At 41.3% G+C, this 72,089-nt stretch overlaps 3 protein-coding genes across 3 annotated transcripts; 2 read left to right on the top strand and 1 right to left on the bottom strand.

Moving 5' to 3' along the window:
- The first annotated feature begins 34,519 nt into the window (after window positions 1-34,519).
- On the top strand, window positions 34,520-41,788 carry rint1 (RAD50 interactor 1). The gene is made up of 13 exons (XM_080851173.1): window positions 34,520-34,750; window positions 34,943-35,184; window positions 35,279-35,452; window positions 35,548-35,688; window positions 36,091-36,244; window positions 36,376-36,486; window positions 36,772-36,997; window positions 37,105-37,242; window positions 37,852-38,051; window positions 38,164-38,381; window positions 38,620-38,800; window positions 40,890-41,008; window positions 41,192-41,788. The coding sequence occupies exons 1-13, from the start codon at window positions 34,529-34,531 to the stop codon at window positions 41,400-41,402; spliced, it is 2,337 nt and encodes a 778-aa protein (XP_080707299.1). The 5' UTR covers window positions 34,520-34,528; the 3' UTR covers window positions 41,403-41,788.
- Window positions 41,789-41,924: 136 nt separating this feature from the next.
- lamtor4 (late endosomal/lysosomal adaptor, MAPK and MTOR activator 4) lies at window positions 41,925-48,996 on the bottom strand. The gene is made up of 4 exons (XM_080851402.1): window positions 48,942-48,996; window positions 48,493-48,573; window positions 48,104-48,221; window positions 41,925-42,552 (listed from the first exon to the last, which is right to left on the bottom strand). The coding sequence occupies exons 1-4, from the start codon at window positions 48,942-48,944 to the stop codon at window positions 42,455-42,457; spliced, it is 300 nt and encodes a 99-aa protein (XP_080707528.1). The 5' UTR covers window positions 48,945-48,996; the 3' UTR covers window positions 41,925-42,454.
- A 298-nt stretch (window positions 48,997-49,294) lies between these two features.
- Window positions 49,295-50,720, top strand: atp6v1f (ATPase H+ transporting V1 subunit F). The gene is made up of 2 exons (XM_080851805.1): window positions 49,295-49,523; window positions 50,044-50,720. The coding sequence occupies exons 1-2, from the start codon at window positions 49,366-49,368 to the stop codon at window positions 50,243-50,245; spliced, it is 360 nt and encodes a 119-aa protein (XP_080707931.1). The 5' UTR covers window positions 49,295-49,365; the 3' UTR covers window positions 50,246-50,720.
- Window positions 50,721-72,089: the final 21,369 nt, after the last annotated feature.

The raw sequence follows: 72,089 nt of genomic DNA, 5'->3' as shown, positions 1-72,089 counted from the left end.
ACAGGTAGGGAGTGGGCTGTGAACACCCCGTGTACTATTATGGCTGAGGAGCAAACCGTGTTTCCTAGAGAAGTCAGACTTCGGAGATAGGTTTTAAAAAGTATTATTTTATTAAATAAGTTTAAAAAGAGTCTTTGGTGCCGGGTCACTTCGAGGGCTCCGGCAGAGGGAGGGAGGTCACTAGCTAGGGGCTGGTGGTGAGGGCAGAGTGTCTTTCAGCCGGTGAAGGGGGCAGTCAGCAGCCAGACGGAGGGGTGCAGCAGTAGCTCCTCGCCTCGGGATGGCGGATGGGGCAGTAGGCAGCCGGGCGGAGGGGTGCAGCAGTAGCTCCTCGCTTCGGGATGGCGGATGGGGCAGTGGGCAGCCGGGCGGAGGGGTGCAGCGGTAGCTCGTCACCTCTGGATGGGGGTTGGGGCAGTAGGCAGCCGGGCGGGGGTATACAGCAGTAGCTCGTCACCTCTGACAGGGGCTGGACAGCGGCAGCTGCGTAAAGGTTTGGGGCTAGAAGAGTTCAAATGTAGCCTACCCAGGCTAGTACGGTCAATTACCCAACACTGTAGGTTAGGAGCCAACACAGAACAGTGTAGGCACTTGGTGTAGCACTTCAAACAGAACAAGGCACTCTTAAGATAGACACTGCAAAAAGTAACACTGCAACCAAAGTCACTATAACTGGATATACAGCAGACCAATGACACTCCAAACAATAATCACAACAAACCACTGCCATCAGCAGTGAACTCACGTGGCTTATGTAACAGTCTGGGCAATGTTCTCTGAGGGTAGACTGGGTAGGCAACAATACACGAGGAGAGAGAGAGAGGGGGGGGAGTGGCCGGTGGTCCAGGCAACAGGGGCAGCGTCAGAGCAGCTCTGCGTAGCCGTTAGCAGACGGCTAGTTCAAATCTTCAAATCTCTGTTCAAAACCAGACAGGGAGGGAGGCTACTTATCTCCACGATGACCGGGATGTCTCCTCTTACTCCGGTTAGCGGGACTTCCACAAGTAATGCAGCTAGAACGTTCGTGAAGTCCGTATTCCAATTCTGATACGTCGAGAGCTCCAAAAGACAATATGCCTGGCTTGTCGGGTTCCTCTTCCCGTCTTCGCTTCTCTCTTCCCGTCCTCGCTTCTTTCCTGTATTGGTGATCACCTGAATATAAAAGCACTCCACACACAGTCAACCAATCGCCAGCTTAATCCAGTCATGAACACCTGTAGCTAGTCTGCCAGGTGTAGCTCGTGAATTAATCTTGTTTGTTTACACCAGTGTCGCGTTTAAACCATTCCCCATGGAAACGTATTCCCGACGGCTGTGCCTCCCCCACTGCATTTAGTCACTCTGTGACATGCATGTAGCTCACTTTCATGAGGACCCAGAAAGAGACAGAGGGCCGGAAACAGACAGCACTGTTAAAAATATTTATAGATTTTTTTATGGTGGCCTGGCCCACCGATGCGGCAGCCCACCGGTATTTGTCCGATGGTCAGTACACCATTTCAGATTCCTGCCTCCAAGTGTCTACTATAAGGTCAAAAGTACCTATACACTCTTAATGTATAAGTGATGAGTGTGACCCGATATTTTTTTGAGGGTTGTATCACTGAACATCTAATCTTCATCAACATCCTTATCTTATCATCAACACCTCAACCTATTTGATGAAAGTAAGGTATTTCTATCATTTTGAAGAAATAATCTTCCCATTGGTTCGCCACAAGGTCTTCTACCGTAGAGGTGAGTCCTTGTGAATTCTTTAATTTAGCATTTCAGGTAATGTCATTTTTTTTTTTGCCCCCACACCTTCCATGTGCCCTGCAAACACAAGTATTGTTTTTCATGATCAAATCTGAGTCTTTCAATCATAGCCACTGTAATGGTTATGAGAAAAAATTATATAGTCATTTTTGCATTCACGCTCAGGAAATCTGAGGAGAAGGTCAAGTAACAGCTGCTAGAGAACAACTAGCTACAGAAGATTCATGCTAGGTGACTCTCAGCTAATCTCAGCCCTTCTCTCCTTCCCCTCCCTCTATAAATACCATCTCATTGCTAAAGGCACACTTCTTCATCCCCTCTCCAAAAAGACCAGACAGGTGACCATGAGTAAGTCGGGCACTCTCTACCACAGGAATAGTGTAATCATGGATCATGCTGTCATGATGAAGCATTGAACGAACAGATTCCTATAAATCTTATGCTTCCTGAGGTGCCTGCAAGGCATTTTCTGTCCTGCTCCATACCGTATGCCAGTGGAGCATTTGTAAAATTCTGTGCTTGAAGGAACATAATTAGCCTTGTATGGTTTCTCAGCTCATGGATAGCAGGGACTGGTGGTGCAGCATGCCATAGTGAAACAAATGCGTGACCACTGAGCAAGAGGTGGAAGTGGAGACGCAGTAATCACATGCAGTCAATCACTGGCAGCACATCAAAGAGACCCTGATAACATAACCTAAAAGCTAGAATTTCAAGTTTTTGCTTATACTGTATCCATTGTTCAATATGTTGAGGTGATGAACCTTATTCCAATATTGTATTGAAGTGACAGCACCAATGTCTGCAACTCAAGGACAGTGGAGAGGTGGAGTAATGCATTTTCTGAAGAACATATAGGCATATTTTTGACTGCAGGGTTTTCATGACCAAATAATGTTTTTCTCTTGAAGTCATGACAAAAGTGCAAGGTAGCATCACTGAATTCTTAAGTGTTCAATTTAACATTCCGTTGCACATTCCTGGTGACTCCTTGAAGGCTTCAGAGCAAGCCAAGCATTGCCAAAATACCACAGCGATTTCAGACATGATGTCAGGGGAAAGATCAAAGACAGCTAAATATAAAACTTACTCACACAACCCTGAACGAAAATGTGGGCAGAAGAGCATGACAGACAAAACAAAGGAGTGTGAAATGGATATCTTTGAGTCTGCTTTGAGACCTGACATGTAAACACACAATCATTTGTTTGAGGATTAAATGGATCAAAAAGGCCTTGGGCTGGCTGAGTGATTGCAAATAGATCAGAAACAAATTAGAGTCAGCCAAAGAGGTACGTACTCGTCAGGTGAGTGAGTCACAGTGTTTCTGTCAGTCACAAAAGATAAACGATGTTCTGGCTGGAAGACCCTCCATCATGTAAAATATTTGTTATCTTCTTGGAAAATTATCGTTTCCTTTGTAGTGAAGGTACCGTTGTGAAGGTAGAAGGTTGATAGAGTATCTTACAGAATCAGGGAGTTATCTACAAAGTTTGGGATTTAAACAGAAATGTGCAAAAACATTTAGCAGATTTCATAAAATTGCCTTAGGCCCACCTCTTGATAAAACAACAAGATGTGGACAATACATGAGGTCCACAAAACTAGGTTATGATTTTTAAGCAAAGCCTACATTCCACAGTCCAGATGAAGTGACTGTGAGCCCGGTGTAACTGCATTAAAACAAACAGAGCATACAAACGGAGGATCACAGTTGGTGATGTACATTCTGAGCACATTTGGCAAACAGGGCCCAGCAGACTCAAGATGGTGTCCTTGGTGACCTGCTGCACATCCTGTTTTTCTTTTCTTCGACCCCTTGCTCTATTTTAGTCTTCCCTGGCACATAGGCAGCCTAACAACCAATGGTTGATGGTTCATCCTTTCAAGCCAGAGGAACCTTTCATCCCACATTCCCCTCATTCTGCAGCTCCCAGGCGGGCAGGAATGACGTCAGACTGAGTTACTGTTACTAGTCAGTATCGTGATGATGCCTCAAGCACCCCGTTCCCTGAGGTATTTCAGGCCCTGAAGGTTCAGTATCATAATGCCTCAAGCACCCCATTCCCTGAGGTATTTCAGGCCCTGAAGGTTCAGTATCATGATAACAATACCCCTACTTATTCACCCCATTCCCTGAGGTATTTCAGGCCCAGAAGGTTCAGTATCATGATAACAATACCCCTACTTATTCACCCCATTCCCTGAGGTATTTCAGGCCCAGAAGGTTCAGTATCATGATAACAATACCCCTACTTATTCACCCCATTCCCTGAGGTATTTCAGGCCCTGAAGGTTCAGTATCATGATAACAATACCCCTACTTATTCACCCCATTCCCTGAGGTATTTCAGGCCCTGAAGGTTCAGTATCATAATGCCTCAAGCACCCCATTCCCTGAGGTATTTCAGGCCCTGAAGGTTCAGTATCGTGATAACAAAAGCTAATCATCAAGCTGCTGCTGTGCTTTAGAACTCACTTCATCTGTAAGCTTGTGAGCTTGCAAATTATTTGACAAAAATGCCTCTTGATTGAGATAATGCCACTTGTAAATGAGATACATATCAACAGCATGAATTTAATAATCTTGTAATCTATTTTACTGGAAAAGTAAGGTTTACATTTGAGAGTTCCCATTTGGTATTTATTCCTGTCTAAGTGTACAGGCCATGCCAGCTCAATCTCAATGGGAAGTATACCTCTCAACAAGTTATCATATGGCCAAAGCAATCGAAGAACTTGAACACATTAAGTAAGTTGTTGAAGTTTGACCATTGCCTTCCAGATAATTCCAACATTAGGATCATGTGACAGAAAAGCACCTCATCAGGTAGCTGATGCTTGAATGGATTTGGCAAGAGTCTGTCCCAGAAAGATTAGCACATCAGAGAGTTACAGTAATGGCTAACAGAGACAGGAAGTATGTAAGAATGTCCTTTTTCATGAATGTTGATCTCAGAGCGAGGAAAGGCTAGTAGAGAGACTGAGAACATCTGCAACACATTTACATCTCTCATGTCACAACAAAGAACATAAAGACTAATCAAACATACACACACACACACACACACACACACACACACACACACACACACACACACAGCAAATGCATATGCATGCAAGGTTGTTGGATATAAAAGTATATACACACACACACATCTTAACCCTACATACACATAGCCTACACACACACTTCAGATCAGTCCCTGTGTCCTCCATGAAAGAGGGCAAGGGAGTCAAATAGTCTACTGGACTGTGTGTGTGTGTGTGTGTGCATGTGGTGATGGGAGTCAAATAGTCTACTGGACTGTGTGTGCATGTGGGTGATGGGATTCAAATAGTTTACTGGACTGTGTGTGCATTGGGGTGATGAGGGCAGTGTGGGATATTGAGTTTCCCCAGCGCTGCAGCTGAACTAGAGGAAAGATGAGGTCTTTTAACTCATGGCCTAATGGGATTTAGCCATGTTGAGGAAGATAAGGTGCTGAGTCAGCTCTTTTAACTCATGGCCTAATGGGATTTAGCCATGTTGAGGAAGATAAGGTGCTGAGTCAGCTCTTATAACTCATGGCCTAATGGGATTTAGCCATGTTGAGGAAGATAAGGTGCTGAGTAAGCTCTTATAACTCATGGCCTGATGGGATTTAGCCATGTTGAGGAAGATAAGGTGCTGAGTCAGCTCTTATAACTCATGGCCTGATGGGATTTAGACATGTTGAGGAAGATAAGGTGCTGAGTCAGCTCTTATAACTCATGGCCTGATGGGATTTAGACATGTTGAGGAAGATTTAGCTGACACATCTCTGATTTACAATATGTGGTTGCAGACAGAAAACTGTCCCTTAAACACCTATTCTCTGTTTCAGGCAGATGGTTGCGGCTGCTCATAGTAAATGTGCACCTCTGCTGGGAGGAAGGGAGATAATATGTGCTCTATGCAACATGGAGATCAGCAGACATTGCACAAATGTCAAAAGATTGGTTTGACTATCATGGCTCTCACCCTCCTTGCTAACCTACATGATTCTAGTCCCCAAGGTTTCAGATCTGAGCAGTTAGGGACATTATGCAACAAAGGTATACATAACTTAAGTTCTTATGTCAACCTAATTTCTAATTTATCAAAGTTTGACTTAAAAGTTGTACTAACATGCACTTGTCAGAATCAATAATGGTGCTTCAGTTGTGACCTGTACATCAAACAGATACAGGATATATGCATCCAATCAAGTCACAACATTGATTATTACACTGACAGTGATTTTTAAAGTACCTGCTACACCACACTCAAAAAGCTTTTTTCAACAACATCCTTGGAGACTACCAAAACTTGCCGTTGCCAACTGTATTTCAAGTCGTCTTGGGCGGGGTATTGGGTAAAGTTTTCAACTAGCAATGATCGCGCCTCGGCTAAATCTCATAGGCAAAGCTGACTAGAGAGGTGACTGTTGGCCACACCCAGTCACAAAACACAGTCATCGCAAAGATGGTGAGCTCAACTGTTAAAAGAATATCATCCAATCTTATGCTAAATAATATACTGTCACAGCCTAAGTGCTGTTGTACAGCAATGGACACCTCAAAAGTACTTCAAAATACTCCAGAAATTGGTAGAGACTAACCAATATTTCCACCTGAATATTGCATTCTGGGATGTTAAAACGCAATCGCACAAGTAGGTGGAGTATGTTTAGTGGAGTAGGTGTCAAAGTGTTTATACTCAAAAAGTGTTTTGTAAATCACTGGTTGGGTGTCAGCAACGCCTGTTAGAGCCTACCTGACACACACGCTCAATATTTGTCTAGAAAGAGACAAACAGACTAAATACGAGAGAAGAACAGAGATAGAGAGAGATAGAAGCGTGCATGAGAGAGAGAGAGGTGAGTTTGTGTGTGTATGTGTGTGAAAGAGGGAGGTGAGTTTGTGTGTGTATGCTTGAAATAGGAGACATTTCCTAGTCAGTCTCAGGGTTTATCTAAGGAAAGGGGGGTGGACTGAGGGTGTGTGAGTGGGAAAGGGAGAAAAATAATGTGGGGATTGATTACATCACTTGAGTAAGCCTTGGCAGACAGCGTCCCATTAGAGCTCACCTCTCAGACACGCAGTCAGGGAGAGAGGAGAAGAGGAAAAGAGGAGAAGAGGGGGAGGGAAGGGGAGACATAGACTGAGAAGGTAGGGGAGAGGAAGGACAATAGTGGAATAAAGGGAAATGTCCTGTGCATGACTAGTTGCTCACATGTGATGTTGCAAGCATCGTAACGCCTGGGACCAGCCCTGGGTGTTTTAATGTGGACAGTTCTATGCTCTCTTACCTGGCTACCATGTCAGAAGGTTTTGAATTTATTGATTCTAATTCACAGTGATCATAGGGATCTTCAGGGACATGTTGATGTCACTTCTTAATGGGATGTTCAGACATCAAAATACATTGCAGCACACTGATTAGATTTGCGTTGAATTCATTGAAATAGTCATTAGCTAACTCAGCAACATACAGGATTGTTTCACTTGTTGCTGTTTGTAAACGTGTAAAGGGCATTCTTGTTCCAAGTAAAAGCACTCTGAAGGTGTGGGTTGTATAAACAGCACCCCACTTCTCTGCTACACACAGCATAGGATCTGGCTAACCTTAGAGTGCACCACAGTATCAAGGACAGGGAGGAGATGGATGACTGTTTGAAACTCAAACAATACATAGATGATCATGGGAAGCAGAGCCAAAAATGTTGATCTATGGTCCACTTAAACACCATACATCAGGTTAAGTACAACTCTCAGTCCCATGGCTCTGAGGATTGGAGGTAGTTCAACAAGAAGAGGAAGACAAACCAGAAACCCAGATGGTGTGATGATGATGCCACTCAAAGATCCCCTTTTGAATTTATGTGATGTTTTATAGTGGACTTCATCATATATGTAGTTCATGATCATTCCTACGCTATTGTGTGCTGTGGTTTGTCTTTCAAATGAGAACCAGAAAAGAATGTGTCCTGAACAAAATGTGCTTTAGAAAGCGGTGTGAGGATTACACCCGAGTTAATTGAAAACATGAAAATCCTCCACAGTTTCACACATAAAATAAACTCACAGTACAATTAGGACCAATTGTTTAGTTTCTCCTTCAGTGAAATAAACCAGTGCGACAGATGTAAAACTCAATTTGATCTCTTCCAAGTTCACATTAGAACTCTTTCCACACTGTTTGCCTTCTTTTCCCTGCAAAGAGACATTTTTAAATGATCTTCTCTTTGGCTTTAATGGCTCTGCTGCTTGACATGTTGTTCATTTTTCTTGAATGATTGTGACCCAAACATTGGGAGGGAAAAAGTCAATGCTCAACAGGAGAGCCTTGACAAATGTCCTCTCGCTGTCTTCACATGAACACTTTGGGGACCAGTGAGTTTACAAACCCGCGAAACTGAAGATGACATTCATGCAGTGACTCACGCAGAGCGCCCTGCGAGATGACAACTATGTAGAGAATGACGACAGCAGTCTGACAACAACACACAGGGATGTAGGGCTCTGTTGAATGGGATTCTTTCTCCTGGCTAGTGTTGGTAAATATGGGTGTAGAGCCGGGGCGGCTGGACTTCCTTGCCCTGACAGGTTTATAGAGGGAGGAGATTGGTGCTAACCAGCCCAGCTTTGCTAATGCAGTCATCTTGTGCCCAGACTTCAAGGCAGTGAGGAAATGAAAGAGTAGGATTTCTGTCGGCTCTTTTCTTCTCAAGAGCGAGCCAGCCCTAATGGAACTCATGGAAGACATGGCTCTTCATCGAAGTGATCCAGGGCGGTTTCATAAAGAGTCATTTTAAAGACAATTCTGTACTGACTAAATGAGGACACAAATAGGACACATTCTGATAACTCTGACATAATACATAGAAAGACAAAAAGAGTAATATTCAAATGTGAAGAGTTGACCTTTGGTTTAAGCAGGTGATGATTTTTACAAGATTGTAAAAGGGGCCCAGTCAAGCGAGCTTCCTCACATCGGTCAGGCTGAGCCCAGAAATAGAGCTCCTTTCTCTCCAACACTGCCACCTTCTGATTGGTCTTATAGTGTCAGCTGTAGTAGGGCTCCCTTTCAGATGTTATTGCATTTCAAGGAGAAAAAAACCCAGTTAAGCATGGCACGCACCCACACAGACATGGTCACACATTCTGCAGGCACACACATGCAATCACAAACACAGAGGGAGATGAAGAGAGTCTACATTTCAATTGAAGGCCGAGGGTCTCTGAGGTCCTGTTATGTTGACAGGCAGATATTCAAGTCTTCTCTCCAAGAGGCAACAATGCCAAGACTGTGACATGTGTTTGATTTGTGGAAAAATATGAGAAAAATTGTTGTAAACATGCCAGATTTAGGGATCCGTTTTTTGGTCAGTGAATAAACACATATTCTTTTCTGCACAATCATCTGTTTTGTCGATTTGTTTCAATGTTTGTTTGAACGTTATTTATGAATGTGGAACACTGAAAATAACCTGGGAAGAAAATGTGCTGTATTTTGATGTTTTATTTTTGTATGTTTATTTTTTATTACAAAGTGTTCAGTTGCAGCAAGACGCCTATGTTTGGAGACTGTCTCTGTTATTCGTACTTTGATTGGCTGAATTAAAGAATGGCTACTGTCTGCAAAAAAAACAGACACAAAACATTACATGTTCAAGAATAAATATCAAATCTCATGTATTGATAGAAGCCATACTGTATGTGCCACATGAAGCCATAGCCCTCCATTACCCATTACCTCATTACAATGAGTCACCTTTGCCATTATGCTGTTGAGAGCTGACAGTGCATTTCAGTTGTAGGATTTTTGTACTCTGTGTGAGAAATCATGCCAAGTCTCTTACGAAAGGAAGAGCCTCTCTCTGGTCCAGTGTCAGACCTGTCCTGAGCTGCCCAGAGCAGCCGCTGTCCTGTGTAAGCTGCACCTCTCTGTTTTGTTTATCTTTACAGCTGAGTGGACTCAAAGCTGCCCTAGCAGACACAGGAAGACCTTTTGGGTCTGGGTTTGAACTGGAGAGAGATGAAGGGCAGACACCCAAATGCTTTTTAATGAGGAGGTAAGGAGCTACCTCAATGCTGACCCTTGTTTCTCCAGGAGCGGATGATAGGTTTGTTGTTAGGTTGTCTGGGAGGAAGTCACGTATCAAAGGATCACCCTCACTGGGCTAATTAGATGAATTGATGGTCAAGCCCTGTAATTGTAATAATCTGATGGCTTAATTAGATACATGAGTTCTGAAATGGAAAAGGCTGCAACCAGCAACCTTGAAATTGTGTATACGTTAGCAAAACAGCTCTGTCGTAACGTGGACTGATTCTGTAAAAACCACAAAAGTCTCTCGCTTCAGTAAATTGTAAATAGGGGCCAGAGGGAGATGGCCCTTCCATAGAAGACAGCCTGCACATCACAGGCCTTTAGACAGCCTCTGCACAACCATAAACCACTGTATGTGGGTGAGAGCAGTACTGGCACAACCATCAACCACTGTATGTGGGTGAAAGCAGTACTGGCACAACCATAAACCACTGTACGCGGGTGAGAGCAGTACTGGCACAACCATAAACCACTGTATGTGGGTGAGAGCAGTACTGGCACAACCATCAACCACTGTATGTGGGTGAAAGCAGTACTGGCACAACCATAAACCACTGTACGCGGGTGAGAGCAGTACTGGCAGTTGGGTATGATTTGTAGCTGTAGATAGAATCACCTGACAAAGGTTAATATGGACTGTAGATATTGATACTCCTGTGCAACTTCCTGTTGCAACTATATGCAAAAACAAGCAAATCATTTAAACACCAATTGTAAACAATGAATCACTATTTTTTACATAAACAAATGTAATCATACAGGCATAATGTCTCTGTTAGCGTTAGGATTCCTTTGTGCCAGTTCTCCAGATGTGAGAGGCTGAGAGAAGTCCTGGTCTGGTCTGACGACTGTTGAGTGGGTTCATATGATCCAACCCGTGTTAATCAACCAGAGAAAAAGATCCAGGGGCTGTTCATATGTTCAAAACACATGCTGAGCATGACTAATGGCCTGAGCTAAATGAAGGTTGAAGGAGACTCTGGCATCCAGTGGTCCTCCGCTGGCTAGGAACACACACAGACAGTGAAGCGTCATCAGTCAGCCTCTCTGTGGCTCCTGCTCCAAACAGTTGACCTCTTGACCCACATTTGAACCTTAGCCTGCTCATGCAGTGAGAGAGAGCACGGCTACCAGATGGCATAAGGACACAGACCATCGCCTTTAACAGCTGAGTAAGCAGACTATGCCCAAGTGGAAGCTACAGGACGCCATCAGTCTGTGTAAGGTTCTCTGTAGTGATGAACTTGACAGAAAACATAATATCATGATAAAAACACTGAACATCATGCTATGATTGAGAGCATGGGAATATGACAGCCCTCTGAGGCTTTACTAAAGAGTTACTCACTCTGAGGCCATACTAGAGTTATTCACTCTGAGTCCATACTAGAGAGTTATTCAGAACTACCACAGAGCAGGCCCTGTGTATCCAACCAGGACAGAGAAAGCACACACACATTGTAAAACACACACACATTGTAACACACACACACACATTGTAACAGTGTTGTGCACGTTCAAACCTCTCATGAACTAGTTCAAAGTTCAGTTCATACAAGTAAATATGAATCGTTCACGTTCAAAGTTCACCATTTCAATTCTGAACTTGTTCATAGTTCAGTTCATTTTCATTTTTTTTAATAATTGCTAATTTTCCAGGACATAGTTTGCACAGAAAGGTACGAGTTTTACTGTTGGAAACTTTATCAGATACACAGCCCTGTTGTACCATTTAAATAATGAATTATACAGGGAACTAACGGTAAGAATGCAACCTCTTAAGCTATGATATGCGACTGGCTTAATCTAAGATATACAAGAGCATGTTCTTTTGAACGCGTTCATGCACAACACTGCATTGTAACACCCTCCCCCCAGGACCTGAGGGTGACGCTGCAGCCCTGCGCCCCCCTGGCATAAAGCACCGGATGAGTCAGGCTGACCCAGAGGAGAGCCACCCAGTCCACAGAGGGGCTACTTCTGGGCACTGACCAAGTCTCTGGAGTGCTAAAGGAAAGACAACGCTGTTGCCAAATCTGCTCAAAGTCAGGCCGAAGTTGGACCGCTGGGGCAGCAGGTCTTGGGCTCAGGGATCTGAGGTCCGAGAGGCGATGCAGAGCAACATGGTAGTGGTGACGTGGAGGATCCTTTAGTTGGCTGTTGACCAGGACTGCCAATCTAGTCTAGGCCTCTGCATCGCTGCTACTGCAGGCCAACCCAGCAGCCTCTCCACATGGCTGCTGCCAACTAAAGGATCCTCCATGTCACCACTACCATGTTGCTCTGCATCGCCTGCTGCCCCAGCGGTCCAACTTCGGCCTGACTTTGAGCAGATTTGGCAACAGCGTTGTCTTTCCTTTAGCACTCCAGAGACTTGGGTTCGAGGGATGGGTTGCTGGCAACAGTCAATTTCTGTGTGGCGTGCTTGGGGTTCCTAGCATGCTTTGGGTGAGAGGCTGGGTTTAGTCCTTGTGTTCTGTCCTAGTAACGGGATCATGTGCCTGGTGTGTGTGACTGTTATAATTTTGGCCGTCTTTTATTCTGTTTGATGTCTGTGTTTAAGCCCCTGTGTTAGTTAGCATATCTGTCAGCATTAGCGTCTTTGTTATGTCAAAGTAGACCTGCCCTATGGGTCTTCCAGTGTGGAATCTATGTTTCCTTCCTGTCTGCGCATCACAGAAAAAGGAATACATGCACTGTTGTCTTCTTTGAAGAACCCACTGATATTTACAATACATTCTCACCCACAGCTCAGAGTTTGTCTTTGTCAAAAAAAAATATTGAAAAAAGACAATAGACAATATCAGATATTAACTACTTACTGGCCGAGAGTGAGGTCATGCAGGTAAATATCAGACAGAGGCCGTAACGTATCGACCGAGCGATAGCGAGGTTGATGCGGCGGGGGCGAAGTCTGATATACCTGCATGACCGAACGGTCGAGGTTAGTAAGTTGTTTATTATATGGCATTTAAGTTCTTTTCATTTTGAAAATAAATGGTATTGTAAATAGAAAACATGTCGTTTTGTTCAGCTCTCAAGTCTTCTCACGACACAGTGTTTCAGGAGTTGCCTAGCAAACAATGACTTGCTAACTTCAAGTTACAATGATCAATAGAAAACGGACAACAGGGCTCAGCTTAAATGGCTTTAATTTACAGTTAAACACAAGGTTTTCAAACTATAGTAGTCAAGTCTTCATCATCACTTTCAATAACACATTTTCGCTGCTTCTGAAGTCCTATAAAGTATTACCCGATATCAAAATGTTCGCGAATTCTTGAGTCTTTATTCTTCAACTGTCATCAACTGTCATGTTACCACGACATTCAACTGGTTTCCTGTTCTCAGATAATTTCATAATAGGAGTCCTGATTCTATCAATACATGCTCATGGCTGTTGATATATCGCAAATTTTTAAGGATGTAATGTTTAGTAGGCTACTTGGTACATGATGGGGTGTGCAATAAGAATACTTATCAGACCGCAGACCGGTTAGAACGTCAATACGCGGCTGGCATGACTACCCATTAGCCAATCAGAATGCTCGTACTGTCGTTGCCATATAATAAATAGCTTTTACTGTATAGAATAAATATGTTTAGGGTAGTGTAGGATACTTCACTCTACTCTGCAGGAGTGTGATCTATCTCCAGTGAGTACAATTATTAAAACACTCCATTATGAAAACACTCTTTCTCTAATTTTAAGGCTGGAATGTACTAAAAGAAATGACAATAGCCACCTTGGCAGGATCTCATCATGGTATTCTCTTCTGCACCACTCTCCAAAACAACACAGAGGCCACTGGAGATTACTCAAGGCCAGGAAGAGCTTTCATTTAGCATGGATACATGAGCCAAGAAAAGAAAAAAGATTCAGGCAACCATCCAAAGACAATATTTGTCAGAGAAGCCTCAATTCAAACAGTAACTTTATTAAATTCAGCCCTGCTTTAACACTTTTTTCTCAGGACTGTATTTTTCTTTAAAAAGGTTTCTAATTCTCAACCTCAAAAGTCTGCATTTCAGCTGCACATGATCAGTCCTTTACGGCAGAAAAGTGCCCTTTTTAGTGCCACAGTGATAGAGCGGGGAAAGTTAAAAGACACACACACATACGGCATGTGAGAAACATAGAGAGAGGAAAAGAGAGAGAGAGAGAGAGAGAGAGAGAGAGAGAGAGAGGAAGAGAGAGAGAGAGAGAGAGAGAGAACACTCAAAGACAAAAAGCACTCTTGCATGGCAACACCAAAACACCTTAATCAGAAGGCAGATTTAACCACCCCACCACACACAGACACACACACACACACACACACTCTCACACACACACGCACAAACACACACACACACACACACGCACACACACACACACACACACAGAGCATGTGTGTTCAGGTCTGAGAGTAGGCGTGGAGCAGGCCCATTGGAGCCCCCTGACTTCCTGCACCTGCACACTCAGCTGCAACGCTGCAGACTCAGGCTCTCAGGCTGGTGGCTATGTAGGTCACAGCACTGCAGCGACCGCACTTCCCCAAACAAACACACGCAGGAACCTGTGTGTCTGTGTGTCTGTGTGTCTGTGTGTCTGTGTGTGTCTGTTTGCATATATGCATGCATTTTTTTATGGATTCATGTGAATGTTAGTGACTGAAGTTTAAAGTTGGCACTTAAAAGTAATGTTTATTTTTATTATAATTATTCTATGTCTATGTTTATTTTATGCATGACGGATGTTGTTAAAGCAAGTGTGCATTTACACGTATGGACATGCATGCAATTTTGGACATTCAACATTCAGATTCAGGGGTGGCTTGTACAAGCATTTACTTGAGTTCATTCACAAATTCCTCTGAAAAAGTGGACTGAATTTGGAGTGTCACTCATGTGACAGGCTCAAGTGGAACCAGGTTTCTAAAGAGAAACATGCAAGTCCAGTGGATTAAGCAGTAAAGCTGTAAACTCAAGAGTGGTGCTGTCCCACACTTTGTAAAGAGGTGCACAAAGAGGAAAGACAGACAAACACTCACACTCATGTGCACACCATTTAAAAGCATGCAAATCTGACCACTAAACACTTGTAATAGAGCAATGCCTGTTTGCACAGAATAGAAACACGTCACTTGTCAATATGGTGAATGGCAAATGGTCAATATAGTGAATACATCTAGGTCAATAAATGCTTATTACCAGGAAAATACATCCTACTCAGGAGTAACTGATTAACCCTTCAGCATATGAGCTGGCCAAGGCTAGAGGAATTCATCTCTTTCTATTGACATTGCACTTTAGAAAAATGTGTCTGAGCCTGCTCCAGTGTCTGAGTAGTGTTTGATTAAGCAGAACTCACAAACGACCCATTTCACAGGCCTCACTTCATGTACTGCCTTCCTGAGACACATGAACAGATCATGTGTTTCATAGTGACATTTCATCCCTAACAGCACCTCGACTGACTCAGTTGTGTCTCATTCCTAACAGCACCTCGACTGACTCAGTTGTGTCTCATTCCTAACAGCACCTCGACTGACTCAGTTGTGTCTCATTCCTAACAGCACCTCGACTGACTCAGGTGTGTCTCATTCCTAACAGCACCTCGACTGACTCAGTTGTGTCTTGTTTCATTCCTAACAGCACCTCGACTGACTCAGTTGTGTCTCATTCCTAACAGCACCTCGACTGACTCAGTTGTGTCTTGTTTCATTCCTAACATCACCTCGACTGACTCAGTTGGGTCTCATTTCATTCCTAACATCACCTCGGCTGACTCAGATGTGTCTCATGAAATAATACTGCATGCGCTCAGGATTTTGCAGGATTCATGCAGAAGCTTGAAATGTATTTTTACAATTGGACATAGTATCTTGTTTACAGTATATCTTGCATCAATCACATGCAGCATGTGGTTAGGTTTATAAAGGGCACTTCAGTCAGCTATTGAGAAACATTCCTGGTGATATATCGCTGGTGACGTGTGCCTCCTGTGATCCTGCATCAAACAAGTGCAATGGTCTATGTAACGTTAATAGGAAATGAATACCAAGACGTTTAGATTTGCTTCCAGCACATTAACTCCAGGAAGTAGTTTATTTTATTTTAAGTCAAGAATATAAGACCAACTTTGATTAGAACTATTTCAGCTGTTGTTCTTACTATATGCAGCACTTTCATCCCCTTAAAAGAGTAACTTAACGCATAGTTAAGAAATTACTGCAAAATGTATAAACACTTCCTTTGTTAGACTTCTATTTAGACTACTGGTTGCTCGACTGCCTATAGAATTTTACACTTCCACACGTGTGGAACATGCTGACTACAGAGTGCTGTCTCCGCGGGGGCTTTAATATCAGCACCTCTCTTAATTAATTTCATGCTTGTTTTGGCACGTCTTTAAAGTTTTTCTTGTTCCTTTAAGCGAACTTTAAGGGGCTGGCGAAGGGGGGAGGGCATGGTTACTCATTGCATTATCTTCACTCATTAGTGGAAATGTCAAAACACCAGAGGGATGTTTTATGCACTCTTTCAGAAATGTCTCTGAGCACAAAGTGTCTCAGTGTTGTAGGAAATATGAGGGCTTTATGCTCCTAGTCCCTGGCCTCCAAAGGGATTCAGTCCAGCGTGGAGAATTCAATTGAAAATCCAGACAGAATTAGTTCCAAGCAGACTGAGAAGCATTCTATGAAACACTCAACAATTAGGGGGATTAAAAGCCATGATTTGGTGCAGACACAGGAGCGGTCAGCCTGTGTCTGAAGGGAAGGAAGGGAGATGCTTCAGAAAAACATTACACAATGACTTGATGCATTTGCCATGAAATTATACAAGGATATGTTTCAGTCATAGAATACAAACTTAATTCCAAACAAGTTTAACCAATCTTTAACAATGTTTCAACAGGCTGAATTAATTATGTCTATTATATACTACTACTTCTAATATTAACTTTATTTGTATAGCACCTTTCATATAAAACAATGCAGCTCAAAATGCTTAACAGCAAAACTGTGTATATAATGTAAATAACTGTGTTATAATGACATTCAATACATACACCTTACATGGGTCCGAGTCCCTCTCATACACAGATTGAGTGACAGACAGTTAAATCCATTCAAAGATGACAATCTTTCAACAGACTGGAATATGTATGTGTCAGCCTATTAGGACAGTGTAGTTGTAGTAGTTTGTAAAGATTGTGTGCTGTGACTGTTTGATTGCTGTGCTCAGAAAATGTATTGATCTGCTGTGCTCAGAAAATGTATTGATCTGCTGTGATCTCATATTCACTGTTCACTGTTGTTATGCTGTGATCTTCAATTCGTGCACTGAGTGACTACTTTACCAACACAGACTTCCTTGACGGCTATTTAATTACTCAATCACTTCCACCTGGACTATTTACCTGAACAATTACTAACCCACCTATGAACGTGATCGAGGGGCGGAGAGGTTGACTATAAGAAGGGGGCGATGCCTTCAGACTGGGTGCCCGGCTGGGACCCGCGATACCCTGGCGGACAACGGACGAGAGGAAAGGAAAGGAAAGGAAAGGAAACGAACCGAACCGAACACGAAACACGAAACAAACCGAACCGAACCGAACCGAACCGAACCGAACCGGGCTGTAGGAGGAAGCAGGCCAGAACACGCCAGCGGCAAGGAGGGCTGTATTGGAATGATCAATGCTCTACGTTTGCTGAACAAAGGAACGTAAGCCTTTCTTCCTGTGTGTAAACTGTATCGTTACTCTGTGTACGTGGCTAAGCGGAGTGCTGATCCCTTGCCCTGGTTTTCCGAGGTCTGCTGTTGCCGTTACCGGAACCGAATTACGACACTGACGAGGAATCAGACACCACGAGAAAGCAACGGGCGAATGTTCCAACGCTCACAATACTCGGCGTAAAGGGAAGTACTTGTTTCATCCGAATCCCATTTCATTGTTTTATTGTACCAGCCGAACCTTGATTATCGCCTTTTTATTGTTGTTCATGTGACTGCCTGCTCCGAGAGGCCGTGACTGACGTCATTGGGAGTCCCCGGGGGATCCCTTCTTCTTGAGGGGGGGGGGCCGCCCACGACGTCAAGCCATCCACACTGGACGGATCTCGGCTGGAGTGAACCCAGCTGTGACCGCTCGAGACTGGATTTTCATTGTGGACATCATATTTATTGAAAGACTGCTTTTAAAGATATAGATTATCTTCAACCTTTTAAACACAAAATAAAGTATTTATATTTATCTATCTATGTTGTGGTACTTCTATGTCCTGGGCATTCCTAAATTTAAGGAGGGGGTCATATGGCTGACATATGTCTATAACAATTAAACATGATTCAATTTTGTGCACTTTTAAGGTGGACATAATGTGAAGACACCCTTAAATCTGATAAACCAAATCCTTTTATGGCATGGTTGTGTGCTGGAATGTTATTGTCAAAAACCTGCGTGTTCAGAACTATGTCTATCAGGTTAGCCTAATGGGCTGGGACACTTTCTCTGTACTTGTGGCTAGCTGGGCAGGCTAAAGGGGGGTTGGCAGTGGCCAGATCACTGTGAAGACAGAGCCCATCACTGAGAAGGCTGCCTTTGAGAAGGTGAATTCTCCCCCTCCTCACTGTGGCAAACAGGGATGGTGCCTCTTAAGACTCTTGGACTCCTCCCCAATAATGGTTGGCTCCTGGCTCACCTGATTCAAATGTTGGATCTAATTAAGCCCAAGTGGCTGTGCCCTATTTAAAGGGTGCCTCATGTTCATGAGGACAGACTTTTCTTACCACTTGAGATGGCCATGGGAGAACTTAACAAACTGGCATGAGAGCCTGTGAAAGGCGTTTACTTTGAAAACACTTACCTGCTGTGTAAGTGTAATGGTATCTAGCTGGTTGGATACTAAGCTGTGCTTTGTCAATGTGTTCCTTCTGAACCTGAGCTTTGTAAATGTCATCCTTCTGAACCTGTGCTACTTCAATGTGTTCCTTCTGAACCTGAACTTTGTAAATGTGTTCCTTCTGAACCTGTGCTTCGTCAATGTGTTCCTTCTGAACCTGAGCTTTGTAAATGTCATCCTTCTGAACCTGTGCTTCGTCAATGTGTTCCTTCTGAACCTGAGCTTTGTAAATGTGTTCCTTCTGAACCACTGCTTTGTTTAAATATGTTCCTTCTGAACCAGTGCTTTGAATATCGTCCATGTGACCTGTGAAATAGTTGATATGTGCCTAGCCTGCTCCATGATCTGCCTAGTTCTCCCCTATTATCGGTAGCATGTTGTGCGGCCATCTTAGTGTTTTTTAATATACGTTTGTTTATTGTTACATGTTGCAGGGTGAACACCAACGAATCCCCCATGTAAGAAAATAAAGAAATATATTTTTGTATGAAAGCCACCATCTCCTGTACCCTTCTTCCCAACTACACCACCCAGTCCAGTCGTAACCTCCCAAAACAACGTGGGGTGACCGCCCGGTCCCTCACACTGCCTGTAGTACCGAGAACACAAAACGTAACCCAAGCACAGAAAACAGGAATGCTTTCCTTAACAATTTAAAAAAAAAAAAATTGTAAAAAAAAAAACGTTTTCTCCAGAAATAATAAGCAAAAATAGAACAAACAAAAAAGAACCAAAAAATAAAGGCACGTTTTAAAGGATCAGCCGTTTGACAGCAGTCTTCAAGGTCACAAGGCCTTGCTTTTGGCAGGCAATCTGGACAACTAGATTGGCTGCTACTCACACATCTTAGACAAACTCCCCCCCGCTGTCTCTCTCACTTACTCACTTACACAAACACCCTCACTGTCCCTCTTTCTCACTCATTCACACAGACAACTCCACTCCACTACACACATAACACACACACACACACACACACACACACACACACACACACACACACAAACCACTCTCACAAACCCGCCTGAATCCCAAACTCACCGCAGCTTCCTGTAAGGAGTGTGAAAAACACTCCTAAACCCCAGAGGACACCTCCCTTCCCACCAGCAGGAAAGAGTTTCCTGACACTGACGACTGCAGGAGTCTGGTGCTTGCTCTCAGTTGACACAGTCTCTCTAAAACACTCAACGCTGACCCAGGATTAGAGCATGCACCTACATTAGTTAGCCCATTAGTAATCTCAAAGAGTGTTCTTCAGGATAATGACAAGCTCTGTATGGTAGTTTACATTATCTCATAGCATGTTTGGTTGACATGTAACTCAATAGTTTGTGGCCCCTTGCCCTACCAGTATGTGAGCAGAGAGGTTGCAGGGAGTTGCAATATCCAATTGTATCCTCTATAACTGCATGTGTGAATTCTCCTTTAAAAACTGTAAAAATCAGAACACAAAGCTTAATGGCAAGGAAAGGCACAACTGCACAGCACAGTGCAAACAGCCCATTCAACTGACTTGCATGTGCAGCAATAGCGCACCCTGGGGGCTAACTTGAACCTAAAGCTTGTTTGTAAGCTGAATGTGGGAAGAGTAATTGACGCTTTATTGTAAGTAGTCTCCTGTACACACACACACCACACACACACACACACACACAGTTTTTATTATTCCCAGTTACTACTCTCAGAGGAAATGAGTCATTATGAAGACACCCCTTTTTGAGGTTAGCCTGTTATTTTGATGAACAGCTTTGTAACTCTAAATTGCAATATCAGCAGACATCCATAAAATGACATACTGATGGGATGACATCTTGAACAAATAGATACAGAAGTCAATCTAAAATAAGTAAGAGAGGTAAGAATAAGGACCTAGGCTAGATACATAGCCGAAATACATACTTCGAAATCGGGGACACAGATGCTCTTGTTGTGGGGAACAGAGTGGAAATGATTACATCACAAAGACATAAAAGTCCTTTTGGACAAATATTTTAAGCTGGCGCAACCAGACACGCGTCTGAGTTGAATAAGTGACTTTGTGTCAGTTACTGTGGAAGCAAAGAGAGACACATAGCAATAACTGCCTGATTTTAAGATGTTGTTACTGACATTCAAGTCAAATTAATTTCCTTTATTTATATAGTGCCAATTACACTTGAAATTGTCTCAAGCCACTTTACAGTGCCCAGAGCCGGAACACTCTACAGCAAGCACCAAGGCAATGGTAGCAAGGATGAACTTTTAACAGGGAGAAACCTTGAGCAGAACCCAGCTCATAAGGGGGAACCATCTGCTTGGGTGTGGCTGGGGAAAGAGGTAAAAAGGGGTGGGGTCAGAAAGGAAGGAAAGAGAGAAAATCAGAGGCAAGCAGATCAATTCATACATGCATCAAGATAAAACATATTAACATACTGTACATGTGGCATATTTACACTCAAGAAAACATCCAAGATTTGAAGTGAGCATGCACTGTGCCCTTCAGGTTACTAGTATAAGGCGAAGCAGAACCATGAATTAGAACACAATGTCAAAGATGGTATTCATTTCTACTACAGGTAAATACACTGGCACACAATCTGAATGCTATATTAGATGCATCAGAAGCAGAGGAGAGATTGTGCAAAGCAGTTCTTTTGGATCTTCAACAGATCTCTGGAGCTGTGTGAAGTCCCCTCCTGCTTCAATCGCTCCACCATCATCCCAGTCCCGAAGAAACACCGCATCACTGGTCTGAATGACTACAGACCCGACGCCCTGACGTCTGTGGTCATGAAATCCTTTGAAAGACTGGTGTTGACCCATCTGAAGGCCATCACAGGCCCCCTGCTGGACCCTCTGCAGTTTGCCTACCGGGCAAACAGATCAGTGGATGATGCAGTCAACATGGGGCTGCATTACATCCTACAACACCTCAACTCCCCAGGGACCTACAGTGGGGAAAATAAGTATTTGAACCCCTACCGATTTCGCAAGTTTGGCCACTTGCAAAGAAATTAGTGATCTAAAATTGTATTGGTAGGTGTATTTGAACAGTGAGAAACAGAATATCAACAAAAAAATTCAGAAAACTGCATTTTATAACATTTATGACTTTATTTGCATTTGATGCAAAAAACAAGTATTTGAACCCCCAAGCAAACAGCAAGAATGCTGGCTCACAATGACCAGTTATGTGCCTAAGAAGAACACAGATTAGTCCTTATTAGGTCTAACAAGGTACACCTGATCTCAACTGGTGACGTTTATAAAAGAAACCTGTCCGAAGAATCATACTTCACACCTTCAACCTCACCACCATGGGCAAGACCAAAGAGTTGTCCAAGGACGTCAGAGATAAGATTGTAGACCTGCACAAGGCTGGAATGGGCTACAAAACCATTGGCAAGCAGCTTGGTGAGAAGCAGACAACTATTGGTGCGATTATTCGTAAATGGAAGCAACACCAAACAAATGTTAATCGCTCTAGGTCTGGGGCTCCATGTAAGATATCCCCTCGTGCGGTATCAGTGATCATTCGAAAGGTGCAGAATAACCCCAGAACTACACAGGGGGAGCTTGTGAATGATCTCAAGGCATCTGGGACCACAGTCACCAAGAAAACCATTGGCAACATACCACGCCGTAATTTGTTGAATACTGCAGCATTCGCAAGGTCCCCCTGCTCAAGGAAGCGCATGCACAGGGCCATCTGAAGTTTGCCATTGCACACTTGAGGATTGGGAGACAGAATGTGGTCAGATGATACCAAAATCAAGCTCTTTGGCATCAACTCCACTTGCCGTGTTTGACAGGGGGGGGGGGAGGCTGAATATGACCCCAAGAGAACATCATACCCACCATCAAGCATGGAGGTCGAAACATTATGCTTTGGGGCTGTTTCTCTGCCAAGGGTACAGGACGACTCCACCGCATCAAGGGGACTATGGATGGGCCAATGTTACGTGGAATATTGGGCTTGAACCTCATTCCCTTATCCCCTCCCATTGAAAACGCAACCTTAAAGATTTGGAGAGGATCTGCAAAGAGGATTGGAGACAAAATCCCTCCTGAGATGTGTGTAAACCTGGCGACCAACTACAAGAAACGTCTGATGTCTGTGCTTGTCAACAAGGGTTATTCTACCAAGTACTAAGTCATTTTTGTCAGTCAGTTTTGCTAGGGGTTCAAATACGTATTTTTTGCATCAAATGCAGATAAAGTCATAAATGTTATAAAATGCATTTTTTGTGGATTTTTTTGTTGATATTCTGTTTCTCACTGTTAATATACATCTACCATTACAATTATAGATCACACATTTCTTTGCAAGTGGCCAAACTTGTGAAATCGCCAGGGGTTCAAATACTTATTTTCCCCACTGTATGCAAGGATGCTGTTTGTCGACTTCAGTTCGGCGTTCAACACCATCATCCCAGAAGTCCTCCTCACCAAACTCACCCAGCTCACTGTGCCCGCCTCCACCTGTCAGTGGATCACAAACTTCCTGATGGACAGGAAGCAGCAGGTGAGTGAAACAACATCCAGCACCCGGTGCACCTCAGGGATGCGTGCTCTCCCCACTGCTCTTCTCACTCTACACTAACGACTGCACCTCAGGAGACCCATCTGTTAAACTCCTTAAATTTGCAGACAACACATCAGTCATCGGCCTCATCCGTGATGATGATGATGAGTCTGCATAAAGGCGGGAGGTTGAACAGCTGGCCCTGTGGTGCGGTCGCAACAACCTAGAGCTGAACACGCTTAAAATCGTGGAGATGACAGTGGACTTCAGGAGGAGCCCCACAGCACTGCCATACTCACCATACTCAACAGTACTGTGTTGGCTGTAGAATCCTTCAAGTTTCTGGGATCCACTATCTCCAGGAACCTGAAGTGGGAACCCAACATCAACACCATCATCAAGAAGGCCCAGCAGAGGATGTACTTCCTGCGCCCGCTTAGGTTATAGAGTTATAGAGTCATAGATTATAGAGTCTGTATAGTTATAGAGTCTGTTCTGTGCACTTCAGTAACTGTCTGGTTTGGATCAGCCACCAAACTGGACAAGAACAGAATCCAACGGACAGTCAGGTCTGCTGAAAAGATCATCGGTGCCAACCTGCCCACCATCCAAGACCTGTACACCGCCAGAGTCAGGGAACGGGCAGGAAAAATCACAGCAGACCCTGAGACTCCCCGGAAACACATTTTTCAAACGCCTCCCCTCTGGTAGGCGCTACAGATCTCTGTTCCCAAAAACCTCCAGACACAAAAACAGTTCCTTCCCCCTCGCCGTCTCAATATTGAACAACTCATAGTAACATATATATTTATCCATGTAGCATATACAGCCGCGGAAAAAATTAAGAGACCACTTCAAAATTATCAGTTTCTCTGGTTTTACTATGTATTGGTATGTGTTAAAGTAAAATGTACATTTTAGTTTTATTCTATAACCTACTGGCAACATTCCTACCAAATTTCAAATAAAAATATTGTCATTTAGATCATTTATTTGCAGAAAAATGACAATTGGTCAAAATAGCAAAAAAGATGCAGTGTCTTCAGATCTCGAATAATGCAAAGAAAACAAGCTCATATTCATTTTTAAACTACACAATACTAATGCTTTAACTTAGGAAGAGTTCAGAAATCAATATTTGGTGAAATAACCTTGATTTAAAATCACAACTTTCATGTGTCTTGGCATGCTCTCCACCAGTCTTTCACATTGCCGTTGGGTGACTTTATGCTACTCCTGGCGCAAGAATTCAAGCAGCTCGGCTTCTTTTCATGGCTTGTGACCATCCATCTTCCTCTTGATCACATTTAGGAGTTTTTTTTATGGGATTCAGGTCTCGAAATTGGGCTGGCCATGACAGGGTCCTGATCTGGTGATACTCCATCCACACCTTTACTGGCCTGGCTGTGTGGCATGGAGCATTGCCCTGCTGGAAAAAACACTTCTCAGAGTTGGGGAACATTGTCAGAGCAAAAGGAAGCAAGTTTTTCTTCCGGGACAACGTTGTACTTTGCCTGGCTGAGGTTTGTAAAAGACCATAAGGATTGAACCAAAGCGGACTGGAGGGTCTCCTAGTTCGTCTTCTCTGATGAGTCCAATTTTCAGCTTTGCCCAACACATGGTCGTCTGATGGTTAGACGGAGACCTGGAGAGGCCTACAAGCCACAGAGTCTTGCACCTACTGTGAAATTGGACTCATCAGAGAAGACGAACTAGGAGACCCTCCAGTCGGCTTTGGTTCAATCCTTATGGTCTTTTACAAACCTCAGCCAGGCAAAGTACAACGTTGTCCTGGAAGAAAAACTTGCTTCCTTTTGCTCTGACAATGTTCCCCAACTCTGAGAAGTGTTTTTTCCAGCAGGGCAATGCTCCATGCCACACAGCCAGGCCAGTAAAGGTGTGGATGGAGTATCACCAGATCAGGACCCTGTCATGGCCAGCCCAATTTCGAGACCTGAATCCCATAAAAAAAACTCTGAAATGTGATCAAGAGGAAGATGGATGGTCACAAGCCATGAAAAGAAGCCGAGCTGCTTGAATTCTTGCGCCAGGAGTAGCATAAAGTCACCCAACGGCAATGTGAAAGACTGGTGGAGAGCATGCCAAGACACATGAAAGTTGTGATTTTAAATCAAGGTTATTCCACCAAATATTGATTTCTGAACACTTCCTAAGTTAAAGCATTAGTATTGTGTAGTTTAAAAATGAATATGAGCTTGTTTTCTTTGCATTATTCTAGATCTGAAGACACTGCATATTTTTTGCTATTTTGACCAATTGTCATTTTTCTGCAAATAAATGATCTAAATGACAATATTTTTATTTGAAATTTGGTAGGAATGTTGCCAGTAGGTTATAGAATAAAACAAAAATGTACATTTTACTTTAACACATACCAATAAATAGTAAAACCAGAGAAACTGATAATTTTGAAGTGGTCTCTTAATTTTTTCCGCGGCTGTATATTTTATCCCTGCACTTCTTGCACTCTCCACGTCTTCTTTGCACTATTGTAACAATTCACAGCTCCTGTATATACTTTCTCAAACTTTCATAGACCATTGCACTGTTTGTTTTTGTATTGTGTTTGTCTTGTACTGTGTTGTAATGTATATAATGTGTAAGCACATTGAGAGTCAGTTCACCAGGTCAAATTTCTTGTTTGTTCAAACTTACTTGGCCAATAAAATCTGATTCTAATTCTGATTCTGAGCAGTTTGGTGGAGAAACTGCGGAAGCATCCCTCGGTCAAGAGTAGGAGGGTATAAAGCAGCACAGTGAGTGGACAGATTGAGGTGTCTTTAGAAGCATATGCCATTATAGGTTAGTAAACAGAGTACACAAGAAAATATTCCATATCTCGGTGTCCAAACGATGCCCTGATTCATTATCTATACACTTCTCATTATATTATGGCAAGGACATCAAGAGAGAAGTATAAGGATATTCTGCAAAACATGCACCTTCATTATGAGCTAAATTCCAAGACAAAAACATGGAAACATTTATAGAGGTTTGACCTTTAATTTCATTGCATAGGGCCTAAAGGTACTAATACATTTGCTGAAATTGTTGAAACAATCCACAATTCTGGAAATCACTTTCTCCATTTGAGATTTGTCACAGGTTATAGATTTTCCACAAATAAGGTCAAAATGATATCTGATGTTACAGTTAAATAGAGCTTAACACCCTGATGTGACCAGGTCCTTTCTTTATGGCACAAGTTTGCAATATTTAAATGGAAAACCAGATACTTTACGAGAGAAATATCATACTTGTAGAGAATAAGTTTCCTTCAGATCGCCAAAATCCTCGCAAGCACTATGCCAGAACACAATCACATCAAAAGTTGAAACACAGTGGAATAAAGGCACAGCCCTCTTGGACAGTATTTGAAGAACTTTGGTTAAAAGGCTTAAGCCTATTTTAAAGCAGTACAGAAGCCCTTTGAACTTCTAGAAGCTATTGTCCTGTGCTTCCTTCATTAGCTTCAAGAGGCACCTAAGCCTTTCCAGATTGAAAGAAAACCAAGTGTGTTCCTGCTTTTATAACTTTCATACATTTGAGGAATGGGATTTGTGTTGCCAGACAGGGCCATATTGCATATTGCAGTGAGAGGGGGATGTTTAATCACATTTGAACAGAGTTAGCTCTGTTAGTGGTATAAAATAACTAGCATTAGGTCCAATGTTTAATACTTGCTTTAAACATTCATTTAATTTCACCCACATCAACAATAAAGCCTGGAAAGGGTTACTTAAAACGATGAATGGCTTCTCTCCAAAACCAATCCCCTGCTTTCCTACTCTTGAATCTTTCTGCCACGCGCTCAGTCTCCCTAACTGCCAAGTTTTCAGTCCTCTCCTCGTTCTCTTATTCTCCGCTCCGCTAAACCGTCAAGCCTCATGAGTGAAAACATATTGCATACAGTTTCTTTTTCATAGAGGCAGATGGATTCTCAATACATAACGCATTTGTCTGCATGACATCACTCCTGAGTTTTTGAGATGTATTATTTAATCAGATCTAGTATGGAGCAAGGAACCGTTTCATTACGTTCATAATTCACTTTGGAAAATGTTCATCATATGTCATGTATTCCTGAGTAGAACTACCTTACATTTATTGTGATTTGAGATGGAAAGGGAGTCACTGAAGTCTTTTTGTCTACAAAAGCATACACTTCAAGATGCTCAAGCCCCTCTCACAGCCCTGGAAGAGCAACTGGTTTCCAGTTAATCAAATCTAGAGCCACCACTTCTGTGCATTAAACACAAACAAGAGTTCCAGTGAAGTATGATTTTAATATTCATAGTGTATATGTGTAAAGGAGCTGACATATATGAGATAGGGGTTTAGTTCCAGTAAAGTATGATGGTGATATTCATAGTGTATGTGTGTGTGGAGGAGCTGACATATATGAGATAGGGGTAGAAGAGAGAAATACAAACTGATGAAAGTTTTTCAGGATTTTGATTTTTGATCTACAATAATAAACACTAGCACTAAGATGAATAGTTAATCTGCGTAATGAAAATATGTGAATGCATAATAAAAGATGTGCATGCAAACCAGCATGAAGGTTGTTTATTTTTGCTTTACTGTACTCACAGCAACTATACAAATAGAAATAGAACTAAATTAATAGTAAGTCCTCAGCAACAAATGTAGAACAATCCCATGCAAATGAAAGGGAATTGCAGGTTTAATTATTTGGAAATGATTTTGGAACATGAAGTAATGTCTATTTACCCACCTATGAAAGCAGATATGCCTGAGCTGAAGTGGAGAAAGCTCAGCTGGCTAAAGCATAGTTATAGTGATGTGAAAAACACACGTCTATTGTAAGTCTGATTTTATGGATGGTCATAATTATGCCAGTCAAACAGCTCTCCATCACACTGTCCTCATAAAAGGCAACTCAGGGAGTGAGTACTTCCCCAGGTTTAGCTTCAGAATAGATTTAAATAGATTTCTGTTCATCTGATGCAGAACTATTTTCATAGATTTAAAGTCCTGTGTATGCATTGAGGTAAACAGACACACACACTCATCGAGAGAGCGCAAAAGAGAGAGAAAGAGAGAGAGAAAGAGAGAGAGAGAGAGAGAGAGAGAGAGAGAGAGAGAGAGAGAGAGAAAGTGACAATAGCGCACAGGATAGAGAACTTAACCTCCATTAGCAAAAGTCTCTGTCACATGACCACTCTGTCAACGCTTGCCTAAGGCTTCTCTCATTCTGTCTCCCTGTCTTCCCCACGCTCTCATTGTTTAGCTTTGCAGAGTAAATACAAGTTTTGTAGAGGGACAATGAGCGAGGGCAAATATGGACACTAAAAGGAAAAAGACATTAAATGCTCATATGCATTATTGTGCTATTTTTATAGTGTCACTTAATTCCTTCTCTCTCCTTCTCTCCAGGGCTTTCTTTCTCCCTTTTTTCCAAGTCCCTGTCAATGCACTTTAGCAGAGCAGCGGTGAGGATCCAGAGAAAACATCCCCCCCCTCTCTTTTATGTCCTCCATATGCTTGGATTGCGCAGCTCTGAAAGAGCAAAATGATCCATGCTGTTGGCACGCATGCATGGCAGCACGCAGCTGTGAGCTGCACCTGCAGCTCCCAAAATCTAGGAAAAAAGCTGCTTAGCGCATGCGAGAAAGACATTCCAGCCTTATCGAACGTTTAGAAACAAACATCCTCTTTCACGATACTTTGTGTAGGACTTTGGGAGTCAAGCCAGCAGAAAGGTATTTGTCTCACAGTATAAAATTTGATTAAAGGAAAAATCCCTTTAGTACCACGCAAGGGTTTCACTGGTGGGTGCCGAAGTATTAGCTATCCTAAGGACATATTAAGGCCATATAACGGCACGCACCTGGTCTCCATAGCTGGGACTGGGCTAGTTTGAGCTGTTGAATTAACACAACTGGAAACTAAAACCCTTTGGAGATCAACTTGGCCTCAGACCTGAGCAAGACAAATGTTGGGCCTGATTTGCATGCATATATATGCACACATACATTTCCATTATGAATAGTGCTGAACTTACTTTATGCTCTTTTTACTGGGATGTAATCTTAAAGAAACTCAAACCAAGGTAAACATGAGGAGTATTGGGAGGACGGTGGCTTTCATGATGCCCCATCTAAATTCAAATGACTATTTCAGACATAATGTCACATTAAAGTTCATATCATCTGTGATACTTAATTCAACTTTAAGATAGGACAGCGTTCCGTACATTATCAAGGCTGGGATGCGGCATGGATATTGGCGGAACAAGTTTTTTATATAATATAATATAATTTTAAATGACATTTTTTGCTACTACAGGTCTGTTTATTTATTATAATTTGTTGTTGATCAGCTGTTTTCCTCGCAGTTAATGCGTGATTCATTGTTCATTGTTTTGTGTGATTGGGGAATGTGTGGTAGGCTATAGTCTTTTGGCTCTATTTCAGTAGCTAGCGTTAGCATATCCATCACTGGCCACCATAATATTTCACAACATAACAGTGTGACAGGATGACCTGGGAGGTCTTGACATATAGTCAGTGTCAGTGTAACTTAGCAGTGGTTTCTCATACACTGTTATATATTTACAATATCTTTGTACTGTAAATACATACTTACATCGCAGTAATGATAACATTGACGTACTCATAACAGGTGTTTTAGTTTAGCAGTACAATGCAGAATGTATGAAAATACATGCACAATACTGTATCTTTAATCTTTAAATTATCTTTAAGCATAACTGCTGCACACAGAGGTAAGTGATGAACATGTCAAAGTCGTGATACAGTAAAACTGCAATACATAGCATAACTGTAAGTGTGACAAAGTTAAGAAAAGGATAATGTTTGCAAAGTGGAATACATTTAACACAATTAAAGCTGTACTTTATACCATCCCTTCAATTGAAATGCACTTCCTTAAAAAGTAGTTGTTCTGATTTAAGCTATTTAAACCTATGCTGACATATATACAAACATTTAATTGGTTTGCATGTTTCAAAACGTCCTTCAATGTATTGAAGCATATAACTAGTGTACCTCTAAATACTTTTTCAACAAGGTACCCTTAGAAAATGCTTGACTGCAAGAATTATTTTGTTGTCATGTAATGGCCCACTGGCTTTAAGAGGGTAAGCGTTATCAATTAAAGTAGGGGTTTTCAACCGGTGGTCCGCGGCCCCCTGGTGGTCCGCGGCGGTATTGCAGGGGGTCCGCGATTTAAAAAAAAGTTTTACTCTTGAATTACTCTTGAAAATGTCTGAAATAAGAAAAATATGTCTAAAATAATATAAAGGTGATTCACGCTGACAGAATGTAGCCTTGCACCTATCCAGTCTATGGTAGCCTGTGCTAAGTTCTGGATAAGTTGCCAGACCAAATTTCCAGAGCTTGCTGCAAAAGCAATGAGGTGTATTTTGCAAACTTTCAAACTACCTGTGTGAGAGCATTTTTTTTTTGAAGAATAAGTACAGGGCAAGATAATGATATGAGACTGTCGCTGTCTACCATTTCGCCACGAATAGACAGGCTGTGTGGACTTCACCATGCCCAGATATTACACTGACACGTCTCCCCTCTCCCCACACATGCACGAACAAACGCACACACGCACGCGTGCAGGCACATCAGTGGGCCGTGGATTACTTTCTAGTCAGAATGGTGGTCCCTGGGACAAAACCAGTTGAAAACCCCTGAATTAAAGAGATCTTTTGTGATCCAAGAATAATCTACATTCATGAGCTGACATGCTGACTGAGAAGGGAGTAAGTCTGCCTAGGTAAGACATCATGGCTGTTTAGGCCCCCCACACACTGCACGAAAACCCTCTGATAACATCTGTGATTATGACATGCTTTTAAATAGTACATTTGGTGTGTTTCTTAAGGACATAGCTCCACTTAAGAGGCCATTGTGGTACCACACAAACACACACACGCACGCACGCACGCACACACACACACACACACACACACACACACGCACGCACGCACGCACACACACACACACACACACACACACACACACACACACACACACACACACACACACACACACACACACACACACACACACACTTATTCACTGTTTCACTGTGTGATCTTCTTTATTTACGTGCACCGTGTGAATAGTACACCATCGTATAGAACACTATTCGCCACAGACTTCCCATTAGGGCTCACAGACTACTCCATTGCTTGCACCTGGACTATTTACCTGGACAATTACAGACAATTACTACCAACCTATCAATGGGAGCAAGGGACAGAGAGGAGGCGCATGAAAAGGGAAAGCAACTGACTTACGACAGACACGGCAGGGACGACGACATGGGCAGACGAACTGACTGGCTGCAACGGACGGGAGCAGGCCATCGTCACGGAGAGCTGCGCTTGCTGGATGATCCGTGCTCCAATTTCCTGCGTTAAGGGATGTATGTTTTCCTTCGTATCTACGTGTTAAATTTCTGTTGTACACAGGGCCTGCAGAGTTTGATCCCGTGCCTGCCTTATCCGAGGTTCTGCTGATTCCCATTTCCGGGTTGTGACAGAAGAACTACCATTACCTCCATCGACACCACGAGAGGCCGACGTGGATTAAAAGCAAACCAACGCTCACAATATACAGCATAAAGGGAAGTAATCTTGCCATCCTGATTTTTACATGCTGTATATTGAACCAACTGTGTTTTAATTATTTCTTTTGCTCTGGCGGTGGTGAGTGACTGTTCCGGGAGGGCGTGACTGACGTCACTGGGGGATTCCGGGGAAGCCTTCGACAGAGGGGGTGTGGCCACCACGTCACTCCCAGCACCCTACAGTCTGCACTGACCAGATCACGGTTGGATTACTGTTGATGGACCCCAGCTCTCCGACAGCTTGCGATTGGACTTCCCTCTTGGATGATTGACTATTTATAAGACTGATTTTAAATCACAACTGAACTGCAACGTTTTTATAAATAATAAAAGTATTTTTATATTGATATTCTTATTGCGTGGTATCTTCTTTGTCCTGGGCATTCCTTAATTTAAGGAGGGAGTCATACGGCTGACACACACACACACACACACACACACACACGGTGGTTTTAGCATATATATATATATATATATGTGTGTGTGTGTGTGTGTGTGTGTGTGTGTGTGTGTCTGTGTGTGTGTGTGTGTGGTCTCAGCAAATATGGGCAAAGACCTCTGCAGTCAACACAAACATTTCATGAAGTGGTTAACTTTCCCCCACATTTTTGACAGCTCTCACAGCCCTTACTCATACACCCTGCGCAGATGAGACACACGCTGTCACTCCTCTGTGCTTGGAGCACACAATGCTGATTTATCTTTATAGTGTTGGAAAGCATTCATTGTCATACAGACAAAACCTGCTGTGTTTAATATTGTTAAGACTGTTCAGAAAATATCCAGCAGACACTGATGGGTAATGGGTATCATTTTCCAGGCCTGGCGTGTTTATTCTATAACAGATCAATTGGTCCTTGTCCAAAAATAGCTCTTTTTAAAGTCAAGACATGAGCAGGGTCCTTTTCTGGTGTAATGTGTGATGTGACAGAAGAGATTGAAGAGGGGTGCAGAGGTCCTTTGCTGACAGACACTAGTTCTGAATATGGCCACAGGGACCCAACCATGTGAAGACTGCTGGCAGACACTAGTTCTGAATATGGCCACAGGGACCCCAGCTGGGTGAAGACTGCTGCCAGAGACTGGTTCTGAATATGGCCACAGTGACCCCAGCTGGGTGAAGACTGGTGGCTGTCCACACAGCTGCTTCTTGAAGACCAGTATGAAAGCCAAACATCCTCCATGACCCGTGCTCTCTTTGCAATCCAAAACAAACTAAGTTTCCCTATAAATGTCCCCTACCCCTCAGTCTTCTATGTATAGTCTATCTAAACAAGAAGTCAAAACATCACACACACACACACACACACGCACGCACGCACAAGCAAAAAGCATACATAAACGATAGAACACTGTCAGTTCTGTAGTAATGCATGGAAGAAAAGGAATAAAACATGATATAATCCAGCATTCGGAGGACAAATAATGGAACAGTCTTCGGAGTGTGCAAGTATGAGTCATGGAAAAGGTCCCGCTTTCAACTTATATGCTGCTTTAAAGAAAAAAAAGGCTCTGATACCTGCGTTTAGGATTGCGGATGCTTTAAGAACACTGAGGATACTCCAACGACATCCTTGAAAATTCTCTGAACAAAGGACTTTGTCCTTGGTATAATTTGAAGAATCCTAGACATCAAAACAGTCCTTTTGCAGGTTTCAAGGACGTAGCATTCTTGAAACGCAGTCATTAAAGGCACCCAGTGCAACTTTATGTAAACGTGCAATGAAAAATAAACATTCAATTTCTAGTCTTTTTTACACGTAGTAAGTTTCAAGAACTCCATACCATTACATATCGACATTCAAGGAGCAAAGATGAGACGTCGTTGTGTGGTGAGAACTGATAGAAAATCGTAAACAACAACAATCGCCGGTGGGGAGAAGCCATTTTTCCATTGACTGGAAGCCTGCTTTATTTATTGTAGGTTACAAAAAATTAAGAAAATGGCGGCGATTGTTGTTGTTATCGATTTTCTATCAGTTCTCACCACACAACGACGTCTCATCTTTGCTGCTTGAATGTCGGTATGTAATGGTATGGAGTTATTGAAACTTACTACACATAAAAAAGACTAGAAATTGAATGTTTATTTTTAAGCCTCGAAAGTTGCACTGGGTGCCTTTAAGGATCCTTCCTTGACTTTGAGAAGCAGCTTACGTCAGCAGGGGCCTTCCCAGGTTCAGGATGCTTTACAGTTGATGGCGTTGTTGAGCCATTTTAATTTTTTCATTTCCAATTTTCTTAATATTGGCACCAGCATTGATGTGTTTCACAGTTCATTCATGTCATTTTTTTGTACAGCATTTTAAGGTGCAAATACACTTTTGATGATTTTAATAGCCTAGGTATGGACATATTACACAGCAGGCTATGTTCATGTATTTTATGTCATGTTCTTTTGCCTGCCATTAAAAGATCTTTGTTAATAATGGATAATGTGAATTTACTGTGCTGTAATTAAACTGCTGGACATTTAATTTGAAAGCTCACAGCAACTAATCAAGCTAGGCCTCCTCACGAGGCTGAGTCTATTCTTTGCTGTAATTGCACTAGTAGCCACAAGGGGTCGAGGTGTTCTGTTGACGTGGAATAGGAAGCACTGCAAACATGGCTGCGCCCATGGCGGAGCGAGACAATTACTTAGAGACAGAAATAAACAGTCTGACAATGGCTGAAAACAACTCTGAGTCCGGCTCCAAAGATGGAGAAGGTACAGACTTCATATTGCAGTTCGTAGAAAAAGAAATCGGTTGCGATCTGAAGGCATTAGGCAAAGTTAGTGGTATGCTTGAGAAACTAAAGGCTGAAAACAAGGCTCTGGAAGAACAGGTAACGTTGATGTTATTCAAATTGGCACGCTACAGCAATTTTGGCAAATAAGGTTGTGTTTAATGAGAGCCGTATGCTTACTATGACATAACAACTGATTTCAAGGCATATACGAGGCATTAATGGTTATCTCATGGCGTACACATATACTGAAACATAATTGCACGAGTGTGTTTGTGCTCAACATGACAGGTAATGACGGCGTCGAGTTCGGTGCCGTTGCGTGTGTCAGCTGCCCTCGAAACTGCAGAGAAATCTCGGTCGGACTTGGAAAGTTTACTTCACAGAGAGAGGGTACTCTCAAACACATTGCAACAACATCTTCAGGGTGCACAGACTTGGGCAGACAGCCTTGGACAAACACTTGGCCAGTTGGACATCATAGAAAAGCACCAGAAGTATTTGCAGTGTTTAGCCCGCATTGAAGAGCTCAGGTCAGTCAAAGACATGCAGAAGTTATATGGCACTATAAGAGAAAGCTGCTGACACTGACACTGACCCTGACTGTTTTTGTCCATTTTTCCACAGTGACAGTATTCAGCAATGTTTAATGACCAGTAGCACGTGGGAAGCTGTTGGGGCCATCGGCACTATGGCCAACCTTGACCTGAGCCTGCAGGAGTCTGGCTGCAACCATCTGCAGGCTTTCCTCAGAGAAACACTACATTTTTGGCACAAGATCCTAAAAGACAGACTAGCAGGGTATTTACACCTAAACTGTTAAATGGACTAGAAGCATAAATACTGTGGCCATTTCTTTTTTCAACCATTCCTTTCCTCCCTTTCTTTATCTTTAGAGACTTTGAAGAGGTTCTCACTCAGCTGCACTGGCCTTTCATCTCCCCTCCGACTCAATCTCTCTCCCCACCTGCTAACGCCCAGGAGCTGAACAGTCAGCTAGAGCTCCTGGTCTCTCAGCTCCTGGCCCTGCAGACCTCGTATCCTTTAAACATTCTCACTCTTACCATATGTGTACTCTCCCAGGACAGACTGGCTAAATCTAAAGCCACTTTTACATCAGCACCTGAAATTGCATTGAACACTTGTTATTAAAGTAGGATTTATTGGCTTAGTTGTTTTTCCCCTCTAAATTGTTCAAGAAGGTTATATACAACAGTCCCTATAGGGACAAAATATATGTGATGTGTAAAACAACAATGACTGTAATCTCTGACCATTAAATCCAGGTCATTTTAAAAATGCAGAGAGAACATACAAACATATTATTGAATATTAAACTAAATATTACAAAGAACTTAACCTCAGGTAGCCAGCTCTTTCACCCATATATATGGTCATAGACCCTTGCATCTGGTTCTTCTCCATGACACTTTTCCCAGTGATGACCTCATATCAGAGAAGGAGTCCTCCTCTCGTTTGGGCCTTCCCCAGCCTTCACCTCTGTCTCTGCCCATCAAGATCATGATGGTTCCTCTCAGCAAAAGGTTCAGGTACCACTTCACTGGGAACCGGCAAACCAACTCCCTAAACAAGGTCAGCACACCATTTACATTAAATATCAGATGTAATGTTTAATGTAATGTTGAAATGCACATTTAAGATAAGACACTCATATTTCTTTCTAAAATGTCCATCTCTGTCTGTTTTTTTATTTCTGTTTCCAGCCAGAGTGGTATTTAACCCAGGCTCTCATGTGGATGGGGAACAACTCTAACTTTATGGAAGAGAAGATCCAGCCTATTCTGGATCACTCTGGAGCCAACGTCAATGCTAAGGTCAGATGCTGGTCAGATAACGATATGGTTGTAGGCTTGATATAGCTCAAAGCTATGTCAATTTGAATATCTTCTAGTAGTACAGTGGCATGCTACAGGTTGTACCTGTTATCAAGGCAGGTTTAGACATTATTACTTGTTGTTATTATTATATGATGAGTAAAAGAACGGAATTGTTTTATATTAAGTCTTTTTTTCTAGTTTATTTTAAATGCTCCTGCTGGCTAAATAATACTTGTTGTCAAGTACAAGCTTGATAACTATGGAAACTCCTGTCTGGTTTAGGTGGAGTTGTGTCGGGGCCTCCTCTTTCTTGCTCAGGAGAAGCTGGCCTTGGATGCTTCTCGGCTTCTGTATGATGATGCTCTCTTCTGCCACCTGGTGGATGAGGTGCTTCAGTTTGAAAAGGAGCTGCGCACCACACATGCCTACCCAAGCACCTTGCCTGGTGCCCTGCACATCCTGCTGGAGGAAGCCATCTTTCAAAAGTGGCTCAGTGTCGAGAGAAAAAGTGAGCTCAGTCAGGGGCAGCGTTACAACAGCGTCCTGTCTTTCTTGTTGTTGTGTTATTGTTAGCTGGTTACTGATCTCATCGTTGTGCTCATGCCTTCATTGTAGTGGCGCTGGAGAAGGTGGATGCCATGCTGTCAGCAGAGGGAGCGTGGAGCTCCCAGTACAGAGACATCACAGACATGGACGAGCTGAAAGCCCCAGACTGCGCAGAGACCTTTATGACTCTCCTGTTAGTCATCACAGGTAACGCGCGCCTCATCACAAACACAACACATGGTGTCAGACACCTCGGAAATAGTTGAAGTTTATCCTGTATAACACATGGTGTCAGACACCTCGGAAATAGTTGTACATTATCCTGTTTAATACCAAAACATGTGAGTTAGTGTGCAGATGATCCAAAATCCAGTGGCATGCCTTTCCTTCAGTCAGTATAAATAAATGTACACGTTATGACATTCTTCTTGCTGCATTGACTCTTCTATGCTACCATGTGTCCAGGACAGACAGTGATATTGTATCAACCTAATATTTTATCATTTTTCAGTCCACTATGGTCTTTAAGTGTAAGGTGTCTACTGATAACACTACTTTGAAGTTAGCATGGTTCCTTACTGTAAATTGTTGAGCTTTTCTGTCTGATCTGCACAGTCCCTCACAGTCTTCAAAGACCCCATCCACTATCATCAACCCGTTGTTAAATTCATTCATACATGTGTATCTGTCAATCAAATTCTACAGTAGCAGTAAAGACGGTGCTCCAGATTTTCAAGAAAGAATTACCCTTTTGCTGTCAGTATTGATGAAAAGAAGGAAACAGCATCCATCATGGTGGTTCTTCTCTCCTCTCAGACCGCTATCGCTCCCTCCCCTCCCCACGGTCGCAGCTTAGCTTCCTGGCACTGCAAAGGGAGCTGGTGGATGACTTCCGTATCCGACTCACGCAAGTGATGAAAGAAGAGTCTCGAAATCCCCTGGGAATACGCTACTGTGCCATCCTCAATGCTTCCAACTACATCTCTGCAGTTCTGACTGACTGGGGTGACAATGTGGTGAGTTATCCTGGGTGACTGGGGTGACAATGTGGTGAGTTATCCTGGGTGATGTTCCGTAAAGTATATGTGTTGTGGTCCAGATTAGTTATCTGCCCTCTCTCTCTCTCAGTTCTTCCTTCAGCTGCAGCAGGCTGCAGTGGCCCTTGGTGATGAGGTGCTGGGGCCTCTGGGGGCCACAGAGACTGGCCGTCTGGCCTCTCTTGAGGGCTCTCTGTTTGAAGAGCTGCTGGGATTGTTGGAGCGTCTCCGTGGGGATATGATGGGGCGGCTGCTGGATGCGGTCATGAGAGATGTCCGGGAGAAAACCCAGACCTACATCCGAGACAGGTCAGCTGGAAGTTATTATTCTTCGTCTGCTATTTTGCAGATCTACGTAAACATTAGAAAGTGATGAGTGCAACTGATATTCAGGGGAACTTGCAAAGGAATGAATCCACCGGTCTGAGCATCTGAAGTTGAAATGTCCATTGATCTGAAGTTGATTTGTCCGTAGATCTACAGTTGATTTGTCCATTGATCCAAATTTGATTTGTCAATTGATCTAAAGTTGATTTGTCCATTGCAGATGGCTTTCGTTGCCCTCCCAGCACGACCAGGCAACCATGTCTTTGTCCAGTTCTGCGTGTCCTATGATGCTTTGCTTGCGGGACCATCTGCTCCAGCTACAGCAGCTGCTTTGTCTTCCTCTGTTCCAGATGTTCTGGCAAGGTTTGGCTGAGAGGCTGGATCTCTTTCTGTACCAAGATGTGAGTACTGTTCTGAAAAGGGTTCATTAAGATGGAAGGTCTGTGGAATAAGTCTACAGAACTGGAACTAAAGTCATTGCACCATTGCTACGGAACTAGATTCTGTACCAATAGTTCCACTAATGTCAGTCCAAAATCAGTCAGTGTCAGTCGTAAGTGTCAATGTCAGTTTCCGTGTGTATCTACTCTGGCCACAGACAAGATCCGTAGATCTGTATGGTTTATTCCCATTCCGTGGCGTTAGGGAACATGGTGTTTGTCAGTGGAGGGTCAAAAGAATGGTTGCCTCACTTGGTGTGGTGAACCCTAGTGCAGTGTTGAGTTGAGGCAGGGTGGGGCGCTGCTCAGCATGGGCTCTTCTGCACACTACTGCTTCCTACGGGGCACAGGGAAGTGGTATGCATTGACTGGGAATTGGAACAAGTAAAAAAAGTAAATAGGATCATTGTAATGGAATTACACTGATCAAAAAAATTAAAGGAACACTTTGAAAACACATCAGATCTCATTGTGAAAAAAACTTTTGTTGGATATCTTTACTGATATGGACAGTTTAATGTCTTAGGAACAAAAGCATGCCACATCTTTGATGAAAATAAAAGTTTTCAGCCTACAGAGGGCTCAATTTAATAGACACCCCGAAAATCATAGTGAAAAAGTGATGTGGCCGGCTAGTCCATTTTGCCAAAATTAAATTTCTGCAACTCAAAATGCTTCTCAATATCTTGTGTGGCCCCCACGTGCTTGTATTCATGCTTGACAACGTTGCGGCATGCTTCTAATGAGACAACGGATGGTGTCTTGTGGGATGTCCTCCCAGATCTGTCTAAGGGCATCAGTGAGCTCCTGTAAAGTCTGAGGAGTAACCTGGCGGCTTCTGATGAACCGAAACATAATGTCCCAGGGGTATTCTATCGGGTTTAGGTCAGGTGATTATGAGGGCCATTCAATTGTATCAATTCCTTTACCCTCCAGGTACTGCCTTCATACTCTTGCCACATAAGGCCGGGCATTGACGTGCATCAGGAGGAACCCAGGACCTACTGCACCAGCGTAGGGTCTGTCCATGGGTTTGAGGATTTGATCCTGATACCTAATGGCAGTAAGACTGCCGCTCTCTAGCCTGTAGAGGTCTGTGCGTCCCTCCATGGATATGCCTCCCCATACCATCAGTGACCCACAACCAATCCAGTCATGCTGAATGATGTTGCAGGCAGCATAGCATTCTCCTTGGCTTCTTCAGACCCTTTCACGTCTAACACAGGTGCTTAGGGTGAACCTGCTCTCATCTGTGAATAGCACAGGGCGCCAGTGGCGGACATGCCAATTCTGGTGTTCTATAGCAAATGCCAATCGAGCTCCACGGTGCTGGGCAGCGAGCACAGGGCACACTACAAGACGTCGCGCCCTGAGGCCACCCTCATGAAGTCTGTTTCTGACTGTTTGGGCAGAGACATTCACACCAGTGGCCTGCTGGAGGTCAATCTGTAGGGCTCGGGCAGTGCTCAACCTGTTCCTCCTTGCACAAAGCAGCAGATGTCGGTCCGGCTGATGGGTTGAGGACCTTCTATGGCCCTGTCCAGCTCTCCTAGAGTAACTGCCTGCCTCCTGGAATTTCCTCCATGTTCTGGAGATTGTGCTGGGAGACACATCAAAACTCCTTGCAACGGCACACGTGGATGTGCCATCCTGGAAGGGTTGGACAATATGTGCAACTTCTGTAGGGTTAAGAAGTCGCCTCATGCTCCCAGTAGTGATAATGACTTTAGCTAAAGCCAACACTAATGGAAAACCAGTCGAGGTAATCAAGAGGGAGAAACTTGAAATAGGGTCCACATGCAAAACCAGTCCTGTTTTGGGGGTTGTCTCATTGTTGCCCCTCTAGTGCACCTGTTGTTAAGTCCATCAACACCAATACAGCTGAAACTGATAAACAACCCCCTCTGCTACTTAACTGACCAGATAATTATCAAAAAAGTGCAATGGAATTTATGCCCTACCCTGATAAAAAGAGTGTTCCTTTAATTTTTTTGAGCAGTGTACTATATGCTTATTAAAAGAAGGTTGTTTCTAAATTTACTTACCACAGCTTATCTTGTACAACCATTTCAATGAGGGTGGCGCTGCTCAGCTACAATTTGACATGACGAGGAACCTCTTCCCTCTGTTTGGACACTATTGCAAGAGACCAGAAAACTTCTTCAAGCAGTGAGTATGGTAGTAGCGCCATGTTGTAAAACTCTCTCTGAACTAGTTAAATGAGACTAAGCAACCCAAGGTCTGGAGGCATTCCAGGCATTTGGCAGGTGGGATTCTGCAACCACCTCTGCAAGTAGAGCAGTTGGCCTAGACATTTACAGTATGTTTACAATGTCTCTCTCTTTGTGTTAGTGTGAAGGAGGCTTGCATTCTCCTGACACTTAATGTAGGCCCTGCTCTGCTGCTGCGGGACCTCTTGAGACAGGCGGAAGAGGAAACGTCAGTCCTGGAGGGTCAGCAGCCCAGCCCAGAGGCTGCCCTCAACGAGCTGGGAGTGTTTCGGCTCACCCCCTATGATGTCTCCATCCTGCTGGGGCTCAGAGCGTCATGGCCTGAACAGTGAACAGTCCATCCAGAATACTTAAAATAGCTTTAATTAACTACCGCTGAAATACATTTAGCATCCATAATGGGGTTGGTATACAGGTGACATGATGACTCACTCACGTTTGAACACTGTGATGATTTTTATATAATTTTGGAATTATATTATAATTATTATTTGGAAGTATTTATGGCCTAAAATTCAGTGACTCCAGCCATCATGACAAAATAATTGCAGCTTTACAATGTTAATTTGGTCAGCCATAAACAATCTCTGTAAAAACACACACACATTTCTCTAGTTCATACGTGGAACTTGTACGTGTAAATGTTCATAAATCCTGTCAATAACCTGTGAATGTGCTTGACTAAGATTTGCATTAAAGGTTCATAATAAACTGAAAATGTTTCATGGAGTTAGCTGGAAAAGCATTACGAAGTATCAAATCTTTCAAAAAGAGTCTCAGTTATTTGTTTACTGTATGAAAAAATTTCACCAACACCCCCTTCCAAAGAACGACTCAAGAATTGATGCTTCACACAGGTTTAAAATACTTTATTTATTTGTATATTTATTCGCTAGTCATATTTCATGGAGGTTTCAATGGGATGGTTTCACTTTCCTCTACATTATTTATACATGAATATATTCTACAACTGTCAAATATAGTATATGTATAACATACATGTATTAATCACTTGTACAATTCAGGTTAGTGCTATGGCCCTGTGAATGATTTAAATAAATACTTGTAGTTGCATGTATAAATAAGCATACTCCAAAACACTCTAAAATGTGTCCATTTGACTTGACCAGAACCAATCATTTAAGAAAATCTTTGAGTGCTACCTGACATTCTAATTTAAATCCAAAAACATGTTTCACATATGATGACACCCAATTTGTGAATACAGAAATTAATGAGAATGCCTTACAAGTGAAGAGGGCAGATCTCCCCCATCAGGACCAACAGTATTTCACAGCAATCGAAAAAAAAAAAAACACTAAAGTAACATTCCTCTACAACGGCCCATAGGTGACCGGAATGCCACAGTCCACATGGAATCTGTCTACACCACCACAGGTTCTCTTTGGATGTTCTGTCTTTTCACCACGAACACTTTCTGTCCAGAGACGGTAACTGCATACACGCAGTCCTCAAACATCACTGTGGAAGAAGACAACTGGTATTAATGTAGCACAATCATATTCATAGAGACGGGATAATAACTACTGATGTGCTGCTCTGAGCAGGAGCCATCAATCATTTATTTTATGAAATATATTATAATGAAACCAATCCAACTTTAACATCTCCAATGAATTAGCCTGTTGATTCTTGTAATTTGAATAGTTCTTGAAAATGCCAAGTCATCAAGAGTGCCCTTCTCATTCCAATAACATACACTACTTTGTTGTTAACATTTCAAAACAACATGCATATTAGAACATTTTCAGAGAGTTTGCCGGAAAAAAAAAAATCCAAACTGGATTTAGTAATAGAATTGGATGAAATATGAAAATCATGTTCAAATTCCTTTAACATCTGTAATCATGGTAAATTGTTGTTTTTAGGTTCTTCAACAACAAAAATTAAGATCAGGATTGTTTTGTAATTGAGTATCAGGATATCCCACCACCCCAATGAGAGGGACTGACAACAGTGACATGCTCCATCAAGTTCTGATTTTAAATTGCGATGCATTCAGAAAAAAAGGCTAGGAATGCAGGTCAGTATTCTATATTATATATTATATGGCAACGACAGTACGAGCATTCTGATTGGCTAATGGGTAGTCATGCCAGCCGCGCATTGACGTTCTAGCCGGTCTGCGGTCTGATTCTGAAGTATTCTTATTGCACACTAGCCTGGCCATTACCAGCCTGTGACTCCATTTCATTCCGTCTTTCAGTCTGGGCCAACCCAATGCATTTTGGTTTCCGAGATCGGCGGGTGCTTATCTTGAGGTTTAAAATCATTGGAGTTCCCTTAACCAATCAGCAACGTTTAGTAAGCATTCGGTAGATTAAACTCTTCCCAAAGCCAGTTGGGAGAAGAGCTACGACGTCCTTTCCAATCATAAAACTTACAAGAAAATACTCTTGTTCTCCTTTTAATTTTCTGATGTTCTCGAGAGTTGAGACAACTTTTCCGATAGCTTTTCGTGTCTTTTCCTCCAAGGCGAGTTTTGCGTCACAGCTCTGAACTGTTCGCTGATTGGTCCTGCAAAATTTTGAGTTCTGGAGACGATTGTCAATGGGGTTGGGCCAGACTGAGTATGAGCTTGAAATCAATTCAGGCGGAAATACGTAGGCTGGTGTCACCAGGCTAATTGCACACCCCACCAATCTTAAAAATGAGTGATACCATGTACCAAGTACTAAACATTACATCCTTAAAAATTAGCGATATATCAACAGCCATGAGCATGTATTGATAGAATCAGGACTCCTATTATGAAATTATCTGAGAACAGGAAACCAGTTGAATGTCGTGGTAACATGACAGTTGATGAGAGTTGAAGACTAAAGACTCAAGAATTCGCGAACATTTTGATATCGGGTAATACTTTATAGGACTTCAGAAGCAGCGAAAATGTGTTATTGAAAGTGATGATGAAGACTTGACTACTATAGTTTGAAAACCTTGTGTTTAACTGTAAATTAAAGCCATTTAAGCTGAGCCCTGTTGTCCGTTTTCTATTGATCATTGTAACTTGAAGTTAGCAAGTCATTGTTTGCTAGGCAACACCTGAAACACTGTGTCGTGAGAAGACTTGAGAGCTGAACAAAACGACATGTTTTCTATTTACAATACCATTTATTTTCAAAATGAAAAGAGCTTAAATGCCATATAATAAACAACTTACTAACCTCGACCGTTCGGTCATGCAGGTATAGACTTCGACCTTACGGCCTCTGTCTGATATTTACCTGCATGACCTCACTCTCGGCCAGTAAGTAGTTATCATTATATAGCAACGACAGTACGAGCACTCTGATTGGCTAATGGGTAGTCATGCCAGACGCGTTTTGACCTCCTCGCCGGTCTGATACGGATTGTTATTGCACTCTGACGTCATCTTAAAAATAAGCGATATTGATAGACATCAAAAGCCATGAGGAAATTCAGGTAATGTTTAATACTGATATAATCATCTTGACCTTTAGATAACAAACTCTTATCAATAATGAGTTTTCAGTATGAGAAAATAAGGTCAATAGAATATTTTTTAAGACAAATCAGAGGGGCAGGATTATTGATTTCATTTTTTGTGGGATGGGTATGGTGAAATAAAACAAAACCATTTTGTGATAAACGCATTCCTACGGATTAATTGTAAAATAATTTTTTTCAGCATAGATCATTTCTATGAGGTGTCCAGAACGACATACTAAAAGTCCTTTACTCCTACCACAATAAAACGTACACAATGAAAGAAGCCATGAAAAGTATTTTTTTTTGTATTACAAGTTTCTTTTAAAATACATTTTAATGTGCAAATGAGCTATACACTAATCGAATATGTCCTAAATACTCCCAATAGGCTTATTTTTTTCCCTTTACTCCTACCACAATAAAACTTTACAAAGTAAAAGTATACAGTGGGGAAAATAAGTATTTGAACCCCTACCGATTTCACAAGTTTGGCCACCTGCAAAGAAATGTGTGATCTAGAATTGTATTGGTAGGTGTATTTTAACAGTGAGAAACAGAATATCAATATCAATTCAGAAAACTGCATTTTATAACATTTATGACTTTATTTGCATTTGATGCAAAAAATAAGTATTTGAACCCCCAAGCAAACAGCAAGAATTCTGGCTCAAAATGACCAGTTATGTGCCCAAGAAGCACACAGATTAGTCCTCATTAGGTCTAACAAGGTACACCTGATCTCAACTGGTGACGTTTATAAAAGAAACCTGTGCAAAGAATTAGGGGTGTGCAAAAAAATCGATTCACATTCATATCGCGATTCAAGTGCTCCTGATTCAGAATCGATTCATAGAATTCCAAAAATCGATTCATATTTATAAAAAAAAAATTATATATATATATATATATTTTTTAAGATTAACGTTCTTTTTGGCTTTGCAAACTGTGTAGTAGGCTAACGTTACGGTTTGAGTGATGGTGAGCGCGATACGGCGAAATGGTTGATAAAAAGCTTCTGAATAGAAAGTTTACCTTTAAAGTTGTGTTGTGCAAAAGAAGCAAGCTTCACTGTTGTCTGAAAATGTCAACAGGCAGCTGGCTGAAAGCGCAGAAGTAGTAGGCTTACCTTTTATTGGTAACCTTACTGTTACGATTCATTGTTTTTGAAATAACAGGCCTGACTTCTATGTTCACAGCAAACTTGAAAAAAGAAAATATTAAGCCATGGTTTAACTGCACTATAGGCTGAGTCTGAAATGTGCACTTTATAGTTTTATTTTGTACCGCCCTGTTTGGCAATGTTATTTTTCAATAAAATAAAACATTGGATAAAGCAAGCCAATCCACTTTTCCATGATGAGAGCATAAAAATAAAATTTGCGATGAATTAATTTGCAATTAATCGCGATTCATTTTGAGTTAACTATGACAAAAATGCGATTAATCGCAATTAAATATTTTAATCGTTTGACAGCACTAACATTTACATACTGTGAATCAATTTTTTTTTTTAATCGGGAATCGTTTTTGAATCGAAAATCGATTTTGAATCGAATCGTGACATTTTCTGAATCGTGCACCCCTACAAAGAATCATACTTCACACCTTCAACCTCACCACCATGGGCAAGACCAAAGAGTTGTCCAAGGACGTCAGAGATAAGATCGTAGACCTGCACAATGCTGGAATGAGCTACAAAACCATTGGCAAGCAGCTTGGTGAGAAGCAGACACTATTGGTGCGATTATTCGTAAATGGAAGCAACACCAAACAAATGTTAATTGCTCTAGGTCTGGGGCTCCATGCAAGAAATCCCCTCGTGCGGTATCAGTGATCATTCGAAAGGTGCAGAATAACCCCAGAACTACACAGGGGGAGCTTGTGAATGATCTCAAGGCAGCTGGGGCCACAGTCACCAAGAAAACCATTGGCAACACACCACGTCTTCATTTTTTGAAGTACTGCAGCACTCGCAAGGTCCCCCTGCTCAAGGAAGCGCATGTACAGGGCCATTTGAAGTTTGCCATTAAACACTTGAATGATTCTAAGGAGGATTGGGAGACAGAATGTGGTCAGATGATACCAAAATCAAGCTCTTTGGCATCAACTCCACTTGCCGTGTTTGACAGGGGGGGAATGCTGAACATGACCCAAAGAGTACATCATACCCACCATCAAGCATGGAGGTGGAAACATAATGCTTTGGGGCTGTTTCTCTGCCAAGGGTACAGGACGACTCCACCACATCAAGGGGACTATGGATGGGGCCATGTAACGTGGAATATTGGGCTTGAACCTCATTCCCTTATTCTCTCCCATTGAAAACGCAACCTTAAAGATTTGGAGAGGATCTGCAAAGAGGAGTGGACCAAAATCCGTCCTGAGATGTGTGTAAACATGGTGACCAACTACAAGAAACGTCTGACGTCTGGGCTTGCCAACAAGGGTTATTCCACCAAGTACTAAGTCATTTTTGTCAGTCAGTTTTGCTAGGGGTTCAAATACTTATTTTTTGCATCAAATGCAAATAAAGTCATAAATGTAATAAAATGCATTTTTCTGGATTTTTTTTTGTTGATATTCTGTTTCTCACATTTAATATACACCTACCATTACAATTATAGATCACACATTTCTTTGCAAGTGGCCAAACTTGTGAAATCGCCAGGGGTTCAAATACTTATTTTCCCCACTGTACATAACAGGTAACTTTTTTTGTATTACAAGTTGCTTTTGAAATTAATTTGAAAATGCTCATGAGCTTCAAACTTATTGAATATGTCCTGATTGCATAGGCAGAAACAGCATACCCCTGACAGGTACTACTAAGCCAGGCAGTTGTCAGGTTAGAAGCCAGTCTAAAAGCCGCATTGCCATCTCCCATTGGCAGTAGGATGATTGGATGAAGATTGGGCCGATGTATTTGTCATTCATATGAATGGTGTTTCTGCCTATGGACATATTCAATAAGTGGGGAGCTCATGTGCATATTCAAATGAATTTCAAAAGAAACTTGTAATACAAAATGTTTTACTTTTCATGGGTACTTTCATTGTGTAAAGTTTAATTTTGATAGGAGTAAAGGGAAAAAATACATTTTTGAGGTGTATTTTTACCATGCATTATAAGCACACATCTCAGATTGATGAGAATTAAACATATTTCCTCAACTGGGATTTCTTAGGACTTTTAGTATGTTGTTCTGGACACCTCATAGAAATTATCTATGCTGAAAAGAAATATTTTACAATTAGTCTGTCGTAAAACACTATTTTGCCTGGACTATAGGGGACACATTTTTCAAACAAATGTTTAATAGCATATTTTATATGTTTACATTTATAGTGTAACACACCCATTTAAAAAAAAATGCAAATGTTACAACTTATTTCTGTCTTCAAATAAACAAAAATATGTTAAATTATTTTGCAGTTGGCTTATTTAGTGTCCTTAAATAATTAGCAACATTTAAAAAGGAGGACCATTCTGATACAGACCAAAAGTTTTGAAAACTGGCCCCTGGTAGTAAAAATGCTTCGTGAGGTACCATTCAGCTCACCTGACATGCGTTTGAATGGAGGCTCAGATGTTCCGTTGAGTCGAAACCGGCAGGCAGTTCGTACCATCTGCATTATAACTCCTGCTGTGTGCTCGTCATTCTCCAGTTCACCCGAGGACTGCAGGGACAACATTTCTTATAATATAATTCGAATTTGCTGTTTTGAAAATAAGTACACAGAGCTTCATCCCTTAAACAGACAGTAATGCACATATTGCTCGATAGTGGGCCATCATAAACTCTTTCCGGACATAAACTGCAGGAAAAGGTAGAAATCAGCAAGCACGTGTTAATGCATGTTATAAATATGTAACCATCAATGGACAGAAGGGAGACTGCGCCACATCTAGACATAACGAATTACTCCCAGAACATGGCAAAGTACTTACTGCTAATACCCCATCCTCGCTGATGACAAGATACCCAATTTGATCCGGTATTCTCTCAAGACCCTGTGTCAGAGCAGTTGTCTGAGACATACGTGAGAGGGGAAACAATACCAAGTGGGGTGAAATATATCACATCCTACATTTATCAACGCCACACTAAAATAAAAATACTGAACTTCGCTAAGAATAGATACATAAAACCGGTTCCATTTTATGATTAGATCAACGTTAATTCCCACCCTTTGGAAACGAGTGCTTGCTAGAATAATGTTATTAGACTAATGTTGCAGTTGCTAACATTGCAGGCTAGAACGCACGACTGGGTAGCAACTGAAATATCGAGCCAATGCTCTACAGCTCAAAAGGAGATCAACCTTAAAAGAACAAATCAACACAGGTTTTACGTTAAACACACCCAATATTGACAATTCACAGCAGAAGTTTCTTACCATCTTAGCTTCTCACTACTTTGTTCAGCTTCCTGTTGACACTCACGTGATATGAGTCGAGCTTTAAGGACGTCACATCAGTGCATCAACCGACCCTAGCTGGAAAATATATATTTATATATATATATATGTATATATATATCACGTCGTATTAAATCAAAGACACAAACAGATGCATAAATAGAGAGCATACAATTTGCAGTTTGGCTACTAAATCAGCCCGATCTTCATTGTGTGGGCCTTGGGCTTTCGCAGCAGTATGGGAAAATCTTTGGTATGTGTAAGGTTACGTCACAGGGGTTTCACAGCATAAGCGGAAGTAGGACAGTCAGCTGACAAGAACACATGATTCATTCAGGAACAAAATACGACTCAATCTAAATCGTTTAAAAAAAATCACATTTGGGGAGCTTATCCAAGAATAATGGCAGGACGAGGGAAATTAATCGCAGTTATTGGCGACGAAGATACCTGTACTGGATTTCTACTTGGTGGCATCGGTGAACTTAACAAAAATCGAAAGCCTAATTTCTTGGTTGTGGAGAAGGACACCAGTATCGCTGAGATAGAGGAGACGTTCAAGTAAGTGTTTTGAATTTGATGTGAAATGTGAAAAAGTGTCTGGGATACATTTTAGAGTTTTAGAGACATACTTACACGTCACCTACTGATATCTCCCTTCTGATTATGTTAGCAAGCGAGCTGGCCAGTTCCAGTTGAGTCAGGCTGACAGCGATTAGCTCCAAGGGCAACGTTTTGGGTGGATGTTGGGCAGCATTAAATTGCATTGCCTTACATACAATGTGGTAACACGCCATTGCCTCAAATCCTTTATTTTTAATTGGGTAGCTGGCCAGCATGGTTTGTGCTTTGTCTAACTGTGTGTCAAGTGGCAATGTTATGTTGCACATCACGTTATGGTTGGCCATCAGACAGTTGGAATGAGTTTGCTTATTGCTCTCTGCCCGTTTACTTGTGAAATTCAATGGAGCCTAAATGTTTTATGTTTATGTCAAATGTTTCCGTCGTGGTATCCTAATTGACTTTCTGTTTTCATTGTTCTATTTTAATTGGTTAAATCACATCTCTCCTTGTCTTGCAGGAGTTTCGTCACTCGTAATGACATTGGAATCATCCTCATCAACCAATTCGTTGCGGAGATGATTCGTCATGCCATAGATGGTCACATGGAGTCCATCCCAGCCGTCCTGGAGATACCCTCCAAAGAACATCCTTATGATGCCTCCAAGGATTCTATCCTGCGCAGAGCCAAGGGAATGTTCTCTGCTGAGGACTTCCGATAAACATGAAGTCTCCTCATCTGGAGTCAGCAGGGGTGGGCATGGGGAGAGGGAGAAATAAGGTAGCATGAATCTATGAGCTCTGCTACAGTGCAGTGGATCTCAGTCTTGACTGAGTTTTTCTCAGTGAATTTCATTGCCTCTCCCTCTTTCGTGATTTGTCAACTCTGCTCCATCCATGAAGAAGGTTAAATCTATTGTAGTTTTAGGAATCCATTGTTTCCCCACATTGATATGCCTGGATGACGGGACTATGTTTACTATTGTGCACCATCATTTGTGGTACTATTGAAAATAGTAGTTGTCAGCTTTGTTTTTGTCATCTTCGAAATGCTGTTTGTCAAGTTGCGGTGGCAGATAATAGTGAGCCCTCCTGTTTTCATTCAAGTCTGTTCAAGTAGAGTCAAAAGGGTAGTTATGTGTTTGCAAATCATTTAATTTATGATCTCTGTATTTTATAAAAACAACATGGCAAATAGACATGTTTTCCATTTATCTGTGTGTTTGTCACCTGTTTTGATGTGCTGATTTCAAGACACAAAGTACCTAACTCAGTCTAGGGTCCATTATTGCTACTATATGTACATGTTACTTCTCTATTGACTCATACCCTCCTCCACACATGGTTGGCTTAATCATCAGTCAAGGGCATGGTAGAGTATCTGCTGACTGGATATAAATATATTTTGTTCGACATTAACATTCGACCCACACTAACAATTCTATTATTATGTTATTGTTGCTCCTCCCTAGACTTCTTTTCACTGGAATATTTAGTATTATAAGTGTTCATTTGTTGCATTGTTGTTCAGTTATTTGGAGACACATTAACTCACTTTCTCTTAGTTGGTGTTTGTGATGAGGAAAATTGGCCTCTGGTCTGGTTTGCTGAGATGATTGTAGATGTGTTAAATTATTGTACCTTGAAATGTCCAAAAATGAATTAATTAAAATATATAACTATGCCCTTTCTTGTGTTGTGGTAGTGATTTTGCATGATCAGATCCATCTATCCACTGTTGTGGATGTGCCTGTAATGTACTAAAGAGATGTCCACCGACACATCAGTGGCAATTCTAAAATCTAAGTGACAATGGACCAATCATCCTCTGTGGCCATATGAAGAAACACTACTAGAATGTAGAGTCTTGGTGTGAATGAAGCCACCATGTCCTTGACACATACATTTATCTCTCATATGACCTCCGCCTATGAGCTAGTCACCAGATACCATCATAGAATTATCAGGAGGGCATTTACCCTCAACGTACCTTGACAAATAAAAGATAAACCAGCCTCCTGGAAATATGAACCTGTTGCAGAGAGTTCAGTGGATCAGTGTTTTATTCGTTCAGTGAAGGAAAATGTGTTGTTTACAACAGCAGTTATTGTAAATATGGCATCTAATGCAAAATAACATACTTTGCCATGAACAAACAGTACAGGTTGTTCAATGATGAGGCTCATAATCATTTTCATGTTCTTTTTAGTTTTTTTGTTTATATTTGTGACCATGAGAGTGCCCCTATGACAGTGGTCAGCAGAGATGCACCTTAATCAAGCTGAGATATGCTGGACATAAAGTATCTCCAAGATTTGACAGTCAAATCCAAGGACAGTTCACAGGCTGACAGAGGTGGTATAACAAATGCCATGTAGTCCATGGTCTGCAAAGTACAAATATTTTCACAACACTGACGACTGCTCTCATTTCTCTCCTGTGCCCTTGATACTGTCATCTGAAATGTCCTCCAGTTAACCAAAGACAAACATGCCTATTTGTCAGGTTGTCCAAACCAGATATAAAACATCTTTCATTGAAAAAAAATGACCACAGATCTTGGTCCACAGGTCCCTTTAGAGTTGCTTACGGTGCTGATTCTACTCTGTGAAACTATGAATCCAGCCTGGTCTCTAAGTGCCTTGCTTCTCGGTTGTGTTTTTGGATTCCCCATCAGCTTCAACAGTACACAGAATGATACAAGGTAAGGCAGTTACAACGCCAAGAACAAATACATCTGAAGAATATGTTAGGAACTATTAATCTGGGGTTCTTGGATGAGTGGTTTGATCTTTAAGTGTTTATGTCAGTAGCTAATTCCTCATTCTTCTGACACGACAACGTTCCATGTTCCTTTTTCTTTAGAAGTGAGAATGATTGGAACACAAACGGAACTAACCTAACAGGGTATGTGCAATGTAAGAACACCTTTGAAAATCTAACAAAGTTTGTTATTTATTTTCAATCGCCTCATTTTGAAGGTCAACCTCTACAATGTTGTATTAAGCTTTTACTGTGAAAAATAAGACACAATGGAGCAATTATTTTGTCATTCCCTCTCCATAGTACATAGGAACCAAATACATTCCTACCATGGCAGGTTAAAGCTATGATTCACAAGGTAGTAATTACAATGTATCCATCATGTTGTAAATAAATGTTTTAGTTTTTTTTGTGTGTGTTTTTACAGATCTGATTTGGCTATAAACAACACCCTCATGGGAACTTCTTTGTGAGTGCTTTGACTTTTTTGTTTTGTTTCGTGTTGTGTTTGTTGGTGTGACAAGCTCAGGAGCTTTCTTTACATTTTAGTTATTTGTATATTTCCGAACTGGTAGAGAGAAATGTTGAATAAATCACATAAATGTTCTTTTAGGGAGGGTGATCTTCCGTGGGATAAAAGGTCAGTTATACAGTTTCTACTTCATCTATTATTAATGATGAATGGAACACAAATTAAACTAACTCAACAGGCTATGTGCAATGTAAGAACACCTTTGAAAATCTAACAAAGTTTGTTATTTAATTTCAACCACCTCATTTGGAAGTAAAACCTCTACAAGGTTATATAAAGCTTTTACTGTGAAAAATAAGATACAATAGAGCAATTATTTTGTCATTCCTTCTCCACAGTACATGGTACCAAATAAATTCCTACCATGGCAGGTTAAAGATATGATTCACAAGGTAGTAATTACAATGTATCCATCATGTTGTAAATAAAAGTTTTTTTGTGTGTGTTTTAACAGATCTGATTTGGCTATTAACAACACCCTCATGAGATCTTCTTTGTGAGTGCTTTGTCTTTTTTGTTTTGTTTTGTGTTTTTTGCTGTGACAAGCTCAGGAGCTTTCTTTACGTTTCATTTATTGTATATTTCCGAACTGGTAGAGAGAAATGTTGAATAAATCACATAAATGTTCTTTTAGGGAGGGTGAACTTCCTTGGGATAAAAGGTCAGTTATACAGTTTCTACTTCATCTATATATTAATGATGAATGGAACACAAATGAACCCAACTCAACAGGCTATGTGCAATGTAATAACACCTTTGAAAATCTAACAAAGTTTGTTATTTCATTTCAACCACCTATTTCCGAACTTGTAGAGAGAAATGGTCAGTTATACAGTCTCTACTTCATCTATATATCAACATAAAGAATAGCTTTGAATTATAATCTTTATCCTGTTTTATTTTTTACAGGTTTCTTTCAGCATCTGGGTATGTACAAACATGATATATTTAATTTTCTCCACTTTACAGTGTCCACATACTAAAAGTGACATTAACATAAATAATAGATTTGAATGATATTATCTTTATCCCGTTTTATCTTGATTAAGTTTCTTTTCATTATTTTTGTTTCTCTTACAGTGTTTTTTCCCCATCTGGGTAAGCACAAACTTGATATATTTAATCTTCTCCACTACAGTGTCCACATACTAAAAGTGACATTAGCTTGTATAATTGTCTTGCATTTCCAAATTGAATTTTTGTGCAGGTTCATTTTTGGAAATCAAGCATGCACTGCTGCTGGAAACATGATAACCTTTTCTAATGGACATACAGCTGATTCTGAGAAAATACTTGCCAATAATCTGAGCTGTCTTTTTTTTTTTTAAGTCATGCGGGATGCATGCTACCCACGTGTGCACTAAGTAACCTGGGAAATTCTCTGAACTCAGGAGATGAAATAGCTGGCAGCTCAACCTCAGATCCCCATGGAATCGGAAAAAAATGAATTACAAAGGCCTAGGATGCAGTTGAACTATTTAACTGCTGCTGTATTGGGATGAGCTACACATTTGTATTTGATGTATAGTGTAATGGTCAGTTGTGGTGTTAATTGATAAAATGTACTGTTGCTGAGTTTATGCAGGGTTAGTTAGACATTGTTGCTGTTTTGTTCAATAACGTGCAAGCTCATTATTAAAATACATCGTTTCCTGTGTTTCTAAAATAAAATACCTTCATTAAGGTTGGGGCCTATGCTATTTCATTCGGTTAGTAGCCGTGGTGAAAAGTAACTGAGTACATTTGCTCAAGTAGCCTACTGTTCTTAATTTCAATTTTGAGGTAATTCTGTGTTACACTACCTTATACTTTCACTCCACTTCATATCAGATGGAAATATTGTGCTCTCTACTCGACCACGTGTCGATGACGTTATACGCTGAAATACAAAACGTTTTTAAAGATTAGACCAGTGGTTTTCAACCTTGTTGGCGTCTGACAGCTTACAAAATAAATCATCTAATGCCATAATAGGGACCAAAACTTTGATACGTTAACTATAGTTGATACTTATACTTATGTATCTTATCATGCAAGACTTATAATGACGTATTATACATTGCTGTATTGGTACGTGTACTTTTCCTAAACCACTGGTTAGTAGCCTAGATGACAGTCGCCTGTCACCAATCATTAAGCCGGTAGCTCAGTAGCGCAAAATGGAGCGATTCACATTTACTTTTGCTTCTGTGATGCAATAACTAGTTTTGACGTAGCCTAATTCCACTCATGACTGTATCAGTAAGAAAATCACAACAATGGCCTAATCATATCTGACTTAGGCTACTTTAGGCAACCACGTTTAACTGATTTCCCCATCGACAGCTTTTTGACAGGTAGGCTAACTATGGACTCACAGAAGGTGGACTTTTGGAAAGAAGCTATTTTAAGAGAAAATCTTACTAGACTTAATTGGTTTCGCCAAAACTGGGTAAAACACCCCAAACTACCACCAAAGGAACGCAAAGCTAAATGTCCCGAGGTCACTGTACCTCCAGGAGAAAATAAGTCTTTCAAGAGAGAAACGACAGAAGGCAGACCGAAACGGCTTGATCCGCTCTTCGATATAAATGTGATGAGACCTGTTTCTAGCGAAACCAGAAGTGAATTGTATCAAGGATTCTCCAGAGAAGAGACAGGTCGGTACAAGTACCTCATACTCAGGAAACGGAAGAATCCGGAAGATAAATACCATTATCCAATTACCAGCAGCTGGCAATACGGTTGGGGCCTAGGTAAGTGTTGCTCCATTGAGGGTAGATTCATTAAATAGATTATTAAATATTTATGTTGTAAATGTTAAAATGCATATGGACTTGATATAACATGTTAAATATAGGCACATTCCTCAATATACGGCTTGCTGTGCACCTACCAAACTTTTTTTTCTCTTTCACCCATCTTTGTAGTTGTTTTTGGGGCCCTTTAATTGCCAACCAACTGCATAAACACACCTCTTAAAAAACATAACATACAACATCTGTCAGCTATTATCCTTCTGAGCATTTCAGTTTTTCAACAAACCACTGACAGCCCATTTAAGGCTACTGAAATAAATAATAATATCATTGCTGACATATGCATTATTGTGGTTTGTAGGAGACATGACCAAGGCCAATGTTCCAATGCACGCCAAAAACGCCATCGTAAGGGAGAGTTTTTTCCGAAAGAACGGAATATTCCCACAAGGTTCATCCTCAGACACTGTGGCATAACAGTGGAGACACAAACTTTCAATGGCTTAGCACAGCTGGCTAAATCTGGCTTGAAATAAATATATAAATCTCTGTGGGTTGGATTTTGTAACAGTTATTTCAAGAGGGATCTTGATGTCACTAGGACATACCTTCAAGATAACTTGGCAATTTTTGTAAGCCACCATGAATTCATTGCTGATACAAAGATCACTGTCAGTTTGTGAATTGTGTTAGTATGGTGAAATTGTCCTTGTTTTTTGTTTGTTATTTTGCTTGATCGAAAATTGTGTGTGTGTTTGTCTATTGTGATGTCATAAAATGAGACTAGGCCTGTAACACATTTTTGCATCTTCTCCACTGGGGGGTGCTGTGTCTACATACAACACAAAGTAATGTCTGCCAATGTATTTCAAGATTTCTCTCTGTTTTAGTCACACATTCTAAAATGATTCACGAATAGACTGCATTTCCTCTCCTTACTGACATTCCCCTCATTAAAAGTCCTGACTCCAAAACAACACAGCACTCATGCGCAGCCAAATCTGTCCTTTGGGCTTCGGCTACACCGCAACAACCCAGTGGGGGCCGTGCAGTGGTAGTTTAAGATTAGCTATTCTAACCTTTATACAGATTCTCAAATGTTTGTTCGAACAGTTCAAATACAAAAACTATAAATTGCAGGTGGTCCCTGAAAATAAGAATTGATAACCAGTTATTTTGTAACGCTGAATAAGAGTATGTAAACCTAGATAATTTAAAAAAAATGAGACCCAAATGTCAGATGTTAGAGACACAAAAATCAGATGTTAACCTGCAAGACCTGTGTGTGGGGTGTGATTCCCTTGCGTTTATTTTTTACACTGGCAGTCTATGACGTTTGCCCAAGAGGACAGCTGGCAGCTGTGCACCTGTGCTGTGCCTTGAGAGGGATGCTGTAGAGAATCAGTTAATCCCTCCCCCTTTTGTCAGTGCCCCTTCTCGTTTCTTTCATACGTGGCCCATGTACGTGACACACAGAGAAAGGAAAGAAGTGCCTGTTCTTTCATTATGAAACTGACTAAATCACCATGGCTCAAAATGATGACCTTGTTTCTGTCTGGAATATTTGCATTCTTCTGAATAAACACTTGTCACATCTAAGTGTGGATGGTAATAGTGACAAGCAGTTTGACATATGTGGGATATTCAGGAGCTTGTCACAAGACCTTCATCAGGACAGTGGTTAAGCTCTTTATTTTACAAACACAACCCTGGTTGTGTGACAGGGTCAAGAGCTTGTGAATCATTTTCAGATGGTTTGGATAGGTGGTTTGGATAGGTGGTTTGGATAGGTGGTTTGGATTACCTGTCCTCTCAGAAGTAAACAACAGATTTTCATGGTGAGATGAGGTCACCACAAAGTGGATTAGGACCGAGTGTGTGTGAAACATGCTCCCCACTGCTCTGCTGTCCATCAAGGGCCACTGTAACTTAAATACTCATGGGGATAAATGATAGGCTGAGAATGAAAAGCAGGTTGAGCTGAAAACTGTTCTACAGACTTTTGACTCCACCGTATATAAAAAAAAGAAGCATTTAGAAAAACAACAAGGGATGGTACTGCCTCAAGTTTATTTGTCTGCCATCAGAAATAGTTAGCGCTATATAGTTAGCGCCGGATGATGTCTGTGTCCCAGCAATGATGTAAGTGCATTTGATATCATTCACCTTCATCTTTGTACAGCGGTTCACGGACATTCTTGTTCCATCCCTCTTCTCTCTGTCCTTCCTTTTTAGTTTTTTTAATCTCCACCAGGGGCGGCCCTAGCACATTAGGCGCTCTAGGCGAGCTTCACTCCTGGCGCCCCCCCCCCCCCCCCCCCCCCCCATTGCAACTTTCAAACGCTATTTTGCCTTGTAAGACTGCAATTATTTCACATAAACACAACGATCGCAGCAAATTACCGTCACACACCTGTATAAACTCAGTCCCAACACAGAACAACGACATGCAATAAGAACAGTAAGGAACAGGTACATCGTGAGTGCATTATCACACATAGAAAAGTATATGCGCCCGCCGCACGGCATTATGGGGCGACTATGCCGGCATGTTACAGTCAGTATTATCATTATTTGTTAAATTTAGCTTTGTGGCGAAATGTATTTCCTCGCTTCAATGTCGTTAAAAGAATACGTTACTTTGCGCATAGGCCTATGTGATATTGTTGGAAGAAGTTTGATTTGTAATTAGTTGCAACAGACGAGGACCTGTCGAGCGGCTGTTCCCATAAATCCATGTACATGTTCTCATTCACAATAATGTTTGATAACCCCCTGAAGAAGTTGTATTAATGTTTTCCCACGTGTTGTTTATCTGCTCATTATACACTGTTTCTCCAAAATCAGTTTGATCTCTGAAATACTGTGTTCATCATTAGTGTTTTCATGATAACATATTGTAGCAACCCTTAATGTGTATTGTAGCTACATCATAAGTGGACTTGCCTGCACCTTGCGGATGCGTAATATTTTTACTTTCACCTGTCTTTACGGCGATATAAAGATATATCGATGAGTCCTGTGATCCGTACCGTCTAGTCATGCACGCCGTTGGGGTTAAGCCTCTTCAGAGGATACACACACATTCGCACCAAATGTCTCGCTATGCTAGCATGTTCTAACAACACCAATGAAGAACATAGCCCTCCGTTTTCGAGTTTTGGCTTATTTTACCCTAAAGTTAGATTTATTTTTTTATGTCAAAATATTGGTTGGAGATATAGAAGGAGCGCCAATTTATGCGTCCGGGAAAAAAAAAAAAAATTGTGTTTTTTTTTTCTTTTTCGGGCGCATTATTTGGCGCTCCCCCTCTAGATGGCGCTCTAGGCGGCCGCCTAACCCGCCTGTAGGAAAGGCCGCCCCTGATCTCCACACACCCCTCCTCCCCTCACACAAAGTGAACTGGCCTCATACAGACTGATCATAAAGAGACGTGATGAATGTGTTCCTGATTTCAGCCCAGTCACCTTCTAGTCCAGCCAACACAACCTCTATCGACTTCTGTAAGTGAATCATTTCAACCTCCTGTTTTTGAAGGAGGAACTCATTATTGATCAACCCACACATTACATCAGAGAAAAAAGGAGAAATGGATGGGTGAAGAAAGACTAGAGGTTTGTCTTTTTTGTCAGAGCTGAAAGGTCATGCTTAACATGTTCTTTGTGATTAAAATGATGAAATGTCTATTTCGAGGCTCAAATGGTTACAGACACACAATGTCAAAAGCTAATGGGACCTTTATCTTAACAGGAAATTGAACTGAAAACATTAACATTCACAGATTAATGATGGATGTCAAAATGAACAGACATTACAACCTGAGTCATGCATCACATTATTTATTTTATTACGTCTCTCCAGTTATGGCTGCAATAGTGTTACAACTGAAACGTACTGTATTAGGCATCAACATATTTCACCGGGAGTAGTGGTGAGCAGCAGGTCTCTCTGGTAAACATACAACTTCCCATGACTAGACAACGTATTTTTTCTTCATCATATTTATCTAAACTCTTATTTTCTTTATCATAATTATCTAAATGACTGTTGGTTTCTTCATCATGTTCATCTAAATGCGTTCAAAGATGTGACATGCAGGTGTACATTAATCAGCAAAATTCATCCTTAAACTACATGATATTAAAACAACACTAAACAACAATTTAACTTTTTCAGAGTTTCACTTTTATTGGCAAATGTATGTTGCCACAGTATATGGTCATGTGAGGGACAGATAAACACACTTGTTGTTCCTGCTAGCCGCACAGGCTATGCACTATGTACATCTGTGCCCCAGGACACAACACCATGTGAAAATGTAAGACAACCATTTACAGCACCACATCGGCAACTATACCGCAAAAAACACTAGTTAGTTAGTGGTGCTTGCAAGATTTCTGCATGGTTTTTAGGTAGTTAGCGTTCTAGTTTGAGACCCAAACGTCATAATGCTGCTAAGAGTGTGTAGCAGAATTGTAGCAATCAGCAGCTACACTTTCTCTTGTACAGAAACAACAAGAGACATTAACCTATGTCATTAGCTCAGCAATCCATCACATGGAATTGACATTGGGATTACTTTGCATTTAAAATGTCTTGTTTTCAATAAACATAGGTCACACTTTATTTTATTAATCGATACAGGAAAACAATTCATTGTAAATCAGTGTGAAAGGGTTAACTGATTGGAATTGCAGATCTAGCCCACTGTCTGACTGACGACATGATTATGTGCTGGGGTGTAGGTTGCTATTGAAGCAATCAAGTTTGGCAATAAGAAAGGGAGCGCAGGTGAATGTGAGTCACAGCACACAAGATAAAAGATAGGTGCTGATGCAGGCCTGCACTGCTGAAACAGAGAAGCAAATATCTGCTCTTAATCTGCCCCTTTAAAAGAGTCTGATATTGTGAGGCAATATTCATATTTATTTATTCATGCATTTATATAAATGCACGCACGCCCGCTTCAATAATAGACCAAAGTCTACACGTATACAATTTGCATAAAATGTTATAGATAGATACATACACTACCTACACTTTCATTAAATGCAGAACCTCAGAGCCAATCTTACTGATCTTTCAGAAATGTAAGCTAAAAGAGTCAGTTTGAGAGGAAACGTTCACTCTCTTCAATCCAGTTTACATCAGGTGGCTGCGCGGGTGAGGGTAGGAGGAATGATTGAATGACACAAGTGTTATGTCGCTGTACGGCTATCAATAAATCAGTCGCTGGAGGAAGACTAATGGAGATTGGTTGTGGGAGGCCACTTACATGGAAATCAGAGTAATAACTAGCATGTAGAGTTTTTACATGGGAGTGATTGACCTGACCAGACTGACAATATGACTTAAATCCAACCCATGTTGATAAGAGTTTTACAGTCCAGCTGCCAAAGTCAATCTCTGCCAATCATCAATGATGATTCATCTGAGATATCTTTTACTGGAACGGCAACATTCTTTTGTAGGCACAGCCAACCTGGAAATTCTGTTCAGTGCTAAAGTGTCTTTAATGCCATATGCAGCAAGTATTTGAAATACATGTGACACCGGGTGTGGTCCAGAAGGCCTTAATAATTGGGATCATGGTTATGTGTGGAAAAACAAATCATCTTTGGCTCACTATCCATCCTTCTCATCTTTCAACTGCCAGGGGTCCTTACAGGCTGGAAGTATCCAATGGAGATCTTTTTTGAAACAATCGGCATGGGTAGTCAAGCTTTGAAGTAAACCGTCTAATGAAGAATACAGAAATCTCACTGTGAACATACAACCCTCCAAAGTGATGTCTACAAATATTTCACATTAATTCAGTTTTATTCTATTTTATTTATAGCACCAAAGCAATAGAATTGTCTCCAGGCACCTTACAGAGCCCAGAGCCTAAACCCCCCAAGCACAAAGGCGACAGAGGCAAGCAAAAACCCTGACTAGAACCTCTGCTCCTAAGGGGGGGGGGGGGGCATCTGCATGGAGCCAGCTGGGTAGAGAGGTAGAGATAGAAAAAAAAGGGTAGGGGGGTGGCATTCTCCTTTTCCGTTGTACATTGCTCCACAAAAGAGTCCTCTTTTAACTTTGCAGATGGGAAGTCTGTCTTACAACAGCTCTGTGTCCCTTTAAACCCTTAATCATACCAAACTAAATGAAAAAAATTGACGTTTATGTATTGTGACATGTATCCATTGTGCTTTAAAAACATCAATGTTTTTAAGTCAATACAATAAAACTGAATTGCTACTGACTCTGATCTCTGGTCACTCTCATCCAGCTGACAACTGTATGAATGATATCCTCTCAGGTGGAAAAGCATCAGTTACAATCAATAGCATACCCATATGCTATTCCAAAGATATGCTTGCATTGCACCTGCTTTCTGTATTCTTCACTAGAGGATATCAAGAGCACTGCTGCGGAATTGTTATCTGAAATATAAAGTTTGTAATATAAAGTTTCTGAGATGGCTCCTGGAGAAATCTATCTCCCCGTCACCTCCCGCACCGGAGGCCTGTCCTTGAGTCAGACTAAAGTAGAAGAGTCTGAGAAGCAGGAGTAGGGCTTAAGACCCTCTTCACTACAGTACCACTTACACCCTCACTCAGAATGATGAAAGAGATGAAAAGGTAAATAGGTTAGAAATCCACTTTTATGTATAAATGCCCACCAAACATACACACACATGCACAAAAGATAATGATGACGCAAATTGCAGTCTTTAGTGAGTCATTTCTGAGAACCATTTTATATAAATGAATTAAGCCTTGCTTGCACTTAGGAGACCTTTCTAGACTATATTTAGAGAGGGCCCTTCCACTCTTACTGGAAGGCAATGCAGAAAATGTTCAGGTTGTCTCCCAAAAAATTAGGATACAATAAGTACAATGCATGCGGCATGTGTGTGTGTGTATTTCTGTCAGAGGTGTAATTTATGCTGGCTTGTCCCTAGCGTATTTTGCGATCACCGGTGTAGTTCTACCACATAAAGAAACCCTTTTGCCTTTAGTAAGTTGGTGAAATTGCAACATGAAAATGCGAGTGTATAGCATTAGTCTAAGTGGTAAGACTATGGCAACAATGGAGCCTAGAATAGGATGCCCATTCTCTGTGGACCCTGAGTGGTGTAGAATTAGGGTCCTGTAGTATCTCTATGTTTGTTGACACACCATTTGCACGGATATCTATTTCCTGACCACTAAACTTTTGTCGGTTGGCGTTTCCATGATTGCATTCAATTTCACTTCCTTTCGTGATTCCTTTCAGCTGTGAGCACTAATTACAATGAGAGGGTGGTGCTTGGCATTGATCAGCCACAGGTTTAGTGCACTGAACATAAAATTAAACGACAGAGTCCATTTTGTGGACTGGCCAAGTGGCTTTTTACCCTGTGGTCTCAAGGGGACCTACACCTGCCCCCTCGAGTGCTGATTAAAAACACACATCTCATTTTGGAGAAGAGATATGTTTCGGTTCTCCTGGTTCTGTGATACTTTCCACAGGTCATGTTTAATCAGAAGCCCACACTTCCATAGGATTAAGCTCTCCTTATATCACTCCTGGTGATATGTTTAGCAGGCCTGGCTGCAGCATGGATCAATGAACCTTCCACTGCTTGCTGAACTTATGTATAACTGAGGAAAACTATTCATTACCACAGAAATAGCCAGTACATAGTCCTCAAAGTTTTGTTGGTGAAGATATCAGAAGTGATTTCAAAGTTGAAGTAAAAAGGCATTAATAATAACACTACTACTAATAATAAGAATAAGAATTAGCATTATATCATTCTACTTTGTGAATAGCATTATATTACAAATAAGCAATAATGTAAATATATATATATATATATATATATATATATATATATATATATATATCCCATTTAGTGAGTCAGGGCTGTGTACAAACACCAGGTTTGTTTAAGCGCAAACACTGAACAGACAGTTAGATGACTGTGAGGAGCAATTCACTGGATTTGACAAAAAGTGTGGCATTAGAATCATAGACCCCACCGTTAAATGTACTCTATTGTGAATATCTGTGCCCCATCCCCATATTAACACTGTTGTTTTGAGACAGAAGCAGAGGAGGTTATACTGACATGTCTAAACATCTCATAGTTGTCTAGGAGCATCAAGGCGAAAATAAGGAGATCTTAGGTGTTGTTCATATGAGCTTTGGTAAATGGAAAAGTTGCTGCCTTGTGACCACAAAGTCTCTATTGAGAAAGCCCAACTTTTTTTCCTGTCAGTGATGCTCCCATTAGCACTGAGACTAAGAGAGTCAGTCAACGAGGGCACACCTGTGTAACAGGGAAGAGCAGGTTATTACATCTTAAAATAGAACAAGCATTTATCACAGCAGGGGCGTCCATCTTGGAGAATCAGTCCAACAAAAGGCAGATGGCACTGACCAGCTCACAGTGAATTTAACCATGTACAAACAAAAGCGACAGACACACACACACACACACACACACACACACACACACATTCAAACAAGCAGTTTTGTAGAAATTCTGAGAAGGGCAATGAGTTTGGCTGCATTTAAACGCAAAATGTGCCTTTTTTTCTCCAAAGAAACTTTCACTACAGCAATACAAACAGTTTGATCTTTGGCCTATTTGGCAATTTTAATCATTCTCAGTAAAGTTTTAATAGGTGTACAGCTAGGTGATGTGTTAGTTTGACCTGATGTAGAGGAAATAGAAATGTAGAGGATTTGTGTATGCGAAAAACTGATCAGAGAGACAAAGAGAGAGAGAGAGAGAGAGAGAAAGAGAGAGAGAGAGAGAGAGAGAGAGAGAGAGAGAGAGAGGGAGAGAGCAGTCATCATGACATCAATAGCTATTTGAAAATTAGTCCAAACGATGACCAGCATCAGTCAAAACTTTGTCCTTGTCCACGACAATCAAAATCAGAGAAGTTCTGTTGTTTATTGATCAAATGCTTTAAAATATTTGGATTATTTAAGTTATTGCCTGGTTAAAAAAAGAGTAATAAAAAACTCCAGAAACGGGCCATAAAGAGAATGAAAGTTGCAGCCGTGGCCCTTGTAAATCTGTTTGGGCTGTTTTATGAAGGCCCTTTTGTCCTCTCTGCAATCACATTAAAGATCTCCCACAGGACACTGACTAATTGTCGGGGGGATATAGTGAGCATAAAGCGCTCCTATATCCGTCTCTTCAACTTTTTTATCACTTCACAGTGCTCTGGCAAAGCAGATGCTGCAAGAGATATGTGAACTTTTCCTTTGCACAAGCAAAACTTCAGTGTGTTATTAATATTCAAGTGAACTCTCTCCTGCACCCACAGTCTTTGTGAGCTTCAGCAGCAGATGTGAGATAGCAGCCATGCTGGCAGCACACACGTTCGCCTGCGTTGTTCTTTGATTCGTCATAATGTAGGGTAATAAGGCATTGAGTGTGAGGCATTCAGCTGTGACCGGTATACGTTGTGAAACAAAAGCCAGATTAAACGCCAAACCTGTGCCCATATTCAGATGGGAAATCATACAGATGGAGCTTCGAAACGTGTGTGCTGTAGTAGGAAGGAGATGCATTGAAGAGAATGCACAACCAACACATGGTAACACAAGGAGGAACACACATGGTAACACAAGGAGGAACTGACATGGTAACACAAGGAGGAGCACACATGGTTACACAAGGAGGAACTGACATGGTAACACACATGGTAACACAAGGAGGAACACACATGGTAACACAAGGAGGAACACACACAATGATGAACTCCAATAGCTAAATAACTACGGTGAACATACTGCAAATAACCGCATCACCTAAAATGTTCTGAGGCTCCTCAACCTTGATTGTGTTCTTTTTGGTCCATACTGTCTTGTTCAGGCTAACCTATGATTAGGTCATTGAAGAAGCCATATATTGTCTTGCAGAAATGTTCATTATTTTGGAATGAAATTCAACTGTGGAACACATTATCTGATCTCAGTTGTAAATTCACCTGTTTTGCATCTGGTCCATTCTGTCCATCTGCACCTTTTGTAATTGGTGTGCAGGAGCATTTGGGTCATACACCTTTCCTGACTTTTTATAATATAAGTTATTATTATTTTGGAAAACGTCAAAAACATTCCAACTTCTTGCATACTATGGATGGTCAACAGTCATTTGATGGCCTAAGCATCTGAAACTCTATAATTTAATTATAAAGAATAATGTTCCTTTATTTAATTATAAAGAGTAGCTGTAACTGAGCCAAGAGACATTTTTAACATATTTGTCAATTCTACCATAAGGCAAAATCTCCATTCAGTAAAAGACAGTCAGTGATATTATAGCCCATGATATTTACAGCAGGATGCTTCTGTGACTTTTGTCAATACAGCACTCCAGCGTTTGGGAAAGGATCCAGCATGGACACTGCATGTCCCAGGAGAGGGGTTCATACATGTCTATACAAACTCACTCCCTCTGTCTACCAATCCTCTAATGAAATCTCTCCATTTAATCAATTTGTCTGTGCTGTCTTTACCTGTATCCGTCTCCATCTGTATCCATTACATGCTGAAAGGACAGCCCACAGTACTCAAAACAAATCACACAGACAAGAAGCACTTCATCACTTGAACCCTTTCTCTATGTGAAACACACGTTTGTACATGTTGGGAAAATACACATTTTAAGCAAGGTGTGTCAAATCATGCAAGAGTATGCACTGAGTACTCCACAAAGACAATATTTTTTAAGCCAACTCAGGCACTGGAAGGGCTGTCTGGTAAAAACCAAAGAATTTGAATTGGACTTCAAATGTAGGTATTATACAATTACAAATTAACATGGTCTCAATGCACTTCCTAAGGCCTAAACCTCTAGGGAAAAGCATGTTGAACTCAACCAATTAAAGATAGACGCCCATTGAAGGAGGCCCATTGAAGTAGGACATTCATTGAAGGAGGCCAATTCGTCAATGGCAACAAGATTAAAAGAGAAAAGAGAAAAATATCGTGTTATTTGACTTTAAGTATACTTATTGAAGTGCGTGAGAAAATGACAAAATGAAGGTAGGTAATTAAGTTAATCAATATCGCAGCATTGTCTTACTTGTAAAAAGCTATAATAAGAGAGGGATAAGATGGCATGAAAAAGGGAATGAGTGAGAGAAAATGTTAGCTTTTAGATTCTGCCAAGGACTGTATTTGTAGAGTGGACATAGATTGTGTGTGTTCTTTAATGGTGAAACCAGCAGGTCTGTTTAGTTCTATAAATAGAGTTTCTCTAATATATGCAGTTTTCCCACTTATTTTGTTTAACGCACTGACATCATGTCCCAGCCTTCTTGAGCTGTGAAACAACAGAGAGAGGATGGTACTACATCTGAAGCTTGTCAAAACGGTTTCCTTAAATAGAACCTCCATTCTACTGTCATGTGCCTGCAAATTATATGTGATACATAAGTATACATGTGTGTGGGTATGGGTATGTATGTTTGTGGGGGTGGGGTGGGGGGCTTTAAACAGTTGGCAGTCCAGGAGCCTGTGGTTGGTTAATTCTTACCTTATTTCGTACAGAAATATAGTTAGTAATACCAATAATAGTTTATTATGCAGTGCCTTTAAGTTAGTATTTCTGAGTATGAAATACTTATGTTTCATAATACTACTTATGTTTTAGTGTTAACCTACTAGAAATGTTCAGTTTATGCATCAAACCCCTTCCATGTGACTTGTCTATGCCAGTGTATCAATGTGTGTGTAAGAGAGGGAGGGAGGGAGATATGCTCACCGCTGTCTGTTGCATCCACTGTAATTACTATCTTTCATGCAGTTTATGAGCAGGGCTATCTCAGGAAGTCAGCCTGGAGGGCTGGATAAATCCACTCTGTTGCTAGGATGAAGGACTCGGGGTATGGATGGCAGAAAAGGTAGAAAAGGTAGCTGAAAATGGCAGGATAGATTAAACTGAAATAAGCATGAGGGTTATTTGCTTGCAAACTTGCCTTCAGTCTTCTTATAACTGACGCAGTGGATGACACTGTATATTCCATTAGCTACACCCATCTTTCATCTTCTATTTCAAAAGCTCCAATAAAGGCCCTATGAAGATCTTAGACTCAAGGTCAAAGACTGCCACTCAACTCCCAATGCTCAAATACTCACAGAGAGATACAGTGCTCTTATTAAACACTTGCTCATAACTTCAGTGTGTGTGTGTGTGTGTGTGTGTGTGTGTGTGTGTGTGTGTGTGTGTGTGTGTGTGTGTGTGTGTGTGTGTGTGTGTGTGTGTGTGTGTGTGTGTGTTTGTGTGTGTGTGTGTTTGTGTGTGTGTGTGTGTGTGTTTGAGAGAGAGAGAGATGCTGTGAATGAGGGAGACAGCACATATAACTAGAAAATGCATTTCCTGAAGGAAATACCAGTGCATGAAATACAAAAGTTAAGAAAGGAAGAAGAAAAGAAAGAAGAGTGAAAGAAGGAAAGAAGAAAGGAAAGAAGAGTGAAGAAAGGGAAGAAGAGTGAAGAAAGGAAAGAAGAGTGAAAGAAGGAAAGAATAGTTGAAGAAGGAAAGAAGAAAAGAAAGAAGCGTGAAAGAAGGAAAGAAGAAAGGAAAGAAGAGTGAAAGAAGGAAAGAAGAAAGGAGAGTGAAGAAAGGAAAGAAAAGTGAAAGAAGGAAAGAAGAGTGGAAGAAGAAAGGAAAGAAGAGTGGAAGAAGGAAAGAAGAGTGAACAAGAGTGGCTCTGGATAAAGAGAAAAAGAGAGTGAAAATATTGAAAAAAGGTGATAAAAATGGAGTGAAGAAGAGAGATTGAGTGTGAGAGAAAGTAGACTGAGAGGGATAGAGAGAAAGATGGAGAGATGGAGAGAAAAAAAAGTAGAGAATGGAAGGTGTCTTAATGTTCCTAGTTACAGTTAAATTGAGAGGAACAGAGAAGAGGTTCCTTGGATTTGGCGCAGGTGTCAGTGAAGCACAGGTGCAAGCCAGTTTAAAGACCCTATTATGATGTCATAATGGCCCAATGTAAGTCAATGGGAAAATTTTGATTCGTTTTTATTTAATATCTTAAAAAGTATAAAGTTTAGAAAAGTGAAAAATACATAGCATAAGTGTCCTTTACAAGACCTACGCGACAAAGTTTGAATGAAGTTTCTACGTTAAGCGGTTCGGGCTGAATTAATCGCAGAAAAAGGTAACAAGAAGAAGAAGAAGCCTAGGAATAACAATACAGGGCATTTCATGCACTGTAATAAGGGAAGAGTCCATTGAACTGAAAATAGTCCTTTGATTGACACAAGGGAAATTAACCACTCCAGAGTCTTCAGCACGAGCTTTGACAGCTTGTCCAGTGATTTGCAGACTGTTTGCAGAAGGACCTTGGTGAGAAGGCAAGCAAAGGATAACACAAATATAATGCAAAGATACCCCCCCTCCATCACACCCTCCCACCCATGCAGCTAGATCACACAAGGTCAGAGGGGGAGCTTGTATCTGCTACAGTGTCCTTCAGAGTCTTTTGCCCTTTGCTGCCTCCACATCCATATGAATAGTGCTGCTCCTAGTCCCTATGCAAAACATGTCTCAATAACTGGGACTTATCAACGGGAGTAAGGGGACCCTCCCATGGTCATACTGCACAGGGTGCAAGGCACACAAATACAGAAATAAAGCTTAGGCGAGACTGGAAGCAGACAATCTTGAGTCACAAATCAATCACCGGGCATCAATCTGAGTATCCCTCAATCCCTCCCCTGCTGTTCTCATGTGTAGGGTAATCATCTGATGAAATGCCTGTTCTTTCTAGCAGCTACCCCATATAAAGAAGGATTTGATTCATTGCTGGCAAAACACATAAATAGCTGTAAGCTCCTCCGAAAGATATCAAACACGCTTATCTCTCCTCATCAAGTTATAGATATATTCTCTTTCAGATTTGTATCACCCAAGTATAAAATAAATACAATTATGTAAACAAGTTGATCTGACACATGCTATTTTCTCTCGTATTTATAAGCAATTTACCAAGATCAGGGCCCTGGTCCCACTGAATGCTGAGCGCTGTCAGAGAAAATGTGTCACATCAGTGCCATCACATCAGGAGCGCTGGAAGACCACATCAGTGCCATCACATCAGGAGCACTGGAAGACCACATCAGTGCCATCACATCAGGAGTGCTGGAAGACCAGCCAAGACCACATCAGTGCCATCACATCAGGAGCACTGGAAGACCACATCAGTGCCATCACATCAGGAGTGCTGGAAGACCAGCCAAGACCACATCAGTGCCATCACATCAGGAGTGCTGGAAGACCAGCCAAGACCACATCAGTGCCATCACATCAGGAGCACTGGAAGACCAGCCAAGACCACATCAGTGCCATCACATCAGGAGCACTGGAAGACCAGCCAAGACCACATCAGTGCCATCACATCAGGAGCACTGGAAGACCAGCCAAGACCACATCAGTGCCATCACATCAGGAGCACTGGAAGACCAGCCAAGACCACATCAGTGCCATCACATCAGGAGCACTGGAAGACCAGCCAAGACCAATACAGATCCCCCTTCTACTGCCCCAACTGGTCCAAAACCTGTACTGCACATTTTTTGGAAAGGACAATATCTTATTATTTATATAGTTATATAGTTATTCCACTTCATTCTGTGACTTTATGCAGCAGTCATATTACACACCGCTATGTGGTAAGTCTAGTTTGAAAACAATGTCATTGACGAGAGATGGAAAGAAAGGAAGGATGAAAGAGAGAGAGAGATAGAGTGGTCAGTGCGATGATCTCTCTGTTCTGCTAAGATAATATATGTTGATGAAAAAAAAAAATAAGAACATACTGTTACCCAGGAATTCTACTTAAATAATGTTATAAACAGACAGAGGATTCTTTATGATAATAATAGTAAATTAGGAAACAATCAGAAGAACCAGAGAGAGAGAGATTGGTGGAGAGAGAGAGAGAGAGAGAGAGAGAGAGAGAGAGAGAGAGAGAACGCATGTGGATCCAAATGAATCCAATCTCCGTGGAAACAGTCTAAGTGTCGACATGAAAGACAGCCATGTGATAGGCAGATCATCTAAATGGGGCTGCTCTTTCTGCTGCTCGACACAAACCTCCTCCTCTCTACGAGGACCTCTCTACTCCAGCACACAATACATTCTACCACGCATCCATCAGTGCTCACACATCTCAATATTTTTCACTACGATGAATTCAATATTGATCATGAGATTCTGTAAGAAAGCGTATTCTTTTGTCTCCCATTCACACAAACATACAGTATATGGCACTCAGATACAGTACACCAACACTGGATGTCTCTAGATGTCAGTGGTTTGGAAATGTTTTTATTTCCCGCTTTGATTGACCAACATATAGCTGGTTTTCTAATAGCAGCACTTTTGGGTGACAACAGCTTCCTCTCGTCTCAGATGGTTTGCATACAACTCAGACACCACTACAGAACAAGACAGTGAGTCCTAACCAGTGGTGGAAGAAGTACTGAAGTTTAGTACTTAAGTAAAAGTACAAGTACCCAGGAAAATTAAAGTAAAAGTAAAAGTAAAAGTACTACATCAACAATCCTACTTAAGTAAAAAGTAAAAAGTACTCACTTTTAAATTTACTTTAAAAGTAAAAGTAAAAGTACTCACGCAATGGGTTGTCTCTCAATGTCTAGGCCGTGCCATTTTGATAAAGAAATAGGGACTGGTAATAAATGCCTCTACAGATGTCACTACTAGTAATAATTGTAAGCAACAACATTTGTTAATTGGAAAGGTTGGTGTACTTATTGGGCCTATTGTCTGTAATACTGTTCACACTCTATTTTACAATTCTGCAGATGACAAGTTATCTACCAGGGATTATTTGCAAAGTGAATACCATTAAGCCAAACTAACAAAGACACAATTTTTTTTATCTTTTAATCTTTTATTTTATTGTAAACGTGTAAACAATAGAAATATGAAACATGAAAAACAAATGGAGTTGTTAAACTGGTCAATGCACAGTTTTATGCTCTATTGATTGCAGAAAATGAAAAAATATTGAGTAACCCAAGACTAGGCATTACGTATTCATGCCAGGCAATAACCAGTCAATAAAAAAGGCAAATCTTCACGTTAGCTTGACATTGCTAAACTACCAGTCTTATCTTACCACTACGTTAAATAAATAATCAAGGTACAATCGTGTTATTTTGGTGCTATTGATGTATGTCAACATGTATTTTGCTAGATAACAGTATAAAATCATGTCAGTAACCGCATACGATATGCAAAAGTCATAGACATTAACTTAGCATAGCAAGAACTTCGCATAATTCGACCTGTTTTTGATGGCTAGCAACTCCTTTTTTTAAGGTAGACGGTAAACGCACTGAAACATCCACGAGTTATTCTTGGGGCCTCTGAACTTGAACATGTCCTCAGATGAGGCTGACTCTGAATCCCTGCTGGAGAGTTGTTTGCTAGACAGACAGGCTGTTTGTCGATGTTTAAGCAACACAGGAAAGTCTACCGTAGTGCTGCTGCCACACTCTGCTGTCATT

The sequence above is a fragment of the Sprattus sprattus genome (genome assembly GCF_963457725.1).
Source record: "Sprattus sprattus genome assembly, chromosome: 14".
Taxonomy (NCBI): Eukaryota; Metazoa; Chordata; class Actinopteri; order Clupeiformes; family Clupeidae; genus Sprattus; species Sprattus sprattus.
This window is presented reverse-complemented; position numbering and strand designations above follow the sequence as displayed.

Bases quoted from the DNA above. Each gene is read 5' to 3' on its own strand.
- rint1 (XM_080851173.1), top strand. From the start codon at position 34,529: ATGGCTGCGCCCATGGCGGAGCGAGACAATTACTTAGAGACAGAAATA. The intron at 36,487-36,771 runs GTCAGATGCTGG...TGTCTGGTTTAG, and splicing joins GAGCCAACGTCAATGCTAAG to GTGGAGTTGTGTCGGGGCCT. The intron at 38,801-40,889 runs GTGAGTACTGTT...TACTTACCACAG, and splicing joins ATCTCTTTCTGTACCAAGAT to CTTATCTTGTACAACCATTT.
- lamtor4 (XM_080851402.1), bottom strand. The intron at 48,222-48,492 runs GTAAGTACTTTG...TTGTCCCTGCAG, and splicing joins GCGAGGATGGGGTATTAGCA to TCCTCGGGTGAACTGGAGAA. The intron at 42,553-48,103 runs GTGAGCTGAATG...CTTCTTCCACAG, and splicing joins TCCATTCAAACGCATGTCAG to TGATGTTTGAGGACTGCGTG.
- atp6v1f (XM_080851805.1), top strand. From the start codon at position 49,366: ATGGCAGGACGAGGGAAATTAATCGCAGTTATTGGCGACGAAGATACC. The intron at 49,524-50,043 runs GTAAGTGTTTTG...CTTGTCTTGCAG, and splicing joins GAGATAGAGGAGACGTTCAA to GAGTTTCGTCACTCGTAATG.